The sequence below is a fragment of the Balaenoptera musculus genome, chromosome 7, assembly GCF_009873245.2.
Source record: "Balaenoptera musculus isolate JJ_BM4_2016_0621 chromosome 7, mBalMus1.pri.v3, whole genome shotgun sequence".
Classification (NCBI taxonomy): domain Eukaryota; kingdom Metazoa; phylum Chordata; class Mammalia; order Artiodactyla; family Balaenopteridae; genus Balaenoptera; species Balaenoptera musculus.
Genome location: NC_045791.1, coordinates 33,332,922 through 33,405,010, shown reverse-complemented (window position 1 = coordinate 33,405,010; position 72,089 = coordinate 33,332,922).

Sequence of the window (72,089 nt, the reverse complement as noted above, 5' to 3'; positions counted from 1 at the left end):
AAAGTACTTCAGCAGATTAACAAACTAAGAAAAAAAAACATATCATCATCTCAACAGATGTAGAAAAACACTTGACAAAATTCAACACACATGACTAATAAAAAACTCCCAACAAACGAGGAATAGAAATGAACTTCCTAAACCTGATATAGAGCATTTATGAAAAATCAACAGCTAACATTTTATTTAGTTTAAGATCATGACCCATGAAAGAAAAAGGAAATGGTAACTTGGATCTCATAAATTTTTAAAAGGTAGGATCTTCAAAAGATACAGTTGGTGACTTCCAGGTCGGCCCAAGATAAATTAGCCTCTTCACTCCTTGATCCAATCTCTTACCATCCACATAACACAAAAGACAACTGTACATGGGCTCTGAAGGTGGAAAGAAAAAGGCAGACTGTGTAGGGATCCTGGGACTTGAGGTGGGTTCCCTGAAGCCTCCAACCCAGGACTGCTAACAAGTATAGACCCCCACCACACACAGAAAATTCCCAGGAAAAGCCTATTCCTCCTAGTCAAAATACCAGGAAAAGGATGGCCTAACAGAACAGAAAATATTTTGGCAGTATCTACCCTACTCAAACCAAACACCAGAAGAAAATCCACCCCTTCACACACACTTCCACAATTTCAATTGGACCAAGAAGGGAGCTGATCTTTAACCCCCATGTCCTCCACCACTTTACCTCTCTCACCCCCTGCACAGGGACACCAGACAATGGTACTTCAATCTCTCCACCCAGTGGTCCCATCAGGGCCAATCAGGAAGGGATTCTTCCACCTCCCACCTGTCTAAAGCAGGCAAAATTCTGATTTCCCTGCCAAGTTAGTGTCTGCATACCTCTATGGGAAGTTGATCTTCATCTCCTGCCCAACAAAAGCAGAGGATGCTTTGATTGCCCTGCCCAGGTAGTATCAGTGGGGTCTAGATTTAATGAGAAGTGAGTCTCATCATCACTCTGCTTCATATTCCCACTCCATTGTCAGTGGGGCCCAACAGAGAGCTGACATCAAGAGGTGGAAAGAGGTGATGGGAAGAAGGTGGCACGAGTCCCCTGGTGTCAGCTGGGCCCTCTCAGGGGAAAAACTCAGTCTGAGCCAATGCCCCACATGCTCAGGTAACGTGTCAGGGGACCCAAGGGAGGAACTGAACTTCCACCCTACCCATTTGGCACAAAGCAGTGTGAATCAGTGCCCCACATTTGCACAGTGCTAAGCTGAATATAGATACCCACCCAGCCCTTGTGCTACACCTCAACAGGAGAATGCATGCTAAAAAAGATGAAACAGAATCCAGAGTTTTATAATATAATATCCAAAATATCCAGGATACTCGAATATCACTCGTTACACCAAAAACCAGAAAAATCACAACCAGAATGAGAAAAGACAACCAACAGATGCCAAGATGAGATGAATCACATGTTGGGATTATCTGATAAGGCTTTTAAAGCCACCAACATAAAAATACCTCAAAAAGCAGTTATAAAAAAGAACCAAATGAAAATTATAGAACTATAAAATATAGTCACTGATTTTTTTTTAATTTGCTGGATGCACTCAATAGTAGAGTACAGATGACAGATGATAGAATCAGTGAACTTGAGGACAGATCAATAAAATTTACCCAACCTGAACAATAGTGAGAAAATAAACTGAAAGTAAAATAACAATGTATCAGAGACTTACGGGATAATAACAAAAACCCTAACATTCATATCATCGGAGTCCCAGAAAGAGAAAAGAGAGAGAATGGAATTGAAAAAAGAGTATTCAAATAAAATAATGACAGAAAACTCCCCAAATTTGGAAAAGACATAAACTTATAGATTTAAAAAGGCTGAGAAAACCTCAGGTAGGAGAAACCCAAAGGGATTCATTCTAAGACATCTCATAATTAAACTTCTGAAAACTAAAGACAAAGAAATTTTTAAGTGACACATGACTTGTAAAAGAACAGCAATTTGAATAAATGATTTCTCACTGGAAACCATTAAGCCAGAAGAAAGTGGCACAGTTTTTTTCAAGAATTGTCAATCATGAATTTTATATCTGGTAAAAATATCCTTCAGGGATTAAAGAGAACTGAAGACATTCTTATGTGAAGAAAAACTAAGAGAATTTATCACTAGTAAATCTACCCTTGAAGAATTGTTAATGGAGGTTCTCTAAACACAAACTAAATGATTAAAGAAGGCTTGGCACTTCAGAAAAGAAAGAAGAACTTTGGAACAGGTAAAAATAGAGGTATAAATATAATAACAAATATAATAGAGTATCCTCATGAATTTAGTAAATTATATTTGATGATTGCAGTAAAAATTATAACACCATTCGATGGGGTGCTTGACATATAGAGAAAAAAAATTTTTTTATTCTTTAAAAATTAGAGAAACAAAGGGAATTAAATGGAAGTAACATTTCTACACTTCACTTGAAGTGATAAAACACCGATACCCGTTGACTGCTTTAAGTTACGTATGTATATTATAATACCTAGATAAACTACTAAGAAAGCTATACAACGTGATATACTTAAAAACACTATAAATGAAGGCCCCAAAATATTTATGGAGCTTCTAGGAAGGCAATAAAAGAGAAACAGAGGAATAAGAGACAGAAGAAACAAACAGAAAACAAAGACATGTGGAGAGAAAGAAGGCAAACATAAAACTATGTATACAGTATGATTCAATTTCTATGAATCACAAAGTATACATATTTAAGGTATTTCCTTATTCTCAAGAATAAGAAAAACTAAGCTATTGTGATGGCAATCAGAGTATTGGTTACCTTTGTGGAGAGAGCACTGTATCGACTAGAAAGGGCTAAGAGAAAGCCTTCCCAGGTAAACAGAATGTTCTATATTTTGATCTGGGTACAGTTGTGTGTGTGTGTAAATTCATTGAGGTATAGACTTAAGACTCATCCACTTTACTTCATGTAGGGTGTAACAGAGTAAAAAAGATTAAAAATTTTAAAGATGTAAAAATTTAAAACATAATATACTTGCCACAGTTTATATCTAATCAAGAGACAGAAGCCACACAGTGATTTAAACAGGAAAGTTTAATAGGAAGGATGGTTACACTATATAAAAGAGTCACTATAAAATATAATAAAACTTTATATGGTACCCTAGATCTGAGGGACATTATGCAAGGAAAGACAATCTTGGAAGAGGACCCTCTCCCCAAGGCTGAGGTTCTCCCCAAGGCTGGGTTTTGATGACATCATTAGAGAAGGTATAGCTGAACCCACTGGATGGCAAAGAAGTGGACTGGTTTGCGAGGCCAGAGCTGGTCTGCACTCCTGAGCAAGCAGGAAGCAGTCCTCTGGAGCCCAAGCAGGTACATGAGCCACAGCTGGTGGCCAGCACGTGGGCACAAGTTACGAGTGGAGCACCTGTGGGGGAGGCGGCCTGAGCACGAGGTGCCCCTGTTGGGAAAGCGGCAAGAGACAAACTTGAGGGTGGTGCGTGAGCCAAGAGAATCGGGGCACTGGGGTGGGCAAGAGGACTGCAGAGCAGGATGTCCGTATTGAAAAGACCATGTGAAGGTGACCACTGGCCACACCAGGGCTGCACTGCGAGACCACCAAGGAACAGTGCATTCTGAACACATGGCTAGACAGACCACCACCAGATGTCCTCACACCCACACCGGTGACCCACTGTGCTACGGCTGGAAACACAGGGGCGCCCCTTTCTCCTGCAATGTCCCTCTGTCACCCTCTGCTAAGAACCCTTAACCTCATGCTTGCTCTAAAGCAGAAATGCTTAAAGGAGCTCCACCCATCATTATAGAGCAGGTATTGAAGAGTGAATTTGGAGCTGATAGGCAATAAACTGATAACTGGCAAAATATTTATCATAAAAATAATAAAAATAAATGAAATCTAGCATGAAAAAAGTAAATGAGATAATGAATGTAAAGCACCTGGCACAAGGCCAAGCATCATAGTGTAAATACTGCATAAACTCTTATTATTATTAATGCTGTTCTGATGGTTATGACAATTTAATGTCAAATGTATGTCCCTTTGGGAAATAGGATAGAAGTAGACCAACAAGAAAAAGCTTTCCTTTCATCCTTTGTATTGTGTTTCATTAATTGTTAAAGTAACAAATATCCATGGTAAAAATTTTAAATTAGGTAGAAATGTATTGAGTGAAAAATAGAAAATCTTTTACATCCCACCATCAATCCTCCTGCCCTTCCCAGAGGTAACCATAGCTAGCAGTCCTTTGTCTATATATTTAAGTTATACTAATTATTAACAATACTTAACACTTTATAATACTAATATGTATTAGGTACTGCTCTAAGTTCTTTGCAAGCATACTTTTATGTAATCTTCCCAACAACCCTACACTGTTGGTTTTATTGTTATTCTTCTTTAATAGATGAAGAAATTGAGTCACTGACATTTATACAAAGACTAAGGACAAAGAGATAGGAGAAGCATAAGAACATTTCCAGCGGTAAGTAGAGCAGGTTAAAAGGCTATGAGAAGATGGCAATTGAGCAAAGACTTGAAGAGGTGATGGATTTAGCCGGGTGGGTAATTAGGAAAAAGGGCTCCAGCAGAGGGAACAGCCAGAGCTCAGGCCCCGAGCACTCAGGTGATGTCTGGGAATGTCAAGGAGAGCAGAGTGGCTGGAGCTAAGAGGGAAGAGTGGTCCTTTGGCAGGTGCCAGTCCGTGAACTGGTCTGCAAAAACCTTAGTGCAGACATTGGGGGGAAGTATTTAGAAACTTTTGTAGCAGTTTGACAGAGGAATTTTAGGTCTACTGAGTCAAATAATGCAAAATTAGGGCTTACGTTTTTATATCTATTTTTCATGTTTCTAAATTTTACTTTTTGGTAATTTTTTTTTCACATTTTACAAAAGTTTTGGTCCATGATGGATACAAAGATCTTTTTGTTTTGTTTTTGTTGGTTGGTTGGTTGCTTTTTTAAATCATCTTCCACCACAGATAGTCTTGTGATACCTGAGGATTCTGTTAAGATGCAAATTCTTATTCAGAAGGTCCAGAGCAGGGTCTGAAATTCTGTATTCCTAATAAGCTCTCAGGTTCCGCTGATGCGTCTAGTCTAAGGAGTAGGAGATTTAAGGGTCACTCCCTGGCTGGGCTGAGAATAGGCAGTAGGAGAGTTAAGGGAGAAGCAGGGAAACTAGTTAGAAACTCAGGCAAAAGATGATGGAGCTTCTGATTAGAGTGGCAACCATGGTGGAGGTAAGAAGTGGTCAAACTGTAGGTTTACATCTGAAAAGTAGAGACAAAAGGATTTCCAGATGTATAGGGTGTGGAGTGTGAGAAGAAGAGAGAAGACAGGGATGACTGTAAGGTTTGCGGCATAAACAAAGGAAGGAATTGGGTCATGAAGCTAGAGAGTGGATGGGCTGACAACAGAGCCTGAGCTGGTAACTTTCATCACAGCCACTTTCTAGAAATGGTTCACACTGGTGGAAAATACCCAGAAGACAGATTTACCTTTTGGATCCTTCTCTCTACAAAAACAAACACAATAAGCCATGATATGTACAACTACATTTTCAATTCCCCCGATCAACAACGGCAGCAGCAACAAAGGGCTTGAAAATCGCTAAAACCAAAAATGTAGGGACAGAACAAGTGCCGCAACTGAATAAGATACAGTGACCTGTTAACACATCTGATGAATCAGAAAGGCAAGTGGACCAAATAATCCTGGCCTGAATTATCTGAGTCTCTCAGGAGTCTTTATCATCAAGACTCACCAGTGTTCTCTGCGAAGGAGATGGTTAATTAGATTTTACAGTAAAAGATATGAATGAATCAACACTGTGTTGATGCCTTGTTAATGAATAATGAGGTCTGACTGAATGACATATACTGTGCCAGGTGTGTGTGTGTTGGGGGGTGTTGTTTTTGAGTTGCTAGGAAAAACGGTGCCTGGAATGTCATGTACTGTTAACAAAGGTGACCTCTGGGGAAGGGAGTGAGGCTGACAGAAGAGGACGGGATAGGAAGGTGGGGTGACATCCTCTTCGTGAGATATACCTTTGATTTATTTGAATTATTTTATAACATATCACTTCTATAAGTTTCTGGACAAGGTAAAGAAAGGAAAAATACTAGTTGGTCTCTCTACCTTCCTAACTCAACTTAAGAAAAATATAACATGGCCTCCTCAGTAAATCTAACATTTTCCTAAAACATTTTGCTTACAGGTATCAGAGACAGGAATTTCCTTGAGTGATACACTACTATACAGATTAAATCACTAAAACACTTGCATATATATACAACGGTTCCCTCTTCTCTTTATCTTATCTTTATCTCTATCAAACATCAACTCCCAAAACAATGAATATAAAAAGGCAAGTGGAACTTGAGAAGGTTAAAATGGCACCAAGATTTCTTCAGGCAGCAAAAACAAGGAAGCTGAAAGCATTCATGAACAACCATGAAGTCATCCTGTTGTAGTATTTTTACCTAAGTCAAACTACACTTTTACTGTAATAAAGCTTTGTGCTGCATTCCCAAATATTCTCTCCAACTATTTAGTTTTTAAAGCTTATTAATATCACCTCTGTCTCCTTATTTCCCTCCAATGCCTCACAATCTGCTCCATGGATTCAGGAAAGACCTTTCCTTGGCTAAAATCAAAGCACTATGAACTAAGTAGTTTGACCCCTGTAGGTATCTGATTGCAAATTGCATGTATAATCCTGTGCTTTGTAAATATAATGATCTTATAATAGACCTGCTGAGCATAAGTGCGCAGCTTAATGCACATGGCCTATGAATCTTCATATTAATTACTTTTGCTCCCAAACTGTGTGTAGTGGAAAGAACCAGATGGAGGTTAGAGCCTTAGCTCTGCGGCCTACCGGGAGGACTTCAACAGTCACTTAACCTCTTTGACTGTCAGTTTTCTTAAATATAAAGTGAGGATTAAAATACTTACTTCACGAAGTTGCCTTTGAGGCCTAGTGAGATATAAAGAAACTTGTGAAACTTCTTACTCAATGCCAAGCACATAATAAGCCCACAATTAATGCTAATTAATTAAAAAATATGATCCAGAAAGGAAATGCCTGTGAGATATTAGATCACACTTTAGAGGCTGCAAATAAGACTAACACTGGCCTTCCACGTAGAAAGAGTAGAGTTGGCAGCTACTTTGGTAAGGTGGGACGTGGGAAAGATTTTATCCTGTCTCTTGGCCTCCTTAAGTAATGTTCTCTTTAGTTTGACTCAGTCAATGCGCCCTCTGGTAAAGGTGATTTATTAACTAGGTAACAAACCAACAGAGGCTAGGTTTTTCTCCATAATGAATCCACCTCCACTTGCTATAACCCAGCTGAACTAAGAGCTGTGGTACGCAAACAGCAGGAAAAAGCACTGGACACAGAAGGACGGGGTGGAAAGCAAGTGAAGCCAGGGGAAGAGAAACAAAAAAGGAAATATGGGCTCATTTATCAGCCTCACTCAAGGACAACCTGTGTCCATGTTGTAATGCCTGTAAGTCTGCATGCAGGGAATTCCACACACAAGGAGGCCTGTTTTGGGTCTGAAGGCATCACAGCCTTGGCCCTCAGCCCTGCAAAGTTTGAGAAAGTGCACTTGGCAAAGTATGAGTTCAGGTGAAGGTACGGGCAGGTGTGCTGTGCTTAAATGCTGTCCTGGAAATTTGGACTGAGTTTGCCAAACTTCATCAGTTTGCAAGTTGGAACTCCTTAACCTTGCATAGCCTTGACTCAAAATGATGATTAATAGGTCTGTTTCTGCAGTGAAAAGGGGAAAAAAAGGTTGAGAGAATAAACTCTGTCTTGAAGGATTAACTCTTTCCTGGAACTAGCTTTCCTGCCAAGCAACAGCAAGGAATCATGTAAATAGGATCCAAATAGCATAGCATGAATGCACACTAAAATTTAACCTTGTGATTTTTATCTCAGATTCTCCTTGAGGTAATTTTGATATCACTAAATATCAAGGTATGGGAAGGCTTACTCATAATCCGTTTATTTAGCACTAACTAGACACCAAGAATTGAACTAATAACTGCTGCATTTGGAGTATTTATTATCTATTTGGGGATTTGGCATGAATATCAGTGATAATAAAATAAGGATAATGCTGCCTAATAGGTTTGTCATGAAATGTCAATAGATAATATATGTAAGAGCTCCTGGTGCCGTCCCTAACAGATAATAGGTGTTGAATAAACATTAGCTTTCTCTATAAAACATTTTGTAAATTTTGCTTATTTTATGGCTAGAGTCTGGACTTGTGTAATAGTTTAGAGGGATCATAGGGTTCACTAAGAATCAAATGAGGCTCAAGTTTTGTGTATTTGCCCAACAGCAATATGTCAATATTTTGGAGGGGCTGATGAGGAGGAAATAAAATAGGAATATCTGCTTTTAATATAGAAAATGTGTGTTACGTATCAATTGCATGAAGACTTCCATGCCTACAAAGTACTACAACTTCACTTAGAATACTCGCCATTAGTTAATAGGTGGAGAGATAATTCCCAATTAGTGTAACAAGACACATTTATTTCACTTGTAGAACACAGAAAAAAGTAAAATCAAAACAAACACATTTGATATCTGCTTTTACACAAAATGGAATAACAGGGACTGGTTTTATGTGCCAGCCTGAAACAAATTTTAAAAAGCAAACAACAAAAGAAACAACAAACTATATAAACAATGGTTTTCAGACACTGGACCTCAGGCTGCACAAAACCATTATCCCTGAGAAAGGGGAGACATAAGAAGTGAGCCCTACAACTACTCTAACTTACTGCCTGGAAAGATTTTCTGGGCTGCAGTGGAGGTACAGGAGACCCAAACAGTCTCCCTTAGTTGAGAAGACAGAGTTGGGAGTCCAGAGAGACTAAGACACTATGACTTACAGTACAGAGAAGAGTACTGGAAAAGAAAACGCTACACAGAGCGAGAGCTCCAGATATCCGGAGAGGGTCCCTCTTAAATCTTGAATTAAGTATTGATCAGTGCATGTATGTGAGGAAAGTATCCATGGCCAGGGAAAGAACCACCCAGAAGCAGAAGGGGGTAAATCACTGAAGTACATGCAGGGACGAGATTTGTTTGCATTCTGGCTTGTATTCCCACCAGAGTAGGAAAACCTCATAATCCGCTGTAGAAGACTCAGAAGAGTTTTGCCTTAGTTGTTGCACAAATTAGACTTCAATTAAAGGCTACTTTGGTCCCGCCTAACAAAGCTTAAAAGCAAGAATCAAATGTCTTGAAAGGATCAAATGTTTCCCAATAACTTATCTGTGTTGCAGAACAAAGTTTAAGGTTATTTGTAGGAATACAAAAAGATCTAGTTCCCAAAAGAAAACACAATGTGTGATGTCCAGTAAAAGAAACTAGCAGGCATGAAAAGAAGCAGGAAAATAGCACCCACAATGAGGAGAAAGACCAATCAATTGAAACTGACAAAGCAACGACACAAAACACAGAATTAGTAGTTAGGGGTAAAACATTTACTATAACTGCATTCCATATGTTCAAGAAGGCAGAGGAAAGCTTGAGATTATGGAGACACGGAAAATATTTTTCTTAAACAGATCCAAATTGAACTTCTAGCGATAAAAAGTACACATACTTTATTTTTTAAATATTGTACATTTAGGCAACAGGGCATAAATAGTGAACTGGAGGAACATATTACTGTTGCTTTCTGGCTCACTTAGGTGTATATTTGCATTTTCACTTTTCCATAGCCTTCTCAAGATCCCACCTTGTACTGTAGAATGCTCTGAGGAAATCACTTAACTTTTTCGGAGCCTCACTGTCTTCACTTATGAAATGGTGATAACACTAATCTGAAGGAAAACTGTGAGAATTAGAAATAATCTACATAAATCATTGATCAGTAGCCTTAACAAAGATGTCTGTTGTTGCTTCCTTTGCTTTTACATTAAAATTACAAGCAAAAAGAAAGTAAAATATGGACTACAAGGAAACAAAAATGATCATTTGTGTATTTTGAAAGACACCTAAAACCATTTTCAGTGTGGCATTTACATTTTTTATTGTGAATTATAATACATATATAGAAAGGAACACAAAGATAAATGTACAGCTCAATAAATTTTCATGAAGTAAACACTAATGCATGTACTATTCTGGCCAAAGAAACAGGAATTTGTAGGCACCACAGAAAGTTCCCCTAATGGCCCATACCTCTTGTCTTTATACTTTCTTCCTCCTCAAAAGTAATCACTATCCTGAATTCTAACATTATAATTTAGTTTTACCTGTATCTGAGTGTTACATAAATGGAACCATACAATATATATTCCTTTATAACTGGTATTTTTCTATGAACACTGTGTTTAGCAAACATATGCTTTACTTTGAGAAGTGCAACCCCAGGGTGGTATGAATACGGAAAAGGGGAAATGAGGCAAGAAAATATACAAGGAATGCAATGCAATATGTTACCATATTTCATCAAGCTGCCAAGAGACATGATAGGCTGGCTGCTCAGTAGCTGGGTTAACTTTCTGGCATTATAACTTCTGTAGAGGGGTTGCCAGAACGAACCACACCTAGGAGTATTCAAGGGAAGAAAGAACAAAGGGGGAATTTACCTTCCTAGATACTCTCCATTTCTTACTGTTCTAAGTTCTACTCATGAGCAGCTAATTCTCCAGCACTAGTTATCTGACGCCTTGATGGCCATTCAGGAAACCAGATACTGCCTAGGGATATAATACGTAGAACTTCAAACTAAGGATTGATGTCTTTAATTTGTTTTAGAAAATTCTCAGGCATTACTTCAAATACTGCTTCTGCATTATTCCCTCTCTTTTTCTAGGATTCCAGTTACATGCATGTGAGACCTTCTTACTGTCTACTCTATGTCTTTTCCCCTCTCTTCTATTTCCCACATTCTTTTGCTTCTCTGGGTTTCATTCTAGACATTTTATTCTGGTCTATCCTCCAGTTACTATTTTTTTTTCTTCAGCTGTATCTAATCTGCTTTTACTCTCACATGTTGAGCTCTCAATTTCAAATATTTTGTCTTCCAATTTTATAACCTCTTGGAATTTTAAGAGTTACTAGACTCTTCCAAAATCCCCAGTCTGGTCTTCTATTTCCTTGAATACATTAAGGATGCTTTTTTTAAAAAAAAATTTATTTGTTTGTTTATTTATTTATTTTTGGCTGCATCGGGCCTTAGTTGCGGCACACGGGATCTTTTTGTTGTGGTGTGCGGGCTTCTCTCTAGCTGTGGAGCGCAGGCTCAGTAGTTGCAGCACATGGGCTTAGCTGCCCTGTGGCATGTGGGATCTTAGTTCCCTGACCAGAGATAGAACCCACCTCCCCTGCACTGGAAGGCGGACTCTTAATCACTGGACCACCAGGGAAGTCCCAAGCATAGTTGTTTTAATTGCTATGTCTGATTGCTCCAATATTTGAGGCCTTGAGGGTCTTTTCCTATTGTCTAATTTTTTTTCTGTATTTATTTCTTATTGTCTTATCACTTCAAAAGACTTGTTTTAATTAAGGGTTGTGCATTGCATATAAAAATTGTAAAAATAATAGACCTATAATAATATTATCTTTTTACAAAAAGAATTCGCCTCTGGCAATTACCTAGAGGCACATTCAATCTAGAAAGCAACAATTTTCAAGGAGGAGAAAGCTAGAAAATAGCCTTTTAAAAAATAGAGTGGCAGAAGTAAACTTTTTTGAGCACTTACTATGTACCTGGCTCTTTGCATACATTATTTCTTTTAATGACACAACATTCCTCTAAGTAAAGAGAAAGCAGAGAATCAAAATGCTAACAATTTAATCAAAAATACACCTCTAGGGGCTTCCCTGGTGGCGCAGTGGTTGAGAATCTGCCTGCCAATGCAGGGGACACGGGTTCGAGCCCTGGTCTGGGAAGATCCCACATGCCGCGGAGCAACTGGGCCCGTGAGCCACAATTACTGAGCCTGCGCGTCTGGAGCCTGTGCTCCGCAACAAGAGAGGCCGCGATAGTGAGAGGTCCGTGCGCCGCGATGAAGAGTGGCCCCCGCTCTCCGCAACTGGAGAAAGCCGTCGCACAGAAACGAAGACCCAACACAGCCAAAAATAAATAATAAATAAATAAATTTATAAAAAAAAATACACCTCTACACCTCTAGATGCAGCAGAGAAGAAATTCAAATTCTGTTCTGTGATGCCAAATGCTCTGCATGTTCTGCCTCAGGTTAAGTAAGGCTTCCTCTAATCCTCTCTCAACCTGATTGGGAGGAATCTAGTTGCAGTGACAAAAGTCATCAGGAGTGCCTAATTGTTAGGTAGAAACCCTTCTAATATGCCAATACATAGCAGACAGCACCCTATAAGTTGCTTAAAAATAAAACCTGGAGAGCATATTGAAAAAAAAGAACTCACCAGACCAATACCATGTCGTGAGGAAAACAAAACCACAGGCTGACTGAATAAACATTTACTCTGGGACTGATTTATTTAATGCGTCAGAGTCCCTCCATTCAACTGTTCCCTGGTAAGATCTCTTAAAAGCCCACCTCCTTGTACACTTCGGGCAGCTCTGTGCCAGCTTGCGCTCTTTAACTAGACATTCTCCTCCAAACCCAGGTCCCCATAACTAAAATTACAGAGGAATTTACAGCACTATATTCCTCCTCTCATGTGGTGGGACAGAAAGAGAGAGAGTTTCATCATCCCCTTTTAAAAGGTGATTTAAACTCTTTCAAGACTTCATGCTTTTTATTGGACAATTTATGGAAATTTTTGAAGAGGTTCAATGAATTCCATTAAATGAAACTTAAACCCAAAAGAATTCCTTCCCCCTAAAGGAGTTCCATAATATTTATTTGATTCTCACATCAATTAGCCTATGAGTCACTATTTTTAAGAGGCAGTTTGCTTAGATAGATATCTTATTTGGCCTTATTTTAATATCTTAACAATAGGCTGTTGAGCTCAGCAATTACTACCTCACTGGGATACACTTCTCCTTTGAACACTGAATCTTTCACAACAAGCAGGGTTGAAGGTCTGGATGCTGCTGAACCTACTGGTCTTAGATTCTCAGGCTTTATATTGTTGGAGCTTTGAGCAGCTTCTAAGAACATTGCTGTATCTGAGGTCTGGATTACTTAGTAGGAAGGCATTTCAGGGTGATATTCATGATAGTCAGAACCTAAAATAAAGAATTCAAGTGATTGTAAAAGCACAAAGGAATTAAATGAATGGAAACCACGGGTGTGAGAAAGACTGGAATTTTACCAGAATCTGGAGAGCAAGTAAATCATTCATCCTGATTCTTGGAATTAAGTCACTTCTTACGTGGACTATAGGCTGACCTCAGGTATTTCACAGGTGCAGGTAAAATCAAGGAAGGCTTGAAATGTGTGACTCTACTGTGTTAAAGCTTGTTCTTCTTGGCAGGGGGGCGGGGGGGGGGCGGGTCAGGGAATAAGAGCTTGTAAAAGAAACTAAAGCTGAATACAGAACAGAAGAGGAAGAGAAAATCTCCTGGTGAAAAATATTAAAATCTTCAAGGAAGCACTGAATACCCTCCACACACCCATCTCCTCTCAGGCATGACATTACCAACCATGTCACAAAGGAGAGAGAAGTGTAAAAAAGAAGCAGAAACAACCCCAAAATACTTAGCCCCTCCCATGTGTCCTGGGTAACTGATAACACAGTAACTACCCAACAAACTGCATACTGCCACATTACTGATACCTAAAGGATAACATTACACCATCTTCAGAAACAGAGAAAAACTTTTTAAATAATGAAAGCAAGGAAGTTGTAACTATATCATGTATATCTCCTCTTGCGTTTCTTTGAAGTGTTTCATCCATATAATAAAATTTATGTAAATGTCAGTGGGGAAAAACGCAAGAGCAAAATGACTCATAAACAAATGTTCATAGTGGCTTTATTCATAATATCTCCAAACTGAAAACAAGCCATACTTCAACAGGTAAATGGATAAACACATTATAGTACATTCACATAATGGAATACTATGTAGCAAAAAAACAAAAAAACAAAAAACCACAGAGAGGAAGGGGGAGCATAAACTACTGATTTGTACCATTATATGTATGAACCTTAAAATTGGTATACTGAGTGAAATAAGCCAGACACAAAAGAGTACAAATGAGCTATCATTTACATAAAATTTTAGGAAAGAAAAAACCCAGATCTGTATTGAGAGAGATCAATGGCTGCCTGGGACTAGGTGTTGGGAGGCTATTAATTGCAAAATAGGAAATTTGGGGGGGTTGATAGAGACGTTTTAGATAGATAGATAGATAGATAGATAGATGATAGATAGATAGATAGATAGATTGTGGTGGTAGTTATAAAAGTGTATACATTTGTTAAAACCCATTGAACTTCACATTTCAAAAGGTATATTTATTTGTATGAAAATTACACCTCAGTAAAGTTGGTTTTTTAATGCAATTATATTCAACTTGGGAAAAAACAAGTCTAAAACTTGAGTGTTCTCTTTAGAGTCTATTCACATACCAATAAGAATAGGTAAAAATACAGATGTAATGAAAATATTTGTTGTGTAAAGCTACTAGGATGTTGTTTTATGTGGATTTTTTAATCCAAAAGTAAGGGAGAAATATCTTCTCCTTGCCAGACTCCACATGGATGAACAGTTCTTTCAAAAGGCAAGGAATAAAAGATCCAGAATGCAAAGACGCAGTTAGAGTCAGAAATGGTCATTCATTTTTCACTAAAGATATTAAGTAATAATCAGATGTTCACACATTAGTTTCTCAGCCTTCTTCTAGGAAGGCCTCTTTCCTCAAACTATTAAAAATACTGGGCAGCACTGAACACCAGCCCCACCTCCCATCTTAAAGGGGTGAACGAAACAGGTGCATCCACAGTCAACTCTACAGACATTCATCCTACTCTCCCCATGAGGTTATAGCTTCTTTGGTTAAGAAAACCAAAATAATTGACAGGGATGACACCCAAGTATAAAACTTTTCTTTACCATTGGGACACTGGGAGGCACGTTTCTCCTGTTCTCTATCAAAGATACTACCAAGTAGCAAGCATGAAAAAACTATCTTTACATAGCACAAAATATAAAGACTGTAATAAATCTCATTCTTTCATCTCTCCCCTAGTTAAAACTTAAATAAATTACCTGTCAGGAATAGAAGAGAGTAGGCCTTGCTGTACTGTGCTATTCCTTATGGTCAAAGAGTAACTAATATTAATTGAATGCTTACTAAATACGAGTCAATGTTCTACATACTTTATATCCACTAATATATTTTATATACACAACCGTAAGAGATTCTATTACAGTCACTATTTTGTATAACTTGAAAGTGGGATACAAAGAGGTGAAATAAAATAACTTACCTGAAGTTTTACAGCTGGCAATTGGTGGGGGGATTCAAACTTAGGTAGTCTGTCCCCCGCTTCCACATTTTTAACCACCACATTATGCACTGCATTAAAATTTGTCAAATGGATAAGGCTCCTATCTGCCATTCAAGGGTGTCTACATTCCTGCCATCTGTCTTTTTTTTCATCTTTGCAGAATCATGTGCTACACCAACTCAAAGTGCATGGTGCTCAGAGGCACAGTGCTAACATATGAGTCTCCCAGGGCAGAAGGCTCACTGTCAGTAAAAATCCCCAGACACCATTCTGAAGGGGCCATTTTCTTTAACCTGATATTTATGAGGTTTCAAAGAAAGATATATTCTAAATGAGACAGTTGTTTCTCTTTCTTTCCTCATAATCATAAATAGTTAAAGTGCGCAGATCACATAGTGTGCTAAGTGTAACACTTTCATACTCTAATTATTACAACATGTATTGCCTATTTTAGATGAAGAAATAATTTTTGAAAGGCTAAAGAAGTTGTTCAAGTATCTACTAAGTGGCAGAGCTCAGTTTTAAAACAAGTTCTGTCTGATTCCAAAGCCCACACATCTAATCACGAATCTGTAAAAATTTAATAACATAAGGTAATTCACTTTATGACAACTATGACCCTATATGGGGATAACACTAGGAGAATTTTAAGAGGAGAAGGGCACTTAATGGCTGAATCTGGCATCTACTGCCTTTTTTCCCACTTCAAAGAGTAACAATCTCTGAGGTAATTATGAGCTGTCTCTTGTTTGAACAAATCCTGGATTACTTGGTTATTTGGAAAATGCTGAGATTATGTACCTATTCCAGAACTTTCCCTACCTGAAAAGCAACTACAAACAAATACCTGAAAAACATGCAATCCATACTTGAGAATATTTAGCCCAAAGAATTTTTATGCAGAAAGATATGCCGTATCTTTCTGCCCTCATATGTTCTCCATTGTCACTTATAGGATACTAGAATACGTTTATAAACATTAAATGAAAATATGAAAATATAATAGAATTTTATTTGCCTCTAAATACTGACTAAGAAGGTTTTTGTTGCCAGATTGCTTTATTCCCCTCATGATTTCTGATATATATCAAGAAAACTGCTATTTTACTTTATATAGCATTACATGTTTAAATAATAGAAAGTGTTAAGTGAACAAATATTTAACATGAACACATCTTAATGACCTGTGGCTTTCAAAGAGAAAGATTTTATCCACTATGAATGTAAAATAGAAGCATTTGATCCTAGTAAAATGGCTTTGAGATAACTAAGATAGTTCTAACTTTGAAAATCTTTGCCCTAGCTTTCCATAATGAAATGGTATAAAGCTTTTTTTTTTTTTTTTTTGATAAATTTATTTATTTATTTATTTATATTTGGCTGTGTTGGGTCTTCGTTTCTGTGCGAGGGCTTTCTCCAGTTGCGGAGAGCGGGGGCCTCTCTTCATCGCGGTGCGCGGGCCTCTCACTGTCGCGGCCTCTCCCGTTGCGGAGCACAAGCTCCAGACGCGCAAGCTCAGTAGTTGTGGCTCACGGGCTTAGTTGCTCCGCGGCATGTGGGATCCTCCCAGACCAGGGCTCGAACCCGTGTCCCCTGCATTGGCAGGCAGACTCCCAACCACTGCGCCACCAGGGAAGCCCTGGTATAAAGCTTTTTATCTTCCATTTCTGGCAATCTGTGTTACAAACATTCAAGATCTGAATCAGTAACTATTTCAGGGGAAAAAAATCAAATGAACAATCTAAAGAGGCAACCTAGAACACCAATGGGCACAGGAAACAAAGTCGCAAGAAAATCCTGTTCTTTCTAGCAAAATGACCAGGAAATGACTAGCAATACAGAATTTTTTTCTTAATTTAATTTAATTTATTTTTTATATAGCAGGTTCTTCTTAGTTATCTATTTTATACATATTACTGTATATATGTCAATCCCAATCTCCCAATTCATCCCACCACCACCACCCCCCATGCTTTCCCCCTTGGTGTCCATACATTTGTTCTCTACATCTGTGTCTCCATTTCTGCCCTGCAAACCAGTTCATCTGTACCATTTTTCTAGATTCCACATATATGCATTAATATACAATATTTGTTTTTCTCTTTCTGACTTACTTCACTCTGTATGACAGTCTGTAGATCTACCCACGTCTCTGTAAATGACCCAATTTCATTACTTTTCATGTCTGAGTAATATTCCATTGTATATATGTACCACATCTTCTTTATGCATTCGTCTGTTGATGGACATTTAGGTTGCTTCCATGACCTGGCTATTGTAAATAGTGCTGCAATGAACATTGGGCTGCATGTGTCTTTTTGAATTATGGTTTTCTCTGGGTATATGCCCAGTAGTGGGATTGCTAGGTCACATGGTAGTTCTATTTTTAGTTTTTTAAGGAACCTCCATACTGTTCTCCATAGTGGCTGAACCAATTTACATTCCCACCAACAGTGGCTGTATCGATTTACATTCCCACCAACAGTGCAAGACTGTTCCCTTTTCTCCACATCCTCTCCAGCATTTGCTATTTGTAGATTTTCTGATGATGCCCATTCTAACCAGTGTGAGGTGATACCTCATTGTACTTTTGATTTGCATCATGTGCCTCTTGGCCATCTGTATGTCTTCTTTGGAAAGATGTCTATTTAGGTCTTCTGCCCATTTCTTGATTGGGTTGTTTGTTTTTTTAATATTGAGCTGCATGAGCTGTTTATGTATTTTGGACATTAATCCTTTGTCTGTTGATTCATTTGCAAATATTTTCTCCCATTCTGATGGTTGTCTTTTCCTCTTGTTTATAGTTTCCTTTGCTGTGCAAAAGCTTTGAAGTTTCATTAGGTCCCATTTGTTTATTTTTGTTTTTATTTCCATTACTCTAGGAGGTGGGTAAAAAAAGATCTTGCTGTGATTTATGTCAAAGAGTGTTCTTCCTATGTTTTCGTCTAAAAGTTTTATAGTGTCCGGTCTTACATTTAGGTCTTTAATCCATTTTGAGTTTATTTTTGTGTATGGTGTTAGGGAGTGTTCTAATTTCATTCTTTTACATGTAGCTGTCCAGTTTTCCCAGCACCACTTACTGAAGAGACTGTCTTTTCTCCAATGTATATCCTTGCCTCCTTTGTCATAGATTAGTTGACCATAGGTGCATGGGTTTATCTCTGGGCTTTCTATCCTGTTCCACTGATCTATATTTCTGTTTTTGTGCCAGTACCATATTGTCTTTATTATTGTAGCTTTGTAGTATAGTCTGAAGTCAGGGAGTCTGATTCCTCCAGCTCCATTTTTTTCTCTCAAGATTGCTTTGGCTATTCGGGGTCTTTTGTGTCTCTGTACAAATGCTAAGGTTTTTGTTCTAGTTCTGTAAAAAATTTCACTGGTAATTTGATAGGGATTGCACTGAATCTGAAGATTGCTTTGGGTAGTATAATCATTTCCACAATATTGATTCTTCCAATCCAAGAACATGGTATATCTCTACATCTGTTTGTGTCATCTTTGATTTCTTTCATCAGTGTCTTATAGTTTTCTGAGTACAGGTGTTTTAACTCTTTAGGGAGGTTTATTCCTTGGTATTTTATTCTTTTTGTTGCAATGGTGAATGCAACAATTTCTCTTTCATCACTTTAAATATGTCCTGCCACTCCCTTCTGGCTTGCAGAGTTTCTGCTGAAAGATCAGCTGTTAACCTTATGGAGATTCCCTTGCATGTTATTTGTTGTTTTCCCCTTGCTGCTTTCAATATTTTTTCTTTGTATTTAATTTTTGATACTTTGATTACTATGTGTCTTGGCATGTTTCTCCTTGGATTTATCCTGTATGGGACTCTCTGTGTTTCCTGGACTTGACTGACTATTTCCTTTCCCATATTAGGGAAGTTTTCAACTATAATCTCTTCAAATATTTTCTCAGTACCTTTCTTTTTCTCTTCTTCTTCTGGGACCCTTATAATTCGAATGTTGGTGTGTTTAATGTTGTCCCAGAGGTCTCTGAGACTGTCCTCAATTCTTTTCATTCTTTTTTCTTTATTCTGCTCTGCAGTAGTTATTTCCATTCTTTTATCTTCCAAGTCACTTATCCGTTCTTCTGCCTCAGTTATTCTGCTATTGATTACTTCTAGAGAATTTTTAATTATTGTGTTGTTCATCATTGTTTGTTTTCTCCTTAGGTCTTCTAGGTCCTTGTTAAACGTTTCTTGTATTTTCTCCATTCTATTTCCAAGATTTTGCATCACCTTTATTATCATTACTCTGAACTCTTTTTCAGGTAGACTGCTTATTTCCTCTTCATTTGTTTGGTCTGGTGGGCTTTTACCTTGATCCTTCATCTGCTGCGTATTTCTCTGTCTTCTCATTTTGCTTAACTTACTGTGTTTGGGGTCTCCTTTTCGCAGGCTGCAGGTTTGTAGTTCCCGTTGTGTTTGGTGTCTGCCCCCAGTGGCTAAGGTTTGTTCAGTGGGTTGTGTAGGCTTCCTGGTGGAGGGGTCTGGTGCCTGTGTTCTGGTGGATGAGGCTGGATCTTGTCTTTCTGTTGGGCTGGATGGCATCCAGTGGTGTGTTCTGGGGTGTCTGTGAACTTATTATGATTTTAGACAGCCTCTCTGCTAATGGGTGTGGTTGTGTTCCTGTCTTGCTAGTTGTTTGGCATGGGGTGTCCAGCACTGGAGCTTGCTGGTCATTGAGTGGAGCTGGGTCTTAGCGTTGAAACAGAGCTCTCTGGGAGCGCTCTCACCAAATGATATTACATGGGGCTGGGAGGTCTCTGGTGGTCCAATGTCCTGAACTTGGATCTCCCACCTCAGAGGCTCAGGCCTGATACCCAGTCGGAGCACCAAGACACTGTCAGCCACACGGCTCACAAGAAAAGGGAGGGGAAAAAAAGAAGAAAGGAAAATAAAATAAAGCTATTAAAATTTTTTTAAAAAATTTTTAATTATTAAAATAAAAAAATTTAAAAAGTAATAAAAATAAGAAATAAAGAAAAAGAAGAGAGCAACCAAACCAATAAACAAATCCACCTATGATAACAAGTGCTAAAAAGTAAACTAATATAAACATAAAAATCAGAAACTTGTCAGTCACCGACAGCAAACCCCAAGTCTACAGTTCTTCCCAAAGTCCACTGCCTCAATTTTGGGATGATTCGTTGTCTATTCAGGTATTCCGCAGATGCAGGGTACATCACGTTGACTGTGGAGATTTAATCTGCTGTTCCTGAGGTTGCTGGGAGAAATTTCCTTTTCTCTTCTTTGTTCATACAGCTCCTGGGGTTCAGCTTTGGATTTGGCCTGCCTCTGCATGTAGGTCACCCTCTGGTGTCTGTTGTTCGCCCAGACAGGAGGGGGTTAAAGGAGCGGCTCTGGCTCACTCAGGCTGGGGAGAGGGAGGAGTACGGAATGTGGCACGAGCCTGTGGCGGCAGAGGCCAGTGTGATGTTGCAACAGCCTGAGGCATGCTGTGTGTTCTCCCAGGGAAGTTGTCTCTGGATCATGGGACCCTGGCCATGGCAGGCTGCACAGGCTCCCAGGCGGGGAGGTGTGGATAGTGACCTGTGCTTGCGCACAGGATTCTTGGTGGCTGCAGCAGCAGCCTTAGAGTTTCATGCCCGTCTCTGGCTTCTGCGCTGATAGCTGCAGCTCGCGCCCATCTCCGGAGCTCATTTAGGCGGTGCTCTGAATCTCCTCTCCTCGCGCACCCCAAAACAATGGTCTCTTGACTCTTAGGCAGTTCCAGACTTTTTCCCCAACTCCCTCTCAGCTAGCTGTGGTGCACTAGCCCCCTTCAGGCTGTGTTCACGCAGCCAACCCCAGTCCTCTCCCTGGGATCTGACCTCCAAAGCCCGAGACTCAGCTCCCAGCCCCCACCCGCCCCAGTGGGTGAGCAGACAAGCCTCTCAGGCTGGTGAGTGCTGGTCAGCACCAATCCTCTGTGTGGGAATCTCTCCACTTTGCTCTCTGCACCCCTGTTGCTGCGCTCTCCTCCGTGGCTCCGAAGCCTCCCCTCCCCCCCCCCCCCGTCTCTGCCAGTGAAGGGGCTTTCTAGTGTGTGGAAACTTCCTTCTTCACAGCTCCCTCCCCGAGATGTGGGTTCCATCTCTATTTTTTTGTCTGTTTTTTCTTCTTTATTTTACCCTACTCAGGTATGTGGGGAGTTTCTTACCTTTTGGGAAGTCTGAGGTCTTCTGCCAGCGTTCAGTAGGTGTTCTGTAGGAGTTGTTCCACATGTAGATGTATTTTTGATGTATTTGTGGGGAGGACGGTGGTCTCCATGTCTTACTCCTCTGCCATCTTGAAGGTCCTCTCCCTAGGTATTTGTTCTTTAATTCTTCTAGGTCTTTGTTAAACATTTCTTGCATCTTCTCGATCTTTGCCTCCATTCCTTTTCCAAGGTCCTGGATCAACTTCACTATCATTATTTGAATTCTTTTTTTGGAAGGTTGCCTATCTCCACTTCATTTAGCTGTTTTTCTGGGGTTTTATCTTGTTCCTTCATCTGGTACATAGTCTTCTGCCTTTTCATTTTGTCTATCATTCTGTGAATGTGGTTGTCATTCAACAGGCTGTGGAATTGTAGTTCTTCCTTCTGCTGTCTGCCCTCTGGTGGATCCAGAAAACTTTTATATAACAACCACCCTACTCAAACCAAAGACCACAAGAAAACCTGAATCCCAAACCCATCCCACCAACACAGGCTAATTGGGGAGCCTAGGCTTTCACCTCATATGGCTGTAACTAGGAGTGACTCCAACTGCCATCACTCTGATGTCTGAGAAGGCCAAGTGGTAAGCAGGGCCTTTCATTCCCACCAACTGGTAACAAGCTCCCTTCCGATTGTGGTGCAAACAGAAACCATTGGTGGGGGGTAGGATCTGCACTTCACCCACACCAATCACTAATGAGGTACCCTTCCCAATGGGCTGGTGTCAAAGGAAGCCTAGTAGAGAATCAGGAATTCTACTACCACCCACTTGTAATGAGCCCAACCCTCCCTCTGGCATCCCCCACCCCTCCACAGTGTCAGTGTCAGTGTCAGTGGAAGTCAATGGTAAGCAGTAATAAAGTATCTCTGCCCTTCCCAGCCAGCCTGGTATCATGAAAGCCTAGTGAAGAGTCAGAACTTCCAACCCTGCCCTGCAATAACAAGGAATCCTTCCCCTGCCAGAGGGTCAAAAGAGGTTGAATGGGGAACTGGACTTCCACTCCCACCTGACAGAAACAAGATGGCATTCTCCTCTCCCCACCAGTCCAGTGTTAGAGGAGGCCAGCTAAAATACAGAAGATTTAACTAAGATCCAGAGTCTCACAACACAATACCCAAAAGGTACAGGTATACTTAAAAATCATTTGGCATAACAAGAACCTGAAAAATCTCAATTTGAATGAGAAACTGCAATCAACAGACACCAACACCAAGAGGACACAGATGCTGGAATAATCTGACCAGGATTTTTTTTAAATTAATTTTTATTGGAGTATAGTTGCTTTACAATGCTGTGTTAGTTTCTGCTGTATAGCAAAGTGAATCGGTTATATATATACATATATCCCGTTTTTTGGATTTCCTTCCCATTTAGGTCATCACAGAACATTGAGTAGAGTTCCCTGTGCTATACAGTAGGTTCTCATTAGTTATCTGTTTTATACATAGTAGTGTATATATGTCACTCCCAATTTCCCAATTCATCCCACCCCCTCTTCCCAAAGCAGCCACCATAAAAATGCTTCAATAAGTAATTACAAACATGCTTGAAACAAATGAAAAAATATAACACCTTGGCAAAGAAATAGAAAGCCTTGGCAAAGAAATAGAAAGCCTTGGCAAAGAAATAGAAGATGTTAAGAAGAATCAAAACCAAACTGAAAAACGTACTAGATGAGCTCAGTAGCAGAATGGAAATGACAGAGAAACAATCAGTGAACTTGAAAATAAGACGATAGAAGTTCCCCAATCTGAACAACAAAGAGAAATAGACTGGAAAAAACAACAACAACAGCAAATGATCAAAACTTTAAAAACTATAGAGGTGAGGAACATATTAGTAGTTGCCAAGGATTAGGAATGGATGGGGGAAGGGGGTGTGACTATAAAGGAGTAACATGAGGAAGATCTTTGTAGTGATGGAATAGTTCTGTATCTTTATTGCACTGGTGGTTCCATGAATCTACATATGTGATAAAATGTCACAGAACTACACACACGCAAATATCAATTTCCTAGATTTAATTCTGTACAATAGATATTGTACTTGTTTATTGTTTCAGTAACAAATTCCCTAAATGTAGTAGCCTTAGGCAATAAAAATTTATTATCTCACAGTTCTGGGTCACAAGTCTGGGCACAGTGTGGCTCAGCTGATTCTTTGTTCCTGGTTTCATGGAGCCAAAATCAAGGTGTTGGCAGGGTTGCACTCCTTCGAGAGGTTCTGGGTTAAATCCACTTCCAAGCTCAATCAGGTTATTGGAAGAATTCAGTTCCTTGTGGATGTAAGATGAAAACCTCTGCTTCCCTGCTGGCTGGGGTCATTCTTAATTTCCAGAGGTTGCCTTCATTTCTTGGTTCATGGATTCCTTTCTTCATCTTCAAAGCCAGCAGTGGCAGGTCACGTGCTTCTCACTCCCTGAATCTCTCTGACTTCTCCTTCTGTTTCATTTATCCTCTGTTTTCCTCTTCTATCACATCTCTCTGACTCCAACTGGAGAAATTCCTCTGCTTTCAAGTGCTCAAGTGATTAGATTATGCCCACCTTGACAATCCAGGATTAATGTCCCTATTTTAAGATCCATAAACTTTATGACATCTGCGTATTTCCTTCGCAGCAGTACCTGGATTACTGTTTGAATAATCAGGAGATGGGAATCTTGAGGAGACATCACTAAAATTCTGTCTATCACAATTATGCAAAATGTAACCATTGGAGGAAACTGGATAAAGATTACATGGAACCTCTCTATGCTATTTTGGTAACTTCTCATGAATTTATAATTATTCCAAAATTAAAATCTTTTAAAATGCACAGAGAAAAAGTAAAGGCAAAATAAATATACTTTCTATCAAAAGATATTTTCTACCACCAGAAGACCTACAGTAAAAGAAATACTAAGGAAGGTCCTTTAAGTAGGAAAAAAGATATCTCAGTTGGAGACATGGAATAGAAGGAAACACACTGAAAAGCATAAATACATGAGGAAAATCTAAGTAAATATTAATTTTATAATACAGTAAAAATGACATGTTAAGCCTAAAATATATATGTACAATTGAAATGCAAATTAGAATAGCATAAAAAGAAGGAAGGACTTAAATGGAGTTCAAGTGTTTTAATATTTTTTACACTGTCAGGAAGTTTAAAATGACTAAATTACAGATGGTGCTAACAAAAGTTAAGGATGCATATTATAATCTCTAATGTCACCACTAAATGAATGATGAAAGAATGTGTTAACAAGGCAACAGAGATAAAGAAATGGGAAAATAAAAGAAAATACTACATTGACCCAAAAGATAACTAGAAAGGAGAAACCAGGAATGAATATTAGGTGTGACAAAGAGAAAACTCAAATATATCAACAAATACAGTAAATGTAAATGAAGCACATATTCTAATTAAAAGGCAAAGACTGTAAGAACAGATAACAAAAAACTATATGTTGCTTAGAAGAAACACATTTAATGTAAGGAGACAAGTTGAAAGTGAAAGGATGGAAATAAAAAACCACATAAAATTACTTTCCCACCAAAAAAGAAACCCTAATGTAGCTATGTTAAAATCACAAAAAAAGAGAGGCTAAAGAAAGGTGATAGAGAGAATATATGATGTTGAAAGTGCCAACCTTCCCAGAAGATATAATTCTTAACGTGCATGTACCAATAGTGTAACAAAATATGTTAAGTAAAAACTGGCAGAATTAATAAAATTTGGCAAATTCACAAGTATGGTTGGAGATTTTAGTAAGCATTTCTAGTAACTGTTAAAATAGACTAAAATAAATTAGGAACGATATAAAAGATCTGAATAACACAACTAATAAACTTTATCTAATTGACATATGTATAATAATACACACTTTTAAGAACATTCATTTTAATGCCCACAGAACATTTACAAAAATGTACATATAGACCATGCAGCTAGTCTTAAACTGAAAAGGACTGAAATCATACAGAGAATGTTCTCTTATCACAGTAGAATTAAAACTGAAATCAGTAATAACATAAAAAGGTAACTAGAAAATGGCCAAATGTTTGGAAACTAAGCAATACATTTGTAAAGAACCCATGGGTCAAAGAAAGAAGTTCCAATGGAAATTAGAAAATGTTTTGAAGTGAAAAATAACTGAAATATGGCATGTCAAAATTCACAGGGTATAGCAAAAACCTGTGCTTGAAGGAAAATTTATAGTTTTATTTGTATATATTAGGAAAAAATGTAGGGCTAAAAATCCAATAACACTTCTCAAGAAGTTAGAAATAGAAGAGTAAATGTTATTCTGCCCTTTTTTATTTGCAAATATTTCAAATCCTTGAGTTTTCAAACTAGAGCTTTCTAAATCCATGTATTCTCTGAAGAGACATAATTATTGTTGGATTTAGAATGCTGAGTGCCTCTAGGAGGAATTCACCATTAGTCAATTTAGAGGGTTTAATCAAAACCCCCAATTTGTACTTGAAATTGTTGCTGCCGTATTGTGAACCTGTTAACAGCATCTATATCTTAAAGGAGCTTTAATGTGGCTAAATTTTTGTAGTTTGGAATGCTATTGTAAGTATTAATACATGTTTTTAAAGCTCTTCTAAATCTGCAGATGAAAAGAGCAATATAAATGCAAAAGCTTGGTTTTTCAAACCATTTACAATGTTCAGAATAAAACAGAGAAGAGAAAAACTGAAATGTGAACTGAACCACAGAATTGGAGTGTTTACTTTTCTCTCTTCATTTTTAAAACAAGCAAGACTCAGGAATAAAAGATAAGGGTAGCTGTACAATTGGTTTTCCAACTCATGAATAGAAGTTCTAAAAATAAGCTAACTGGCTGAAGAAAGACATAGGAAGTTCTTAAATAAAACAAGCAACTAACATGTCTCAAGCTTTATGAGAAAGTAGATATCAAACGGTCAAAATTTTTAATAGATTTCTTATTATTCATTCACCAACCCATTCATTCAACCATGCATTAATCCCAGAGATCTTTGTTAACTCTGGCAGGCACTGTGCTAAGTTCAGAAGATATAATGGTGAGCAGAGATGTGTTTTTTCCCTCTGGGTGCTCACAGTCCAGTAGGAGAGGATGGAATTAAAATAGTCAAATAAATAAACAGGTAACCACAGACTGAGATTCTGACTTATGAGAGAAAGGTACAGGGTGTTTTGTGAGCATATAACAGGAGATTTAGTGTAGGAAGTAAGCAAAAGCTTCCCCTAGAAGGTCTTATGTGAGCTGCAGTATGTAAGATAGAGATTGGTTAATTAGGTCAGAGAAGTGAAGGGGAAGAGCCTTCTGGGCAGAGGAAATAACACAAGCCAAGGCTTCTGGTTGATGCGAGGAACTGAATCAAGGCCAGTGTGGCTGAACAAAGAGCATGAGGGGAGAGTGTGAAAGGGGGAGAGCTGAATAGAGTGTGAAGGGGGTGAGATGGAGCTGTGGAGGTCAGCAGAAACCTGATCCCAGGAGCCTCATAGGCCATCTTAAAGGTTTTGTCTTTCTCCTAATAGCAAAGCAAAGCTAGGAAGGGGTTTTAGCAGGGAAGTGACATGCTTAGTTCAGTAATTTTTTAAAAATATCACTTCCCCTGTTGTAAGCAGTACAAATGGATTCCAGGAGACCGGTTGGGATTCCGCTGCATCGTATAAGTGAGAAGATGGTAGGTAGCTTGGAACAACGTTTGGAGGACATTGCCTCCCCCTGTCAGCCAAAGCCCTGCCAGATCTGAGTCCATTTCCCTTTTCCAAATCTACTTTCAATGATTCCTGCTCCTGCCAACTCAATATGCGCACTGTCACCTACACAAATCTTTCTTATTCTTTCTTCCACCTTTGGTCAGGTTGCTCTTTGCTTCACAAATGTCATCTGCAGCTTTCACCTAAACTGCAACCATCTTACACACCAAGCTCAAAGTTGCATCTCCCTTTTCTTTAGGACATTCCCACCCACAGCCAGCTCCTTCTGGCCTGCCCTGCATGCTCACCAAGCATGCCCCATGGCCAAAGAAAGCTCTCAGGAGACTTTCAGAACTGGCAGTGAGAAGCCACAGTGTGTGCTGGAAAAGTACGTTCCGGTAGGATGTGATAGGAGCACCTTCAAGCATCTGCCACACCCATTCTCATGCCTTTGTGTTGCACGTATTTCTACTTGTAATTCCTTTCTTCCAATTTTTATCTTCTAAAAAGCTTACTCAGATATTTTCCCTCTCCACAAGAACTTTCCTAATTGCTCCAGCGTAATGTGGTCTTTTCAGGTTGGATGTTCTGTGGTTCTTTTTTTTGCATCATATGTTACAGTCTGCCTTGGACAATGTTTATTTTCATGTTGGTTTCAATGATTGACTCTTGAGATTTGTGGTCCCCACATCTCCTTTTTTTCTTTTCTGCAGGGCCTAACACAGTGTTTTGCCCATAGTAAGTGCTCAATAAATACTGATTGGATTAAATTGTGTTCCACATTGAAAATGATTAAGCACAAAATGTACTTGTCTTCTCCACTGTGCAAGTGTTATATTCAGCCTCTTGGGAAATGTTTGCTGGAACATCTCTTCTTTTTCTTTAATGAATTTTGATCTTACATCACATTTAAATGCCTTGGAGTTCCAAAAGACAAATATATCCTCATGTAATTTAAATGACAATCAGCAGGCTATTTTTTCCTTATTAACATACAGAATGCTGGTGGTCACAGCAGGTAACTGATGAGGCTAATCTGTCAATGTCCTGATAATTCTCTGCCTGATTGCTCCCAGTCCGGGAGGCTGCATAATCACAGAAACACCAAGCGATTTGATCAGGACCAGAATAGATCATCGATTGTCCTCAAGTGAGATGGGTGTTGGCATTGGATGAGGTAAGCACGATATCTCAAGGGAACCCCTTAGGAAGAAATCAATATTGAGACTTCAAAATATTGTAGACAGGAGCTACAGGAAGCTTCTATGAGATGCAATCCTAGGAGTACTTGGTGTGGTGGAAAGAGAATTGATGCGATTAGTCATCATACTCTGTTAATTGGGACTCCAGCCAAAGGCATTCAAAAAGGTTTGAGGATCCTAACAGATGACTCAGCCATTTGATTGCTTTGGCTTCCATGCTTCTCAACAGTTTTCTAAACAGTCTGAACTATTTATTAACCAACTGTTAACAAAAATATTCTCCAAACAAAAGGGAAATCATTGTCTCCATTATAGTATACGGAAATAAACAGGTGGTAAGGCCTTAGTAGTGATTAAAGGACACAATATTTTTGACAATGACTTTTTTTTTAAAAATACATCTTCATTGGAGTATAATTGCTTCACAATGCTGTGTTAGTTTCTGTTGTATAACAAAGTGAATCAGCTATACATAAACATATATCCCCATATCCCCTCCCTCTTGCATCTCCCTCCCACCCTCCCTATCCCACCCCTCTAGGTGGACACAAAGCACCGAGCTGATCTCCCTGTGCTATGCGGCTGCTTCCCACTAGCTAGCTATTTTACATTTGGTAGTGTATGTATGTCCATGCCACTCTCACTTCGCCCCAGCTTCCCCCTCCCCGCCCCCATGTCCTCAAGTCCATTCTCTATGTGTACATCTTGACTCCTGCCCTGCCACTAGGTTCATCAGTACCTTTTTTTTTTTTTTAAGATTCCATATATATGTGTTGGCATACGGTATTTGTTTTTCTCTTTCTGACTTACTTCACTCTGTATGACAGACTCTAGGTCCATCCCATCCACCTCACTACTAATAAACTTTTAAAAATAAATTACAAACTTTTATTAAATAAAATAACATTTACACAGTTAGGTAATCTACCTTGTGGGTTGAATATTCCCAAAGTTTGGAATACATGCCTTCCTTGCTCCAAGCCATTGCCTTCCTTGTTTGGTTCTTTGGAGTCAATTTTACTTTTAATTTAAAACCTTTCAGTAGCCAGGTTTCTCCTCTTCCTTATACATTATGCTCACTGATTTATGACATCTAGAGAAGAAGCAGAGGAGTAGAAGGAACGCAAAGGGGCACAGCGAAGTTCATACCTAATTGGTACTGTTGTATTGATCTGGCATCGGAGCTTTCTGAACTTGGTAAGTGTTGAAAACTAATTTGTTCTCTATGAAGTTCCTTTATGAGCTCTTTGTAGACCCCAATCTCTGAGGATCTCCAACCTGCTATTCCTTTGCTAAAGACTAACACATTTCTACCCTTCTGTTTCAAACTTTAAGAATCCAGCAATATCATCAGCTTCTCTCAACCGAAGTCCATTTGTCCTTTCTGATGGTCCTCTGAGTTAAGACTTCTTTTGCAATAAGCCCAGGGAAAACTCACACGTTTCTCCCAACTAAGTCTGTAAGTGCGGTTATTTTCCAAAGGGTAGGACAATGAAGCCAGCCTCTCACTTTACCTATTTCTCACAGAAAGCAGAGCCCAGTCCACAGTCTCTCTGCCAAAATGCATTAAGCTCTTCTAATGATTCCTTTTGACCAAGGGCTTGCAACTGCCCATCACTTACCCACTAAACTGTGGCTTGACCAGACTTTGGTCAGGCTTCTCTCTTCCCTATATGCCCCTAAACTCTGGCTTGCCCCCAAGTCTGAGCAAGCACTAAAGCAAAACACCTCCCCTTAACAGCATCATTCTGAGAATCAGCTGATCACATAGAGAAACATTTCCTGCTAAACTTCCCTGATCATGCTATCTGCTTACCCCCGCCACTTGCCATGCTCCCCACAGAGTTCCTGCTAGTCTTGTTTACTATCCCCTATAAAAGAAAATCCTTTTTCTATTGAATTTTGAGACCCTCGCACATCTTGAGGTCAGAACATTCTCCCTATTGCAAAAATTTCCAAATAAAGTCTCTCCCTACTTAAGTCTGAATTCGCTTGTATTTGACACTTTTAAATCTCTCTTGAATGGAGAGAAAGAAGGAAGTACTCATGTACTCCCACTCCTTACCTCTTTTTAGAGGAAGGGGAAAGGATCCGAAGTTCATCAACAGCTCTAACTACTTCTCTGAAAAATCCTCCAGTTATGCCGTGGATGTGGATGAAAGGTGAAGTTTTTCTGACACCCCTTTGTTAGCTCTGACTATAGTCCAGCACTTCCTTTGTAGTGTGATATCACATGTCTCTTGGTTTCATTTAAAAATGAATGTTTGGATGTTACAATTATAAATGCATTTGCTGGGAAAGAAAAAGTTTTCCTTCACCTTCTTAGGTAGTGATTGGGGCCCCGCAAATTAACAGGAGAAAAGGTACACAACTTTCATTAATATTTACATGTATGGAGCTCACAGAAAAGAAATGAAAATCAAAGAAGCAGTTAGACTCACAGCTTAGACCCTTGTTTGGGCTTCAGGGGTCAATACACTGTGAGGAAGTAACTAGGAAATATATGGGGGAACTAATGGAAGAGAAGCTCTATATTAGTAAGGTCTGTTTCTGCAAACCTCTCTTGGTGTTAATTCCCCATCTTCTGGGATGACTCTGCTCTTCTCTCCCTGGTACTTGGGGGGGTGGGGGAGGGAAGGGGAGTTCCTTCCTCAAAGGGAAAGTTATGCCTTCATTTTAGGTAAATAAAAGGAAAGCAGAGAACTCTTCCTGATCTGTTGATTCTCAATTGCCTTTGGCTCAAAAGAATTCCTATGTCAAAATGGCAGATTTGGGGGTGGCATATTCTGATTCCCTTCACATTCAACCTATAATTTCTTCAGAGGCTACTCTGAAAGATATTTAATATGCAGGGTGCATCACTGCTTTTCAAGGAAGGACTTGAAATGTATTTTTGGCTTAGTACATTGAAACCAAGTTATGATTTTACAACTACGAGCTTTCTAGTTATGGGGCAGTACACGGGGCAAACATTGGAATTAAATCACTATTTGAGAAAAAAAACTGCATGATTTTTTTTCAGTTAAATCTTTGAAAACTACTAAGCGTATGAATGCAAATTTCCCCATCACGTTGGATAGTGCATAATATTATATTAAGGAAAACATTTTAGCCAAGTAATGTATACCCATTTTGTAACATCCTTTTCAAGACTAAAATGTCCCACCTAGCTAGGCAAAGCGTGGGTCATATAAGGCCCTGAACCCCAAGGTAAAGAGTCTGCACTTTATTCCAAGTGGGATGGAAGGTTTTGGATGATTTCCAACAGGGGAGCCTCATAATTTGATTTACACTTTTAAAAGCTCCCTCTTGGCTGTTAGGTGGAGAAAGAATGCTAGAAGGACAAGAGCAGCACTTAGGTATCCAGTCTAGATAAAAGACGAGGCTATTTGGACACAGTGCAGCTACCAAGCAAATCAGAGTCAATCTCTCAGGGACCAAGGCTGAAGACACTGTCAAGTCATACAAAGTGCATTTCCCACCTAAAATCAGCTAGAGTGCGTCCTTAAATAGGGTGCATGTTTCCTGGTTTTCTCTCACCTTCTTTGCCTTCACAAGGCACATCTTCACCCATCTTCTCCACATATTACCCCCCATTCCTGCCCTAGTTGGGGTCACCTTGGTCCTTCCTCTCTCTTCAACAATATTAATCTTGGCAACTCAGAAGACATAAATTTTGGGTACCAAGTATACAAAAACTTTGGGTATAAAATGCCAATCATCCTTTTAACCTCAGAGAAATTAGCCTAATAATACTATCACTTAGTGGTCCCTGCACTATTTGATACCAACTCTTCCTAGGTTAAAATTCTAGGTCCACTACTTATTAACTATGATCTTGGACAAGTTGCTGAAATTCTCTGTGCCTCAATTTCCTTATATGTAAAACAGGAATACTAATAGTACTTATCTCACATGATTGTTAACAAAGATCTCATGAGTTGACATTTACAAAGTGCTTAGAACTCTACCTAACATATAATACATGCCACTTGGATGTTTGCTATTATCATCATTACCACCTTTTAGAGCTGCATGAGAAATAGATAAATAATGCCTGAAAAGCACTCAGCACAGGGGCTCACACATATATGATGAGTATCCAATTAATGCTCAGCTATTATTACTTTGCTCAAATATGACACAAATCTCAGCAATGATCCATTGTTTATTTTTTTGCCTCCCTTGCTGTTTCTAATTTCTTTTTCAGCCCCTATGAGGTCATCTATGTCTGTGCCTGTGTCTGCAATGAGTATATTTAACCTCGGGGCCAAGACAGAAGATATCGGAGGAGAGGCAGAAGCCATTGGCTCATTTCCCAGTTTTTCTGCTTTATTAAAAAGAAAAAGTACTTCTGCTAAGAACTAGGTACCATATTTTTGAGACTCCAGCTGAGGTAGGTTAGGTGAATAGTTCATTAATTTTGGCATCTTTACATGAAATGAAGGCAGTTTTAGAAAGTGTGCCTTTGTCTGGGTTAATTAGTAAGTGAGAACATTGGGACCTTAGTACATTTTTTGCTTCAGTAATTCTTGTAATTATTTTTTTAGCTTCATGTTCTATATGAACTTTAATTATAAAGATACTTTTTAATGCCCATTCTGTGATATGGGGATATTAGTAGTGTTCAAGATATATCTGGGGGTAGGGGGAGTATAGGGGCTGTGTTTCTGGAAGAAGATAAAGAAACCAAAGAGACAGGGGTTGGGGGAAAGAGATGAGACTGTCTAAATAAGAAAGGACGCGGGGAAGAGAGAAGAGCAGCAAAAGGAAGCACCATTAACAGCCCGTTCCATTTTGACATCTGACTACATGTATCCCAACCTCATTTTTATCATCTTAATGTTTATATTGTTACTGACATCCTTGACTTCTGTAACTTCTGCATGCCTCTTAAGGAATCTCTCCAATTATTTGAGTTTTTCACAGATATTTAAAAGTATCTGGCAGCAAGGTTAGGTTACAGGACAGCAAACAAATGCTTAGTCATGCAATGAGGAGTATAGATGCTGGTGCTGCCCGAATCAGTTCAGAGTGCAATTTTTTCCCCTCCCTCTTTGTTTCCACCAATTTGTTAGAACAAAATTGGCAGCTGATGCCCAGATTAACATGTATACTGCCACCTTTCTTCGGCTCTATAAAAATTACAGAACCCCTTCTCCTGCTCACGTCCCTATATTGTCTGATGCTCCAGGTTAAATTGTAGTGTGATGTGTAATCTACCTGGATAAGGGTAAGAGTCATTCTTCTGAGTTGTCTAGTGGAGGCTGTGCAAAATCATGGGAAGGTCAAGAGGAAGGATGGAAAGTACCTGAAGAAGATAAAGTTTTATAAAACTATATAAGGTCAAAAGTAGTTTCCTTACTCCAGGACTATCTGGCTAGTTGGGGAATTAAGGTTTATAGAGTCACAAAATCTGTATTAGATAATTTACATAATTATTTTATCCATTCTTTCCTACAGCATTTTAAAGTAAGTATCAATAGCCCTGTTTTACAGATAGGAAAACTGAGGTTCAGAGAAGTGAAATAACCAGCCTAAGGGGATGCTGCATGTTGGTGTATTTATAAAATTAAATATTCACGACAGGTTTGAGTCTAAGCTGTCTAAGATTATCCCTTGTACCCATCTTTCCATATGAGTGTGATCAGCAAAGTGATTCCTAGTCCCAAGCACAGGCTGCAGAGAGCTAGAACATATGTTATTTAGGTAGCATTACTCAGGCCGGTGGAATGCATCACAGAGAAAATGACATCACACATGTTCCTGTGTGTCACACACTCTGGCTATTTAAGTGTTTGTAACAGAATCCTACTCCAACAGGATTTTAGATGTATATGGCAAAACAAATCTAATCTTGGCTGGGCCCCAGCACTCCCTGACAGCTGAGGATGGAGGAGTTCTCCCCTAGGACCCTGGTGATGGACACTCTGCCCTGTCTTAGGATCCTTGAGGATCCTGAAGCAGAGGTTGCTCTTGATCCCAAGAGTCTCCACATCCTAAGTCTGACCACCCCAGATGGGAAAAATCGCTCTCTCACCAATCAGTCAATCAATCAATCAATCTCTCTCTCTTATACACATACACACAAATGCACAAACACACACACATATCTTTCCTTCAAATCTCTCTTAAGATTTCTTTCCTTCCTAAGAAAAGAGACTCCAAGAGACTCTCAAGAGACTCCAATGAAGCTGGGACTGCTCCAGATCCACAGAACTATGTAGAGACATTTTCAGTTATCACAGTGACTAATAGACACTTCTGGCCTTTACTCTCATTTACTTCCAGCATTCAAGATCAGAGATGTTAACGTCCCCCAGCATGCAGGGCAGTCTGCACAACACAAAGTGTCCCTCCCAGTGCAACTGTCCCCCTGGAAGAGCACTGCGCCAGTGTCGCCCTACCTTCCCTTCTTCCCACTTTTTTCTCAGCCCCGTCCCCTGCCGCCCCCACCCAACAGCTTATTCCAGCAAGTTTCCTGTGGAAGAAGAAGGGAAATGGATTAACCTATCCCCCCGAGAAGACAACCCACTGTTCTGGGTTCTGACCTCTTTTGACCCAGGTTCTCTAGTTTCTTGGCTCATGGGGAACTCTGCTTTTTACTCAGCTAGCTGAACACTCTTTATTGGCAGCTACTTCGAAGGCCCCCACTTGAAAATTTCAGCCCGTGGGGTTGATTTTTGCTGCCAAAAACAGCAGTTGTTGAAGTCTGCTACATATTGCTGGGTCATCCATAGGGGTTCTGCCTTTCTTCCAATATGGAATACATTTGTTCTGCCAAAGTCATGCCTACCCCCAGCATGGGAGTTGACAGGATTCCATTTCCTTCTAGCAGGGGGAGAACTAACCCCTATAAATTTAGTCCCACATTCTTCAATAATGGCCTCGCCCAAAGAAATCTGGCATTACCCCAAATCTTTCTCTTTCTAGATGAGGGGAAAGGGGGAGAGAAGGAGAGCAATCAGGAACAACTTCTCAGACTCTGACCTGAGTCCCTGGGTGGATGTGATGCTCCTTATTAAGATGTGGAAAACTGCCTGGGAAAAAATCTGGAGAGAGGAACATCAGGGTTTCAGCTTTGGCCTTGTTAAGTTTGAGAGCCTGTTAGACATCTAAATGGAGATGCTAAGATGGCAGTTTGGTCCATGAGTTAACATCCCAGGGAGTGGCCAGGGTTGGAGAGATACATAGTTCTAAGTCCGGGGACTGGTGAAGATAACCTAAAGAAAGTACAAATACAGAAAGAAAAAAAATAGACATCTCAGGACTAGATAGCTGCAAGGTTTAGAACCACTGAGTATGAAATCATTACCAGGTTCTGAGTCTGGCGAATATTACTAACAGGCAGACTGTCTAGTTATGATGCTGAAATTAACGACTTGAGTGTCAGTTTTAGATATCCCATTGCTTTTCCACAGCTGTGAAATGAAGAGTGAGATGTATATGATGGTGAGATTATGGATGATTTTTAATTTCTTCCTTGTCCTTTTCTATGTTGTTCAAATTCTCTACAATGACCATTCAACAATTCTACAATGAGAAAAACACAATAAATATTTTAAATATTAACAGCCTATAAACGGTGCACAGTGCACTGCAGCTAGTGACCATAAACTCATGCACACTCCACCACATTATGATGCGAACACCAGTGTGAGGGTGGGCATTTTTCCTGTAATGTTCACTGAATTATATCTATAAACATTTACGTTTTTTAAAGATCTAGAATAATGATGCCTTGGTAAAAGTGGTATGACCAAGATGTCAGCATGATACTTTGGACATAATAAAAGCATATTTATTGAACAGACAAAAGGTCACAGCTAAAAGTCACCCTACAAGAGCCTATTAGTTAGCTTGAGAGGTAGTTCACAAGCATGTTATTTATGTCTCTGTATATTTTTCAACTCTCCAAATGCAGAGAGATAGCAAAAATGTAATCAGGGAAATAATTCTTAGCCACAACTCACATTCCAAAGGAAAAAATAACAACAACAAAATACCCAAGCAAAACCATCAAACCACATCCTGGTAAAAACCTTTCATGTGTTGCTGGGGTATCGTCTGGTCCCTATCACTACCAGCTGTGACTTGCACACCCGGGAAAGGCCAGGCTGTAGCAAGAAGAGCAAAAATAAAAGGCCCGTGACAAGGCTTTGAAGTTGAGTATGCTTAGCAGCATTTGTAACTAAGGTGGCGACTAGAGAATTAAAGAAGGGACAGACAGGGTCAGCATAAGATGGAGTCACCAGGTCCTATTAGTAAAGATAGGAGGAGTCTTTTCAAATCCAGATAGGAATGGCAATTTTCAGATCTGTCACAAGAACTTTCTATTTTTCATTCAGTCCACATGAATTAAAAGCCCACTTGCAGCAGTGTACATGCGGATGCTTGGGGAGATGGGACAACAAAACTGAAGCACTTTATATCAAGTTAGGGAGAAATGACTAAGTACTCTGAAAATGATATCAGCAAACTTAATCCTAATACCAGTTTATTACCAGCTGTATCCTAGAGCCCATTCTACAGAACAACGGCTCCTAGGGATGTAAATGTGTCATCAAATAAGTTAATCAAGATAAGCTTCTTACAGCAGAACTTTCAAAACATGCTGCAAGTCTCCCAGAGAGGGATAACAGAAGCGACATTTCCCTCAGTTCTTTATTTATGAAACCTTTTACCCAGAGCATCACAGAAGCGTTCTAAAAAACACACTTGCTAAATCCTTCCTAGCAGACATTAGGGTCACAGAGGATTAATCAGGAAGAACTCTGCGGAAGTTGGAGCAGAGTTTCTAAACAAAGAGGTAAATGATTTGATGGGGAAATGAGAGGAAGGCATGTTAGAGTGAGGGACCATAAATGGCTCAAAAATTAAATTTGTTTCCAAGGGTGAGAACAAGCTATGTTCATGAAAGAGACATGGATTCCAAACTAGGTGTGGTTGAATGAGCTTTCTCTAAGAACTGCAGAAGTCCTAACAAATCAGGTAACTAGAAAAGTCAACCAGCACTTTGAATTATAATTATTATGAGGTCAATGAGAAAATGGTGGGTGAATCCTGAAGAATCCACTAATCTTATAGCATATCACAGAAGAGAATTCCTAAGTTGGCTTTTTTAAATTATTGTTTTGAATAATTCAAGAGTCGCCACAAATTTATAATGACCTAAATATTTCAAAGCTAGTATATATTTAATTAGTTTTTATTAATTTGTCTCTTTTATAAGTTTTATTTGTCCCTTGGAAGGCTGTATGCTTTATAAGACAAGTTCACAGTACTATGTAATGCATTTGCTCTTTCTAGAATTCAGAATTATCAACTTTAAGGCAGAAATCCTGCCAATTATAATCCTATCCTCACAAGACATCATCAAAATGCTGGTTCATACTTGACTAAATAAGCTGCATATTAATTACTCATTTCAATGTCAGAGTGTTCATTTTATATTGCTTTTTCCAAGGGAGGGAAAGATAAGGAGATGCTGTTGCTTCCAGGGCATTTCATTAACATGTACAATGCAGCAAAAATAAGTTACTTTTGCCCTTTAAATGAATTATGTAGAATAGATCTGTGAAAATAATTGTGAAACTGAAGGCTTCATCATTCGGCGCCAAAAGTACATTTTTAGTCTCCTCTCTTAAATGCTTTTGGTGGCTCAAATGTATACATGTTATGTTACAGCTTCTCCAGTCTACACCCCTACGGTCTATGCCTCTTGTTCCTCACTTCATACCTCCTCTCACTAGTATGGTAGGTTTTAGTGAAGTCTGAGGCTACGAAGAGAACCTGACATGGTAGAAACTCATCCTGGACTTGGGCTCTGTTCATCTGCCGTGCTTCAGGTCTGCCCAAGCAAGTCTTATGTTAGAAAGTAAATCGTGCTCCATCTAGTTAAATAGTGCTGTGTACAGCATCCGGCTGGTCAGAAGCACTTAAACGGTAGCTGTTAGGCTGATGATGGTTATAATTATGACAAGGATGAAGCTCCGAATGAGAATGAAGTTGATGCTGTTGCTTTCTGGTGACATGGAGGGACAGTATTCACCAAAGTTTCTCACCATGGCGTCAAGAAATCCCTTGGAACCAGAACTCAAGCAGCACTCCCTTCTAGGGCTCAGGCACATCTGGGTATAGCAAGATAATCTGACGGCCCAAAGGTTTTCTGGATGGAGGCTGAAAAGTCTACTTGTAGGAAGCTTATGCTAAGGGAAAAGGTGAAGGTGAGCTGATCCTATTACAAAGGCTTAGGTATCAGAATGTAGTAGGGATACTGGGTACATTGTGGTAAACACATTTCAAACTTGTCCCTGCCCTAGCCTCCTGGACATATATATATAAGCCCAAGAAAGCAAGATGGATCTATAATTGCTAATTAAAATAATTATTTCTACTAAATTGTATAATACATCTGTTGTGATCCCACCCTACCACAACATTAGGCAAAGGGGAGAAAATCTACCTCCTTCCTCACTTCCTACCCTTCCTCATTCCCCTGACACTGACCAGGTAGATTTGGTGTGATGGAGCCTCAGGTCTTCTTAGCAGTCCAGCTGATAACTGTGCAGAGCAGAGCTGCAGAAGGGACTGGAATGGCAGTGAAGGAACATGGAGAAAGGAGACCCCAAGGCCAGGAGAGTGTATGCAGAGCTGTGTCAGGGAAGCACTGTGCACAGAAGAGCAATGGGAGGACAAAATTGCCCAGTGTTGCTGGGTTTGTCCAGGGTGAAACTTCTGGGAGCCTATTTAAGACACCCCAGAAATACTGGTGGGTGGGCTGGCAGGGGGCTGAACGTCCTTTGCCAACAGGTGAGGAAGGCCAGCAAAACTAATGGAATTTGAGCTTTTACTATGAATGTGACCTCATGGGTTTTTCTAGATGATGAGTCCTAGGAGAAATGTGTGGCATATATGAATCGGGAGAGAGGGCCCCTTGCTGGTTTTCTAACATAGAACAGAGGTCTGCTAACTGCCATTCTAGGAAAATCAACTTAAAGCTACTCAAAATAGCTTGTCAAATATGCCAAATTTCGAGACCTTCAAGATGGTGGAGGAGTAAGATGTGGAGATCACCTTCCTCCTCACAAATACATCAGAAATACATCTATATGTGGAACAACTCCTACAGAACACCTACTGAACACTGGCAGAAGACCTCAGACCTCCCAAAAGGCAAGAAACTCCCCACATAACTGAGTAGGGCAAAAGAAAAAAGAAAAAACAGAGACAAAAGAATAGGGATGGGACCTGCCTCTCGGGGAGGGAGCTGTGAAGGAGGAAAAGTTTCCACACACTAGGAAGCCCCTTCACTGGCGGAGACGGGGGCGGCACGTGGGAGGGGAAGCTTCAGAGCCATGGAGGAGAGTGCAGCAACGGGGGTGCAGAGGGCAAAGAGGAGAGATTCCTGCACAGAGGATCGGTGCCGACCAGCACTCACCAGCCTGAGAGGCGGGTGGGGGCTGGGAGCTGAGGCTTGGGCTTCGGTCGGATCCCAGGGAGAGGACTGGGGTTGGCTGCATGAACACAGCCTGAAGGGGGCTAGTGCACCACAGCTAGCTGGGAGACAGTCCGGGAAAATGTCTGGAACTGCCTAAGAGTAGAGAGACAATTGTTTCGGGGTGCGTGAGGAGATGAGATTCAGAGCACCGCCTAAACAAGCTCCAGAGACAGGCGCGAGCCGCGGCTATCAGCGTGGACCGCAGAGATGGGCATGAAATACTAAGGCTGCTGCTGCAGCCACCAAGAAGCCTGTGTGCAAGCACAGGTCACTCTCCACACCTCCCCTCCCGGGAGCCTGTGCAGCCCGCCACTGCCAGGGTCCCGTGGTCCAGGGAAAACTTCCCCGAGAGAATACACGGTGCGCCTCAGGCTGTTGCAACGTCATGCCGGCCTCTGCCGCCGCAGGCTCGCCCCGCATTCCGCACCCCTCCCTCCCCCGGGCCTGAGTGAGCCAGAGCCCCCTAATCAGCTGCTCCTTTAACCCCGTCTTGTCTGAGCGAAGAACAGATGTCCTCAGGTGACCTACATGCAGAGGTGGGGCCAAATCCAAAGCTGAACCCCAGGAGCTGTGTGAACAAAGAAGAGAAAGGGAAATCTCTCCCAGCAGCCTCGGGAGCAGCGGATTAAAACTCCACAATCAACTTGATGTACCCTGCATCTCTGGAATAACTGAATGGACAATGAATCATCCCAAAATTGAGGCGGTGGACTTTGGGCGCAACTGTAGACTTGGGGTTTTCTTTCTGAATCTAATTTGTTTCTGGTTTTATCTTTATCTTAGTTTAGTATTTACAGTTTATTATCACTGGTAGATTTGTTTATTGATTTGGTTGCTCTCTTCCTTTTTTTTTTTAATATATAGATATATATATTTTTTCCTTTTCCTCTTTTGTGAGTATGTGTATGCTTCTTTGTGTGATTTTATCTGTATAGCTTAGCACCATTTGTCCTAGGGTTCTGTCTGTTTTTTCTGTTTGTTTGGTTTTTTGTTTATTTTTTTAGTATAGTTTTTAGCACTTGTTATCATTGGTGGATTAGTGTTTTGCTTTGGCTACTCTCTTCTTTCTTTCTTTTTTTAATTTTTAATTTTTTAATTTTTAATAATTTTTTTAAATTTTTTATTTTAATAACTTTATTTTATTTTATTTTTTTTCGTTCTTTCTTTTTTCCCCCTTTTCTTCTGAACCGTGTGGCTGACAGGGTCTTGGTGCTCTGGCCGGGTGTCAGGCCTGTGCCTCTGAGGTGGGAGAGCCAAGTTCAGGAAACTGGTGCACCAGAGACTTCCCAGCTCCATGTAATATCAAACAGCGAAAGCTGTCCCAGAGATCTCCATCTCAATGATAAGACCCAGCTCCACTCAATGACCAGCAAGCTACACTGCTGGACACGCCATGCCAAACAACTAGCAAGACAGGAACACTACTCCACCCATTAGCAGAGAGGCTGCCTAAAATCGTAATAAGTTCACAAACACCTCAAATACACCACAGGATGTGGCCCTGTCCACCAGAAAGACAAGATCCAGCCTCATCCACCAGAACACAGGCACCAGACCACTCCACCAGGAAACCTACACAACCCACTGAACAAACCTTAGCCACTGGGGGCTGACACCAAAAACAACGGGAACTACGAACCTGCAGCCTGCGAAAAGGAGAACCCAAACACAGTAAGTTAAGCAAAATGAGAAGACATAGAAATAAACAGCAGATGAAGGATCAGGGTAAAAACCCACCAGACCAAACAAATGAAGAAGAAAGAGGTAGTCTACCTGAAAAAGAATTTGGAGTAATGATAGCAAAGATGATCCAAAATCTTGGAAATAGAATGGAAAAAATACAAGAAACATTTAACAAGGACCAAGAAGAACTAAAGAGCAAACAAACAGTGATGAACAACACAATAAATGAAATTAAAAATTCTCTAGAAGGAATCAATAGCACAATAACTGAGGCAGAAGAACAGGTAAGTGACCTGGAAGATAAAAGAGTGGAAATAACTACTGCAGAGCAGAATAAAGAAAAAAGAATGAAAAGAATTGAGGACAGTCTCAGAGACCTCTGGGACTACATTAAACACACCAACATTCGAATTATACGTGTCCCAGGAGAAGAAGGGAATAAAAAAGGGACTGAGAAAATATTTGAAGAGATTATAGTTGAAATCTTCCCTAATATGGGAAAGAAAATAGTCAATCAAGTCCAGGAAGCGCAGAGAGTCCCATACAGGATAAATCCAAGGAGAAACATGACAAGACACATAGTAATCAAACTATCAAAAATTAAATACAAGAAAAAATATTAAAAGCAGCAAGGGAAAAACAACAAATAACATACAAGGGAATCCCCATAAGGTCAACAGCTAATCTTTCAGCAGAAATTCTGCAAGCCAGAAGGGAGTGTCAGGACATATTTAAAGTGATGAAAGGGAAAAACCTACAAGCAAGATTACTCTACCCAGCAAGGATCTCATTCAGATTTGATGGAGAAATTAAAACCTTTACAGACAAGCAAAAGCTAAGAGAAATCAGCACCATGAAACCAGCATTACAACAAATGCTAAAGGAACTTCTCTAGGCAGGAAACACAAGAGAAGGAAAAGACCTACAATAACAAAACCAAAACAATTAAGAAAACGGGAATAGGAACATACATATCAATAACTACCTTAAATGTAAATGGATTAAATATTCCAACCAAAAGACATAGACTGGCTGAATGGATACAAAAACAAGACCCATATATATGCTGTCTTTAAGAGACCCACTTCAGACCTAGAAACACATACAGACTGAAAGTGAGGGGATAGAAAAAGATATTCCATGCAAATGGAAATCAAAAGAAAGCTGGAGTAGCAATTCTCATATCAGATAAAATAGACTTTAAAATAAAGACTATTACAAGAGACAAAGAAGCACAGTACATAATGATCAAGGAATCAATCCAAGAAGAAGATATAACAATTGTAAATATTTATGCACCCAACATAGGAGCACCTCAATACATAAGACAAATGCTAACAGCCATAAAAGGGGAAATCAACAGTAACACAATCATAGTAGGGGACGTTAACACCCCACTTTCACCCATGGACAGAGCATCCAAAATGAAAATAAATAAGGAAACACAAGCTTTAAATGACACATTAAACAAGATGGACTTAACTGATATATATAGGACATTCATCCAAAAACAATAGAATACACTTTCTTCTCAAGTGCTCATGGAACATTCTCCAGGATAGATCATATTTTGGGTCACAAATCAAGCCTCAGTAAAGTTAAGAATATTGAAATCACATCAAGTATCTTTTCTGACCACAACACTATGAGACTACATATCAATTACAGGAAAAAAAACTGTAAAAAATACAAACACATGGAGGCTAAACAATACGCTACTAAATAACCAACAGATCACTTAAGAAATCAAAGAGGAAATCAAAAAATACCTAGAAACAAATGACAATGAAAACACGACGACCTAAAACCTATGGGATGCAGCAAAAGCAGTTCTAAGAGAGAAGTTTATAGCAATACAATCCTACCTCAAGAAACAAGAAACATCTCAAATAAACAACCTAACCTTACACCTAAAGCAATTAGAGAAAGAAGAACAAAAAAACCCAAAGTTACCAGAAGGAAAGAAATCATAAATATCAGATCAGAAATAAATGAAAAAGAAATGAAAGAAACAACAGCAAAGATCAATAAAACTAAAAGCCGGTTCTTTGAGAAGATAAACAAAATTGATAAACCGTTAACCAGACTCATCAAGCAAAAAAGTTAGAAGACTCAAATCAATAGAATTAGAAATGAAAAAGGAGAAGTAACAACTGACACTGCAGAAATACAAAGGATCATGAGAGGTGATTACAAGCAACTATATGCCAATAAAATGGACAGCCTGGAAGAAATGGACAAATTCTTAGAAAAGCACAACCTTCCGAGACTGAACCAGGAAGAAATAGAAAATATAAATAGACCAATCACAAGCACTGAAATTGAGACTGTGATTAAAAATCTTCCAACAAACAAAAGTCCAGGACCAGATGGCTTCACAAGCAAATTCTATCAATCATTTAGAGAAGAGTTAACACTGATCCTTCTCAAACTCTTCCAAAAAATTGCAGAGGGAGAAACACTACCAAATTCATTCTATGAAGTGACAATCACCCTGATACCAAAACCAGAAAAAGATATCACAAAAAAAGAAAATTACAGACCAATAACACTGATGAACATAGATGCAAAAATCCTCAACAAAATACTACCAAACAGAATCCAACAGCACATTAAAAGGATCATACACCATGATCAAGTGGGGTTTATCTCAGGAATGCAAGGATTCTTCAATATATGCAAATAAATCAATGTGATACACCACATTAACAAATTAAGGAATAAAAACCATATGATCACCTCAATAGATGCAGAAAAAGCTTTGGACCAAATTCAACACCGATTTATGATAAAAATCCTCCAGAAAGTAGGCACAGAGGGAACTTACCTCAACATAATAAAGGCCATATATGGCAAACCCACAGCCAACATCGTTCTCACCATTTCCTCTAAGATCAGGAACAAGACAAGGTTGTCCACTATCACCACTATTATTCAACACAGTTTTGGAAGTCCTAGCCACAGCAATCAGAGAAGAAAAAGAAATAAAAGGAATCCAAATTGGAAAAGAAGTAAAGCTGTCACTTGCTTTGACATGCAGATGACATGATACTATACATAGAGAATCCTAAAGATGCTACCAGAAAACTACAAGAGCTAATCAATGAATTTGGTAAAGTAGCAGGATACAAATTAATGCACAGAAATCTCTTGCATTGCTATACACTAATGATGAAAAATGTGAAAGAGAAATTAAGGAAACACTCCCATTTACCACTGCAACAAAAAGAATAAAATACCTGGGAATAAACCTACCTTAGGAGACAAAAGACCTGTATGCAGAAAACTATAAGACACTAATGAAAGAAATTAAAGATGATACAAACTGATGGAGAGATATACCATGTTCTTGGATTGGAAGAATCAACATTGTGAAAATGACTACACTACCCAAAGTAATCTACAGATTCAGTGCAATCCTTATCAAACTACCAATGGCATTTTTCACAGAACTAGAACAAAAAAATTCATAATTTGTATGGAAACACAAAAGACCCCAAATAGCCAAAGCAATCTTGAGAAACAAAAACGGAGCTGGAGAAATCAGGCTCCTGGACTTCAGACTACACTACAAAGCTAAAGGAATCAAGACAGTATGCTACTGGCACAAAAACAGAAATATAGATCAATGGAACAGGATAGAAAGCCCAGAGATAAACCCACGCACATATGGATGGTCACCTTATTTTTGATAAAGGAGGCATGAATATACAATGGAGAAAAGACAGCCTCTTCAATAAGTGTTGCTGGGAAAACTGGAGAGCTACATGTAAAAGAATGAAATTAGAACACTCCCTAACACCATACACAAAAATAAACTCAAAATGGATTAAAGACCTAAGTGTAAGGCTAGACACTATAAAACTCTTAGAGGAAACTACAGGCAGAACACTCTATGACATAAATCACAGCAAGATCCTTTTTGACCCCCTTCCTAGAGAAATGGAAATAAAAAGAACAATAAACAAATGGGACCCAATGAAACTTAAAAGCTTTTGCACAGCAAAGGAAACCATAAACAAGAGGAAAAGACAACCCTCAGAATGGGAGAAAATATTTGCAAATGAAGCAACTGACAAAGGATTAATCTCCATAATTTACAAGCAGCTCATGCAGCTCAATATCAAAAAAACAAGCAACCCAATCCAAAAATGGGCAGAAGACCTAAATAGACATTCCTCCAAAGAAAATATACAGATTGCCAACAAACACATGAAAGGAAGCTCAACATCACTAATCATCAGAGAAACGCAAATCAAAAACATAATGAGGTATCACCCTACATTAGTCAGAATGGCCATCATCCAAAAATCTACAAACAATAAATGCTGGAGAGGGTGTAGAGAAAAGGGATTCCTCTTGCACTGTTGGTGGGAATGTAAACTGATACAGCCACTATGGAGAGCAGTATGGAGGGTCCTTAAAAACCTAAAAATAGAACTACCATACGACCCAGCAATCCCACTACTGGGCATATACCCTGAGAAGACCATAATTCAAAAAGAGTCATGTATCACCATGTTCACTGCAGCTCTATTTACAATAGCCAGGACATGGATGCAACCTAAGTGTCCATCAACAGATGAATGGATAAAGAAGATGTGGCACATATATACAATGGAATATTACTCAGCCATAAAAAGAAACGAAATTGAGTTATTTGTAGTGAGGTGGATGGACCTAGTGTCTGTCATAAAACAAGAGAAAAACAAATACCGTATGCTAACACATATACATGGAATCTAAAAAAAAGGTTCTGAAGAACCTAGGGGCAGGACAGGAATAAATATGCAGATGTAGAGAATGGACTTGAGGACACGGGGAGGGGGAAGGGTAAGCTGGGATGAAGTGAGAGAGTGGCATGGACGTATATACACTACCAAACGTAAAATAGATAGCTTGTGGGAAGCAGCCACATAGCACAGGGAGATCAGCTTGGTGCTTTGTGACCACCTAGAGGGGTGGGATAGGGAGGGTGGGAGGGAGGGAGACGCAAGAGGGAGGAGATATGGGGATATATGTATATGTATAGCTGATTCACTTTGTTCTGAAGCAGAAACTAACACACCATTGTAAAGCACTTATACTCCAATAAAGATGTTTTATATATATATATATATATATATATATATATACACACACACACACACATATATATACTAAATTTCTTGTTTTCTTTCATTTTTCAAACATAAGATCAAAGTATGGGAGGTGGAGTGATCATTTTGGGCCAGAAAGCAAGATGGGAGAAGAAAAGCAGAGAGGGAGAGAGGCAGCCTAAGGGTCAATGAGCACCTGCCTTGTATTAGGCTCTTGGCTGGATTTCTTTCATGGCCACTGTTTTAGTTGATTCTCAAACAAACAAACAAACAAACAAACAAACCTGAGTCAAGTATTACTATCACCATTTTATAGCAAATAGTTGCAGAGGGATAAAAGTAACTTGTCCAAGTTCACATAACTTCTAAGTGTTAGTGCAAAAATTTGAATCAAGGTCAATATGACATCAAACTCCATGCCTGCATCCCCAAGTATGAGCAAGTCACCCTGCTAGGAAAGACATTAAAATTCCTATTTCTATTTCTTTTGCACTTATGCTTGTCAGTAGGACCATTTTAGTCCAGATCAAGTAGTGACATACCATACACGGTTCACAAAGTATACGAGGGAAGAGGGTCTGTGGAAGATGACAGTGGGGATGACCGTGGCCTCCTCACTCATTCATTAGCTTTTACTGTATTATAATGTGCTATCCCTTATAGGGTCTGGATAAGTCACTTACATCATGATGACACAATAGGTTCTGACTCAAAGTCAGGCACAAAAAAAAAATTATCAAGCCTATTTGAGGCATGGATTGATATCTAACATTATAAATATTGTCTTAGAGTGTGTTACATTTTTGCATATACTGTGCTTTTGAGGGTGTTTTTTCTAGTTATGCATATTATTAAAACCAGGTATGTCTACTTAGAAGCCAATTTGTGAATCACTGTTTCAAATTTTAAATAAATAATTTCAAAAATAACAGAATATTTGTAATAGGTTGTAATATTTGTAATATTTAGTATAAAATATTTGTATTAGTAAGTTTAGTACTTCATGTGGAACAAAATGACTTTGTCATTAATGAATATACTGTTTTTAAATATTGTGTGTTACATCATTATCTCAACTTTAAACTCTTCTCTTTTGGAGTAAATGAACATGATATATTAATTCAGTGGCATGTAGATGTAATTTATGAACAAATAAATTTATTTTTATTGAAGATCCATGTTCAAAAAGTCTAATAGGGTATGTTATCAAAAAATTTTTTTGCTGGGTGCTATGAATATTGTGTGGTATATAAAAAGTTTTTGAAAAATATTTTTAACGAATAAATAGAAGAATAAACACCAAACAGGCAGGAGGTAAACATCATAGAGTAAGGGATGTTTGGGGAACAAAAAGAAAGGGAGATGCATTAATTTTAATAACAAGATTGAAGCCCTCAGAGGATGACCATACATCTCCTTTAGCCTTGGCTTGTGCTTGTTACCGTGACATCTCTTCCAGAGGGCACCACTTTCACTCTCAAAGTGACGGTTTAGATGATAAATTTTGTGGTCTATACAGAAAACTTTAAATTTTCAACTTCTTCATCTCACCCTATTTCTCTCACTTGCTTGCCTTTCTACCCATGATTCAAAAAAAAATTTGTCTTTTATATTCATGGCCAGCCCTGTCATCTGTATCCAATAGCCTCTAGGCTATGACAGCTTTATGTCATGATCTTCCTTCCTAGCTAAATACATCATAGGTGGGAATTCCCTTGTGGTCCAGTGGTTAGGACTTGGCACTTTCACTGCCTTGGGCCTGGGTTCAATCTCTAGTCGGGGAACTAGGATCCCAGAAGCCACGTGGCGCAGCAAAAAAAACAAACAAACAAAATCTTAGATGCCTTCTTCCCCTGCCTATAAACAAAGTCTTGTAAAAATCTAAAATAAAAAATATATAGAGAGAGAAAGAGAGACCAACCTCTCTTTGAACATTTTTTTCCTGTTTTATTTTATTTTGAAAATTCCCTAAAAGGACGTTCTTACTTGCTACATCTATCTCCCTCTACACCCAACACGTTACTGACATTATTTTCTTAAAGCTTCCCGATGACAATGCCAGTTCACATACCCTTTTGCCTGCAGAAAGTGAATGAGAGCTTCATTAGAGGTTTAAGCAGGGATCCCAGCTCTTTGACCAAAGAATGGTCCTCCTATAGCTACTCAGCCAAGTGCAATGAATTGGTGACCTTCACATGGCTACAATCACATCAGCCTCCCACTCAAAGGTGTTTTCTTAGCCCCCTCCCTCTGTATATTTACCTGAATGTTTGGAATTATTGACCAGATTTGACAATCTTAAAGGCTTCTATTATTTTAGTATATTTCAGGACACTGCGGGGTATAGTATAAATGCTATGGAATTTCAAATCTGAAAGATCTGATTGTGCGTTCTGGTTCTGTCCCACAATATTGCTTGGTGACCTCACCCAAGTCATTTTAGCTTTTCTGAATCTGATTTCTTTGTCTATCAGATGGAATTGATGACATCTCACTCACGGGCTGATTATCACTAAGAGTTACTAAAGACTATGTTCATATGGACACTGGCTCATGTTTGTTTGTTTGTTTGTTTTTTGTAGCTAAAGATTTCAACTGCCTCAAATGGCACAATTCATTGAGATGGCTGTGCTTTAATCCACATTAACTTAATAGAATCAAAAGCGCTGCAAGAGTCACTGGTGATGCAGTATGTACTTTCCACACACTTGAGTCTAGAGTCTTTAGGGCAATAACACCATCTGTTTCTATGAGAACTCAAGAGAAATAAATGTACCGAGAAACTTTCTGGACAGTGCCCAAGATCTGACTTATTTTCCTATAGTTTATGCTGAATATTTTTTTTCTAATTCCATTTATATAATATGTAAATAAAAGGAAGAAAGGTATGAAAGAATGTAAGGGAAGAATGTAACAGAAGAATTCTGGCGCTACCACTAAATGCCTGATGAAGGAGCTAGAGTCCAGCCTGAGAAGAGATCCTTCGAGCCTCCCTCAGAGCTGCAGGCAAGAGATGCTCAGTGGCTGGTGGGGAGGGGTCGTGAAGAGCCTTCAGGGGACCCCTAAGAATCAGAGTCCGCTTTCAACACCTGCCAAGCCCATGGAACACGGACACCCCGCACAGAAGCGCGCACTGGTAAACAGTGCTCCCTCTTGCTTCTCACCTCCCGCACCTCCCAAACTACACAGCAATACAGAGGGGGCAGAAGAGGAGAGTTTAGAAAACCAGCTGAACACTCCACACTTCCTCAATCACACACTTTCCACCTACAACCTGCACAATCCCAAACTGGAGAAAAAAGAGTCACCTCAACTTAAAATCAAGTGGGGAGTTTTGATAATTATATGGGATTGGATATTATACTTACTTATCTGAGTATGTGTTTTATGCCTGGTCACCAAGAGTGACCAGAAAAATCAAGGGACTGCCTAAGTTTTCACCCAGGGGGAGGGCTGCCTCAAAAAAAATGAGAGTCAACAAGAGGCAAAAATAAAATTTGTGTAACTAGTTCAGTAACCTCAGTTATTCCTCTCACTGAGACACTGGTACTAGGCTGTCCCCCAAGCTGCAGGCGCACAACTTAAGTGCAAAGCTGACACGACAAAGCCTTAGGCTTGAGAAGCCCACTGTAATGGTCAACACTGTAAGCCAAGGCATGACAGAGGAATCATGGTCTGCTGTGTTGACTGGAACTTAAAGTGTAACAGGAGGAAGAACTGAAAGTGAGGTTAGGACAGGGATTCCAGGAGAAGGGGCAAAGACAAAGGATGTTACAACTGGCTTTAAACACTTCAACTACCAAGAGGCCCCACATTTACACTGCCTCGCAACAGCCCTCGGTGCATAATCCAAACCTCCGTCCTTCCACTGCCAAGCACACATTTGTTGATAAGCGGCGCTGACACTGACAGTAGCTAGAGAGAGCAAAGAACTCTTCCTTTAGTTATGGTCTGAGGAGTTAAAACTTTTATCTCAACTTGGTCCTCTGAAGAGCAGGAGGACATGTTACTGAAGTTTCCATCCTCTGATGAAAGATCAGGCAACTATAGACATGAAGTTAGCCTCCGTCTCAGAGGGACTGTATGCAGTGATTTATAGGCAGAATTCCTAGGGTGGGGGGAAGGCAAGAGCCTCAGTGCTGTAGACCAAGGAAACAATGCTTTATAATCTACTGAACAAATGATAAGTCAAGTTACAGAAAACATAGAACTGCAGAGATAAAAGCACATTCCCTGGGGCCAGGAAATTGTAGAGCATTTATCCAGGAAGCTTAAAATGAGAGAATTTCCCTGAGCCCACTCCCTATATTTATCTTTCTTGTTCTCATTTTTCTGTCTTCATTTCTCATTTCCTGTTATCTTACTGACATTTTTTTAACAATCAATCTATATGGAGGTAAGTCAGCATTTTAAATAAATTAAATACATATATATTAGTCCAAATATTACAAAATTATATTTGTCTCTAAATAGTGCTAAAGATTCAACACTTTCTACCTGAAAACAAAACAAACAAAAAAACCCTTAATCCATAAGGCCTTAATAAACCAAAATACAGAAAGCATGGTATGATAAACAATTTTAACATAGTAGCTAAGAATATATCATTCTGATTTTAACTTTTGTTTCTGAGAAACTTCCACTTTCCACATTTCTTTATAAAATGGAAAGTACTATTTTCCTCCTCATTAAATTTACTACACTTAATGAAGTCAATAATGGTGACTTTCAGTTTTAAAATTCAATGAATATCAATCAACACCTGTTTCCTTAAACCCCCTCCTTACATTCATTTTGCAAGTTTTCATATTTGTAACACAGGCAATGAGTCATAGTTATGCAGTGATTTCTAGTTTTCAAAAGATATGAATCTACTTGGGATATAAGATCCCTTAGCCTACCCTAAACAGCCATTCTTAAACACCATTGTTTTGATCATTTTTCCTAAGTGTTGACTAAAAACAATTCTTTGATTTTTGAAATTCAATCTAATTTGATTATTCTCATAGTTGATTATATTTAAAAATTCACCTCAAATTGTTGTTGAGCACTTCTATTTGGGAGAGGCTGTACTAATGGCTTTACATGCAGTAGCTCATGCTGCTCTCCCAACCATCCTATGAGAGTGGTATATTTGCATATAAAATGATCCTCGGACAGGGACAGAAGACCCTCAGCATCCACCATCCTGGAAAAGAATGAAATGTGAAGTGGTGGGCGATCCTGGGGCAGAGTCCAGCAGGGCCCAGCTGCCCTCACAGAGAAGCCCAGCCGCTCCCCACAGCCTGATTCTGGAAGGCGGTCTGTGTGGTCAGAGCAGCTGTGAAGCTCGCAAATTGTCCCTCGGTGCTGGCACCAAGGCCCGGAAGAAAGGCTAACTCACTTGTTAGCAATATCCTTCCTGTCCTCCCTGCTGTTAAGGCAAACACTTGTGTTTCTTTGCTGAGGACAATTTCTTTCCTTCACATCCTAGTATTCCAGAGTTCAAGCTGACCTCTTTTATAGTTGGTCATTCTGCAACACTTAGAAAAATTCCTGAGCTTAAATAAAATGTACTTAATGCAGTAAGCATGACCCCTTCAAAACATGTGAAGACTTGAGCTTTGTTTTATTAACTGTTCTGGGTTGAATTATGTCCCCTCAAAAGATATGTTGAAGTCCTAACCACAGAATGTACTAACCACAGAAAGTACCACGGAATGTGACTTTATTTAGAAAGAGGGTCTTTACAGAGGTAACCAATTTAATATGAAGGCATGAGGGTGGGTCCTGATCCAATATGATTAGTATCCTTATAAAAAGGGGAAATTTGGACACAAAGAGCATAACTGAGCAGGACCCTATGGGGCCTTCCTGAGACAGACCCCTCCCCCCCCATGTCCTCTGCTTGCCTCTTCTTTGTAGAAAAGCTGTAGTCTCCCAGGCCTCCCCAGAGTCACAAAAGCCTGGCTCAAGAATTAATGACTGAAAAGATGTGAACATATAGTAACAAATCTAGCAGTTGAGCCCAGAGAACTGGTAAGAATTTAAACAGCCAATCAGTCATATGGCAGCCACAGAATCTTAGTTCTGTGTTAGTACTTCATTCCCCCCACCCTCCAAGTACCTAGATAACAGAATCTGATGCACATTGCCTGAGTTGTTTTGCAGAAGCTGAAACTCCCACCAAATGGAAGAAGTTAACTACTTGATGACCATGAGCAAGTAGCCCCCAGACCTACTGGAGCCTGAGGATTGATAATGTTAACACCTGTGACAAAGCTTCCTTGAAACCCATCAGGGAATTCTCCTCTTTTGAGCATGAGCCACCTTGTTTCTCCTTGTTCTCAGACACCTTGATTTCAGGCTTCCAGCTTTCAGAACTGTGAAACAATAAGTCTCTGTTGCTTTAAGCCACATGCTTTGTGTTACTTTGTTAAGGCAGCCCTAGCAAGCTAACAGATTAACCAAACTTCTTTCTGGTTTCCTTTTCTCCCTACTATTATGGTGAGTTTGATTAGCTGCAGCTAAATAGCTGTTCTGATATTCTCTTTTATTAAATTATCTTTTCTTGGCCTCAGAGATGGAATTTAATCTTAGTTCCATTGCTGCTGCAAATGAAGCTGTAAAAAAAAGAGAGTTCCACTATCAAAGAAGGTCCTCACTTTATGTTGCAAGAGCTAAGGAAGTTTAGTGATAAGATCCACAGATTCTGGCTCATATACTGCCTTGGCATTGCAGCTTTAGCACAAAAGGCAATTCTCCCTCCCCCACCCTCCAAATGAATGAGAGTTTAAATGACAAAAGACTTATCATTATCTGCTTGACAGCTCAGCCTCTGCCAGTACCATCTTGCATCTGCAGATCCGCTTGTCACTACATCCAGAGGAGAACTGGGGATATCGCTAGGCTTCAGGGATGCTTCCAGCAGCCATAAGATCCAGCTCCACATTGTAACCCATATGCCCGTAGGCATGCCCGTGTTCCCAGCTACACACAAATCTAAGTGAATTCATGATGTGGAGCCCTCTTCCCATCCTTTCTAATAACACTGGTGAAAATGTGATCTTCTGTGGGATAGAGGATGAAACCAATCTTATAACCAATCTTTCATTACAGTGAGGTTTTTATAATTTTCTGATTATTTCAATATCTTCTTCTGGGTCAAAGTACTTATTGTAAGACCTCTCTCTCATGGAATGCTATCAAACCATTCATGTATTCATCTGTTTATTAAATAAGCAGACATTACTATATAAAATAAACAGCAACCATTTATCAAGAGCTTACTACGTGCCAGGCACTGTGCTAAGTGCTTTACTTTATCATTTTTACACCTAACAACCACCTAAGGTACATACTATTATTACCCCATTTAACAGACAGTGACATTCACCTGCTCAAAGGTCCATATCCAAGTTCACAGAGTCAATACTTAAAACCAAATCTCTGACTTCAGAGTCCACACTCCTAACTACTCAGCTATTCTGCTTCTATAAAGTGCTTATGTGGTGTCAGCCACTGTGCTAAAAACAGGGAAGAACAAGATTTTACTTTTAATGGCTATGTTCCTTGTGGCCAAGGAGCTCACAAGGGAGCAAAAATGATAAATAAGCATCTCATAATCATTGAGTCTGATAATGCCCAAAATGTAGTTGTTTATGCTGCTATAGCTCACATCAAAATCTCTTAATACACAGTGTCAAGGACTCTCTCTATATAGTATTTGTTTAAAACAAGGATCTTCAGAAGGAATATTCTAAATGAATGACAGGAAATAAGATAATTAAAATATGTACATATGCTGACTTAAAACTCACATTGAAATATCTAGAGGGCCAGCAGATGTACCCTGTCTTGGCAAACCTAGGAAACAGTCATAAAATCATAAAGAGAGTGTGATGTGAAAGGCCTCCCCTTTCTCTCGCAGTCAAAGCTTCGTGAAAAGGACATGCTGTCTTTCCTCTCTTGCCTTCCTCTCTCTCAGGCAGAGACGGGAAGTTCCAAATCCCTATCAGGAGTCCCCTTGTCTGCTGGAACCCAGAACAGCGTGCACTCCCAATATTCAAGTTTTATTCAGATCTTGGCTTGTCTTTGGCCTGATTTCTTCAAGCTCCCCAAGGCTGAGGGTTACTGCTAAGTGCTGCCTTATCTAATTATCAGTCATATGCAACCTCGTGGCATTTTATAGCTGAAACAGACCTTAGAGATCATTTCCTTGAACCTGCTCATTATTCTGTCACCCCTCGGCATTTATGCAATTAGTTTGCTCTGTTTAATTTGTATTTATACAGTTGATGCTTTGGTAGTATACTTAAGAATTTTTCCTCTATGCATTTTTCTCTCTCAACTAGATTACATGATCCTCAAGGACAAGGAGTGTATGAGCACAGAGGATCTTTTTTTTACTGCTCCCTCCAATGGTTTTCAAGCAGTGGGTGCTCTGTAAAAGTTTTAAAGTGGAGAATCCAAAATATTAAAAGTAGGATAAATACAGAAAGTACGTTTAGAAGTCCTTTTTCTCCATTTAATGAAGCAGCCCACCTACTCCTCAAAGCTTTTCTAAACTATAATGCTTAGAGCAAAATTCAAAACTGAGTTCGGACTCGGGTTATTGTATCAAACAGTCTTATGATATCAATTCACATTAAACATCTATCCTTATGATACTTTGGACTTTCTGGTTACTGATAACAGAAACCCACTCATAATTGAATAAGAGAAAACAAGATGGAAGTCACTGTGAGGCTACAAGGACAGGAAGTAAGCTGTGCTTCAGGACAGGGCCTCATCAGAAAGGCCTTCCACCCCTCATCTCTGCTCCCCTTAACACACACCTTTTATTCATCTCCAGCTCTCTCTCTCTCTCTCTCTCCTTCAGATAACCACAAGGGAAAACAAGGTGGCCAGCAGGCATCTAGTTTACATGTTGCAGGTGCAGCCACCCAAAAAAGACTGAATTTTTAAATCCCAATTCCAAATTTCCTAAGGAAGGGACTCTGATAGACCCAACTTGAGTCTTCTATCAATCTCTGGACCATGATCAGAGAAACAGAATCCTGTCAAAACTTCATTCCTTCCATTCTAATGAGGAGAGAATTTGATGAGAGATTTCTGGGGGGGACGGTGGGAGGAGGAGGGAGGTGGGAATGAAACCTAGAAAGAAAAGATAATCAATGGGAATTTACTATAATTTCTATGCCCATATACTCAGTTACTCAGGTTCTCTAAATTCTGACTCAGAGAATTAATTCACAAAACTTACCTCTAGCATATGTTCAAATGTTAGCTATTATAATTATTTAGGAGAAGTAAATACTCAGTAAACATGTGCAGGTGATGACAGCCATAACGAATGATCAGAAGTTTTTTATCATTGGCTTAGGTCTCAATATTTTATTCATTTATTTAATGTCTCAACATTTTATGTTATTTATTTATTTAAATGTCTCTAAATCCTACTCCTAATTCAATTTGCCTTTCTTTTTTTTTCCTTTTGAAACTAGTTGATTGCTTAATGGATAATTTAATTCTTTTTTTTTTTGGCTAAAAAACAGAAATTTATTTCTCACAGTTCTGGAGGTTGGGAAGTCCAAGATCCAGGAGCTGATAAGGTAGATTTCACTCTGAGGCCTCTTTAATTCTTATAGAACCATAAAGTCTAATCCTGGGAGAATTACTAAATTCTCCAGAGAATTAAAGAATTTCAGTGGTGAAAATACAGTCAGAGAGAAAGATTCATAGATTTCTCTCATGGTGTAACATATAGAAACAACTATTGTGATATTTTCAAGGCCCCATGGGCCACGAGTTGTATAGAGCTCCATGGAAATATCCCAACAACCTAATGACCAATTCTAGGCAAATTCTAGGATTTTTTTTTAACCTCATCCAACATATTTAACATAGTAAATTCCACAAAGTGGCACAGAGAGAAAATGACAAGTACACGAGAGCCAGTGTTCTTTGAGTGTGGAAAATTCTAGAATGAGAAATAAACTATTCTTTGTGAGACCAAGACAACATATACATGCAGGAAACAGCTATGTAACTGAGTGAGTGTTCTGCAGCAAGATACTCACGGTGAACAGTGTGACCAAAACCTCAGGGTTCCAAATCCTCCTTCCCTACAGAGACTTGTATCTGCCCATTCATTATTTGGAGCAGGGATGACTGACTGTGGGACCCTCAAATCATGCATAATACAAAGAGACTGACTTCCCTCAGGCTTCCAGATTGTCAGGCAAGGCCATCCAGGACACGATGGCATTAAAATCCAAACAGTCACTGAACAATAAAATACATTACAATTGGATCCAGTCCAGGCGAGTCAAGGTCTCATTATACAGGCCCTCAGGGCTGAGAAGAGGCAGGAGAACAATGATGGAAATGCTCGTTGCCATGGTGTCCCTGCTGCATCCCCTCCATTCACAGGGGTGGAACTGAGTCTCTCTGAATCAATTTGGTGGCGAACATCTGCTTACCTTTCACAGAACTCAGATCAACAGTGAATGCTCCTGCATCCCACACTGATCATTAGAAACTCTTACTCTTCGGGTTTCCTAAGTGATCGTTTCCCAGTCCTGGAATGGAGTTGGCTTATTGTAGCTGAGAGAGAAAAGCGATTTTACCATGATGTATTGATCTATGTAATTTTGACATGTGAGATTATTAAGAGAGATAAGGGAGCATAAACAGGAGCACAGAGCCACCACACATTGGGAGAAGGAAGATCAGGGTTCTCATCCTAACTCTGTTATCAAATTACAGGGCAACATTCAGAAAACTCCTAAATTAGCTGAGGCCTCAGTTTCTTCATTTTATCTAAGATACTGATTAAAAGATGCACGACTATTCTATTTATGACCAAGAAAAGAAAACCACAGCCATTTATAACTATAATATACCATGGGTTATAAAATGCATCCTGATTTCAGAGATGTTAAAATATGAAAAAAGTACATTTTAGAATCATTAATAAATAGTTTAATTGATGGGTGGGGGTGTAGTAAAACAGTTATTTCTAAAACAGGTCCTCCCTGGTTGCTTGCTTTTTTCAAGAAATGACTATTTGAATTGTTGACTTCCCTTCTTTTTGCAGTTGCACTTAAGCAATTGAAAATAGCTGCAGAAAAGAGAGGAGCAGGGCTTTTAAGGAAAACGCATTTCTGTCTGTAGTTGCAGAGTAACTCTGAATCACTTAGGCATTTGAAAGTTAAATTCCTGGCCCATTCAAAATAAAACCCAAAGTCGGGAATCTGCAAAAGGTCAGTTCTCACTCCTTGTTTACCAACCAGCTTTCAAAGTAATTGTCCTCATCTACCAGAATCTCCTCACTTCCAGCTTCTTGATTAGCTATCTCTTCTTTGTCTCCCTATTTCTCTCCCTTCCCTTTTTCTTTCTTCTTTCCGTCCTTCTTCTCATCCATCCATATTCATTAAGCACCTACTCTGTGTTTAATAAATAACCAGGTCCTATGCTAAGTGCTCAAATACAACAGTGTATAAAACAGGCACAGTCTGAGCCCTCTTCAAGAAACACACGGATCTAGAGTGGGAGACAGTCGTGGGAAAAGCAGTTGCAATGCAGCATAATAGGAGCACACACAGGATTCAGAAGACCATCCAAGCTGAGACCTGAAGCACAATCAGGAGCACACCAATTTATGCGATAAATTCCCTCACACCAAGAGAACTGTGTGCTCCGGTTAACTGAACTCTGGTTAACTAGAAAAAGTCAAGAACGTGGGACCTACATTCTCTATTTTCTCCCATAATCTAACCTTATTTTGTACTCCTCTCCAGGTTACCTTTTACACTAGCCAATCAGTAGCCTCACTTCCCTGTGCCCCACTCTTTCAGTTGCCTAACGGGCTCTCTTCCACGCTCTTCCACCCAATTACATCTACAACTTACACAGCACCTGTTAGGCAACTCTGCGCAATTTTCTCAGGAGGAAACTGAGATGCAGACAGGTTTAGCAGCTAGTCTGAGGTCACATAGCCAGTAAGTAGCCAAGCGGAATTCAAACCAGGCCTAATTGTTCCCAAAATCTCTCCTCTTTCCACTACACCCCACCGGCCCAGTATAGCTACAGCTCTTCTTTATTTCAAGGCCAAGCTCAAGTCTACCACCCCCATGGGGTTTCCCTCTGATAGTTGCAGCCCATGCAGATCTTACTTTCCCTAGTCTTTCTCTGTGTTTAATCCCTGAAATTTGTTATAGACCATGACACTGTTTTCAAATGAGCATAATATTTTTCAACAAAATTTGTAAACAATTTATGGGAAGGAAGTGTACTTTACCTCTCTTTGGGATTATCAATGCTATCATTTATAGCTGTCATTCTCTAACGACAGGTAATGGGCTTTTTTATATACGTAGGTTGGAAGATCAGGATATTAGCTATTTGAGGGGACTCCTTAGCTGGGTTCCAGTTAAGGGACACTTTTGCTGATTTGGGGCTATAGAAGCTCTCAGAGGCACCAGCCAGACTGCTTTTACTTTTGATTCAGCTCTCCTTCCAGGCAGTGTCATGAAGTTGGTGAGCACTCAATATAAATGAGAAATGAAGAAAACTTAAGCTCTTAGCTCTGAACTCCTTCCCTAAGCAGCCAGACCGAAAAGTATCCCTCTCTGAATGCAAATCAAACACTATTGTGGATGAGACATTAGATTTTTCCATTGAAATTTCTCAGGACATGAATTCTCAAGTGGATAAGAGTTGACATGTATTATTGGTTTTTATTCTTCCCCATACCTAAGTCACTCCCAGGGTGTTCATGAGGCACTCAGAGAAGTGCATTCACCCCACCAGGCTGCCAGTTGATCATTTAGTACATTATAACATAACTTATTACCAGAAGGAGGCAAAAGCACAGAGCGGGGTTTGATTCCTTATCATTATTTGCCTGACATATATAGCACTTTTCTCCAGGCTCTGTGCAGAGAATATTTAACAAGCCACATTAACTTCCAGGCATCTAGAATTGTACAGTTGAAAACAAAGGAAGCAGAAGAAGGAACAGGAACAGTAAAGGGTGGGATAAGGGAAGATCTGACACTGGGCAAAAAAAAGCAGATAAAAGCAAAATCAAGTCCCAAAGTGGATGAAAGAGTGTGTTCTAGCTACCTGGGAGTAGTGGGACCATATAGACCACAAAACAAAACTACCTTAAGAGTTCCACTTGCCTTTTAGGCCAGAGGTCAATTTGATGAACTGAATATGGGACTATTCAGCCTAGGAAATAAGGGCAAAAAGTATTTCCACTTTGCCATAAATGTGCTGAGTTGAAGACAGAGTAAGCATAAGGAAATCTTTATGTGGACCCCAAGCAGAGTCTATTATCTAGTTATGTGGATAACTAGGTAAAAAGCACCTAGAGTGATGTTCACATCCTCAGTTACCCAGGAATTTTACTTTAAAGATATCAGCCTTTGTCAGTTTTTACTAGGATAGACTTTTCTCTAGAATGTTTCCTTATTTTCAGCATTTTAATTACCATTTCACATATAGATAACCACACACGCACACACATACCATATGACTTTGCATTGGATGTGTAGACCTAGTTTAGAGGTTGTACATTTTTCATTAATCACATTTTCCTATATATTCTGGATGTGTCTCAAAGACTATGTCAACTTCCAGTATCCCCCAAACCCCTAATTATGGCCATGTAACATCTGCATCAGTTCATAAAGGTCTCTTTAATCACATGCGATTCTCATTACCAGGATGTACACTTCCCAAGAAAATGCCAAGAGAAAAGAGACAACCTGAAGAGATTTGGCAAAACTTCCCTGGTCATTTGCAAGAGATAAACGTTTCCTCTACCTCATTAATTCACACCTTTTGGCATAGAGAATGTGTATTACCCTTGCAGTTATCACCAGCCTCAAAAAACCCTGGAAAATTTGTGAAAAAGCTTAATGGCTTATGCTATAAATGGCAAAATTCCCCCAGCTGGCATCTGCAACTTGCTAGGGCCATTCATGGAGCATTGCTTTCCAGATGAAAATTAAGCTGGGAGATAAAATGGGAAAAGCATCACAAAGTGCCTTGTAATCTCCAGATAAATTTGGGAGCAGCTTAATTTCCATTTGTCTAGGATTTCAGATGTTTACCATAAAGCTTTCCTTTGGGAATGGGAAACCAGGCTTGCATGATAAATAATAGTTATGTTATCTTAAAGGACAGTATGCATGGTATCCATTTTTTAACCATCCATATATCCCTTCAACAAATACATGTGGAATATTTATTATGTGTTCTTCATATTTTAGAAGATGTAAAGAATAAGTCATGTGATGTCCACAAGGAACTTACAGTCTTCTTTGGGAGAGAAGACATATATTTTTTAAAAATGGTAATAATCAAAGACAAAGAACTTATAATAACAGATATATAACTCCCCACTCAACTTTTTTCTTAGCTATATTCAGAGACAGTTTAGGGATAGATGTCGTCTCTGGGTTCACGAATTCAACTCATTAGGGTGAATTCACTAGTATCCATTTTTAAATTAATCTATTATTTACCATTTTTGCATGTCAGTTTATTGAAATGGAGACAAAAATGCATAAAGCATATTCATGAAACCATGAGTTAGTTTTATCTGCAGCATGGGGAATTTGTAGAGTGTTTTAGAAGAATAAGTCTGAAAAGGTGTGGTGTATCCACACTGTAGAGTGTCTTAAAGGCAAGGTTCTGGCTAGGTTTAATTCAGTAGGCAATAGCTGCTACTGAAAGTTTTTAAACAGGGCCAAAGTTTGAAAAATAATCTGTCATTACTAAATTTATCCACACATGTATAAATTATGAAAAGGAGAACTGAAAATTAGAGCAACCAGTTAGGAAGGTATTGTATTCTTCCTAATTGGTGAAGCAAGAATGAACTAAAGTAGTTATAAGGGGCTTTCCTGGTGGCACAGTGGTTAAGAATGCACCTGCCAATGCAGGGGACACGGGTTCGATCCCTGGTCCGGGAAGATCCCACATGCCACGGAGCAACTAAGCCCGTGTGCCACAACTACTGAGCCTGTGCTCTAGAGCCCGAGAGCCACAACTACTGAGCCCATGCACCGCAACTACTGAAGCCCGCACACCTCGAGCCCGTGCTCCGCAGCAAGAGAAGCCACCAAAATGAGAAGCCCGCTCACCTCAACAAAGAGTCACCACCGCTCACCGAAACTAGAGAAAGCCCAGGTGCAGCAACAAAGACTCAATGCAGCCAAAAATACATAAATAAAATAAATAAATAAATTTATTTAAAAATAAAAAATAATAAAGTAGTAATAAGGAGAAAAAAAAGTGAGTTCAGTTTTGATCACCTTGAGTTTGAGTTTGAATCAATGGGTCATCTTTCATGTGAAAATATGCAGCAAACAACTGAAAATGCAAGTCTAAGACAGGTCACTGTTGTGATTTAGGGTCTGGAGGTATTTTCTAAGAAGTGCTATTTTAATTCACGTGAGCACATGCAATCACTTAGAGAAAGACTATAGCTAGGGAGAGAAATGAGAACTAAGAAAAAGGAGCATCTTCATTTAGAAAGAAGGAAGAGGACCAAAGGGCAAGTCTTAAAAGCAGTAATAAAGAATCAGAGGAGCATAGAAGCACTCAGCATCACAAAGTTCAACTGAAGTTTTGAGGTGTGTGTCCTAGTCTGTTTGGGCTGCTATAACAGAATCCTATAGACTAGGTGGCTTAAACAACAAACAGTCTTTCTCCCATTTCTAGAGGCTGGAAGTCTAAGATCAGGGTGCTGGTATGGTTGGGTTCTTGGGGAGGGCTTTCTTCCTAGTTTGCAGATGGCTGCCTTCTTGCTGTATTCTCACATGGTGGAAGGAGAGATCATCTTTCTCATGTCTTTTCTTACGAGGGTGCTAATCCCATTCATGAGGGCTCCACCTTCATGAGCTAATTATCTCCCAAAGGCTCTGTGTCCAAATTCTATAATACTGGGGATTAGGGCTTCAACATTTGGATTTTGGAAGGACACAAACATTCAGCCCATCTCCGTGTGAATGGCCAAGATGCCTCATACTGCAGAGAGAGTCAAGAGGTTAAGAACTAAGATGAAGTCTTTTGAGTTACAGACTATGAGATGTTGGTGACCAAGAAGAGAACAGTTTGAGCCTAATATTGAGGTGGGAAGCCAGATTCCAAGAAGTGTATGAGTTCCAAGGAGGTGAAAGTGGCAGGTGCAAATTAAGATGTTTGTCAGCAAAGAAAAGTGAAGAGGTGGTATCAGGGTCAAGGGGTCCTGGGTGGGGGTCGGGGGTTGTTTGTTATTTTGACTACTTGTTTTTTCAGTTTGTGTGTTTGTTTGTTTTTACTTGATGGCAACTTGAGCATGTTTGTCAAATGGAGGGTGATGTCCGGAGATATCTCTGAAGAACATACTGAAGTAAAATATAAAGGGAATAAGCAGCAAAGCAAGATCCCAGGGGAAGCAGGAGGCCATGAGATCAAGGAGACCAGTGACAAAGCAGAAGGATGCCTCTTTCCCTGAGATTAGAAGACAACAGTGGAAAGTGGGTGAAGATGCAGAGAAATACTCGAGAGGCTTGCCTCACTCACAACAGTAAAGTAGGCTTGAGATACCTCTAGAGCCAGAGGATGAAGGCCAGGCTCAGAGAACATGCAGAAAGTTGAGACAGTTTAGAATCAGGACTCAGCAGCATATGAGAGGGAACTAAAGAGAGAGGGCAAAGGCACTGTCAAGCAGTGTGAAAGGCTCCATGGCAGAAGAGCTACATATATTTCATTTAAAGCTCTGAGGTCAGTTTTGTGACTTACTCTGTGGCTTACCAGCAGCCTGTGAACAAGAAGGGCAAAAACCCAAAGTGATAAGGCAGGACTATTAGCTATGTGTGCTGCTGTTTCCCACTGTTCTTTGTAGGTGGTGGGAATGGCAGAGGGTCTGTGGGTCACGGAGATCAAGGCTGACAGCAAGAGTGTTGCTGGAATTCTTAGCATTGAGGTCCACTCTGGATAGGGAGGCCACTGAGGCCCAAAGCACAAAAGCTGGTGACCAGATGCTGTTTCTGAACACATGATACTGGGGGAGGTAAGTGCACACAGGGTCAAGTCTGTACTTCAACCTCCTTAGAAATATGGGTAATGGGCATGGGAAAATTCCTCATTCCTTTGGATACCAAGAGCTGATCCTTGAGGTAGACCAGCTCTTGGTATCCAAACTAATCCAAGGGAGCATTGCCCCATCCCTCCTCTAATATAGCTCAGAAGGATACAGCTCAGTTGGCTGCTGAACTGTCCCAGCAGAAGCTCCCTCACTAAACGCTGGCCTTTGCTTCACCAAGACAGCTCAGGCACGAACACTAACTGCGTAGTTACTTCAGAGGCAAACCTCCAGAGGACACTGGGAAACAACTGAAAACATAGTGAGTAACTCTTTTAAAGTGTCTAGATATACAGTGTGAAAAAGGATTTTTGACCGTACAGGAAACTTTACACGTTCTCTCTGTTCATGTGATCTGGAGCATTTTCTATAATATCCCTTTAAGTATGAGGGCCGTGGTACATACTCCAATTAGATAAAGCTTCCACCAATAAAGAAATATCATGTTTCATTAATTTTGAGTTTATTCAGCTGCCAATAACATTTTGATTTTCCGCTGAATAAACAGTAAATTCAAGAGGCTATTTAGATGAATGGTGCACTTGAAAGAAGCTTTTTAGGACACAGAAGCCAAAGATGTTTACTCTAACTTTAAAATGATAATATAGCTTAGTTGAATCGGCCCCTTTGGGGATGCATTTCTTCCCAAGGGAAACTACAAAGTTATTCTTCACAAACAGACATCGTTGCCCCCACACAATTAGACACTGGGGATCAGAAAAAGTGTTACCGTATTTATCACTCTGAACTACCAATTCCTTCAAATAAATCCATTACCCACTTAGATAACTAAAAAAATGTGCTTTTGGGCTTCCCTGGCGGCGCAGTGGTTGAGAATCTGCCTGCCATTGCGGGGGACACGGGTTCGAGCCCTGGTCTGGGAAGATCCCACATGCCGCGAAGCAACTAGGCCCGTGAGCCACAACTACTGAGCCTGCGCGTCTGGAGCCTGTGCTCCGCAACAAGAGAGGCCGCGATAATGAGAGGCCCACGCACCGCGATGAAGAGTGGCCCCCACTTGCCGCAACTAGAGGAAGCCCTCGCACAGAAACGAAGACCCAACACAGCCATAAATAAATAAATAAATAAATAAATAAATAAATAAATAAACCCAAAAAAGTTAAAAACGAAAAAAAAAATAAAAAGGGTGGGAGCCTTTAAGTGCCTGTAATGCCCACTGGCAGATGCAGAAGATGGATTAATAAATTCTATTTAAAAAAAAAAATGTGCTTTTTAGGGCAAATAAGCTATGTCATAGAAAAAGTTATTGCATGTGAAGAATGCTGTATGAAAGAATGAAATTAGAGCAAATTTCCCTCTCCCCCACTCGCTCCCTCAGGGCTCTCTGAGGTGGGGGTCAGGCACCCCTCCCCCCGGGATGGCTGCTTTCCAAAGGCACCTCTCAGGGCACAGCATGGATCAGAGGCTATAGCAGAAGTTGTGCAAACGACACAAGTCTCAGTGGGGTCCATTCTGCTTTGCAGGCAAGAATTTTGACTGATCCAGAGACCAGAGGAGGTAGTTACGGCCCAGACCTGCTGATGGTATGTTCCTGATTATACGAATTTTGGAGAAGGAAAACTGCTTGAAAATACTTCAGAAGGTAAACCAATAGCATCTCACTGTGTCTGAAGGGGGAGTGACTACAGAATAGACTTTCACAGTCTGACTGATCAATGACAGGTCTCCAGGAAGCACTATTCAGTTCAACTTCCCACCTTGGTCCATGCTGTTCTGTCCATCAAAAGGAGCTCCTTCCCTGACTTGGGCTTTCTTCCCACTCATTTTCAATACTCACTTCAGAACTTGGCACTTCCAAAGTGTCTCCCTTGGCAACTCCAGCTCTCCACTCTCTCTTCCCCTCTGAAACCTCCTGTCACTTATTGTCTGCCACTCATGTGTCTCATATTTATTCCACAAGGCACTCTAATGTTAGTTTTCATATGTATATCTTGTTTGTTTAATTGCATTGTGGCTGTTCAGTATCACAGACTTTGGCTCCACCCACAGGGATGCCGAATGCTACCTCTGGAGTCACTGAGTAGAGAATTTAAACTCCGCTGGGTTAAGAGGCAGACTGGTATAAAGGCCCACAGTCCAATAAGTGCCCTCCTTGGTACATGGGTGAATCATTCCAACATCAGACACAGTGTGGTGTGAAAAGGGACAGCAGAAAAGCAGGAAAGAAGCTCCATGAGCCACTGCCCTTCTGTAAATGTTTGAATTTGGTTACCCTAGAGGAATGAACCAAACTCAGCTCTAAACACAGCAGAACTTGGAAGGGCAGGCATTTGCTGGAGGCATCCATGAGGTCAGACATGGAGGTCTGAGGATACCTGAGGTCATCTCTGAACATGATTCACACTTGCCAAAGGTTTGCTTCATCTCGGCCTCACTGTCACGGTGTTGCCACATCAAAGGAGAAGCATGGAGAACTGGCCTGACCACAAAGGTGTGGTGACGAGGCCCACTGCCGGATTGATGACTCTGAGAAATAGAGTACAGAAGTGTGGCCCAGCAAGAGTTTCCTTACTAGAAACAGGGTAGATTCTTGAGAGCTAATGTAGCATATGCTGCAGCTAACTCTTGGTTCTGGGCTTTGCTCACATGGCAGATTCCTCTGCACTGACCATTTCCTAAGAGTATCTTCAGGAGCAACTAAGGGGACTATCCACTCACTTATGTCCTCAATCACACACACACCCTTTACATTGCTTGTGGGCTGGTTCCAAGCAAACTAACCTCAATCAAGCTCTGGTCATCATCCACAACAAATCATCCAAAACAAACTTTGACGCTGTATTCATGATTTTCATCCAGCTCAAGTGGACATGCCTACTCTTGAGACCAGCTAAGTTTACTTCCTCTGACCCTCCATGGACTTCAGCCTTGATTCTGGAGATCTAGTCATCTTGTTTCCAATTGCTAGGTGCTGCCCAACGACTAGGGAAACTCAAACCCAGAGAAGGCAAGACATCAGTCTGGATAGCACCAAATTTTATTCCAGGACTCAAAGTCCTTCACATGTGACCCTCCTGTAAGCTATCTGACCATGTGTTTGGGGAGTATCTAAAAATTCCTAACATAACAAAGCCAGCAGAACTCTTGCAAAACAGAAATCCTTTAAAAACTGGGGGGAAACACTTCTTTTATCTCAGTTTGCTATAAGACATCAAACACAAGTCAGCACCATTCTCTTAGGTATTCCTTCTTGGATTTTATTTTTAATGAAATATTTGGTATCAAAACATACTTTAAAAGTCTAATACCCTGTTATCAGCAATTACTATTTTAAAAGGCAAAGCTTTTTCACTCAAAAATCTAAAAACTTCAGACCTCACATGGCATTAACCAGCTTTTCAAAGTCTGCTTAAATGAATGCTAAGAGCTTTTTATGTATTATTTTGAATTCTCTGTTGACTTGGAAACAGCAGAGAGTTTTTGCCCCTCATATCTCCTGAGGACTGCTGCTCAAGAGCAAGGAGCTCTCCATCAGCAAGAACGAAAAGGGGGAAACCAGGACTCCACACCCCATAAGCTTTACAAATGAACCTATTTCTTGTCCAGTGAGATTTCTTAGCTTTTGTCTTCCTCATTCAACCCCTAAAATGAAGCCCTGCCCAGCTGTCTACATTTCTTCTATGTTCAAGGAGACCACATTCTGGCCCTCCTCCAGTCACACCCCTCCTCACAAAGGAAGAAAGGCCACCTCTTAGCAACCCCGTACTTCTAGAAGATGTCCCAGACACTCAGGACTCCAGAATAGTCCCTGCCTAAACAGCCAAGCCTGTTTCTATGGCCACATGATACAGCCCTGCCTTAAGAATCACCCAATGGGACAGGCACAATTAGAAGAAGTGATCTTGAAACATGCTAGCAATTTTTCAGAGAGAAGATTTATTTAAAAACCACCTCTTCTCATTGTCATAAATTCAGTGAAATTATAGTGGTTGGGAGGACCTTGGAGACCTGTGACTTCATCCCCTCATTTTATGGCCTACCCCTGTGGCAAAGAGCAGAAACCCGGCCTTGGTTGGAACCTCAGCTACAACTATTATAGGTCCACAACCCCTCTTCTGAAACCTTTGTGGCGAATTGTGTTTTGAAGTTCCGAATTCAGGGCATGCTAGAAGGTGATAGAGCACATATAACATAAAACATCACACCTCCAGTGGGGTCAGCACCCCATAATCAAACATGGTAACCTCTCTTCAAGAGACACATTAATATTCATACTATTATGGGCTGAATGTTTGTGTCCCATCAAAATTTATATCTTGAAGTTCTAACCCCCAGTACCTCAGAATATGACTATTTGGAGATGAGTCTTTAGAGAGATAATTAAGCTAAAATGTGGTCATTAGGGTGGGTCCTAATCCAATATGACTAGTGTCCTTATAAGAAGAGGAAATTAGGACACAAAGAGGCACAGAGGGAAGACCATGTGAAGACAGAGGAAAGACAGCCATCCACTAGCCAAGAAGAGAGGCCTCAGAAGAAACCAACCCTTCCAACACCTTGATCTTGGACTTCCAACCTCTAGAATTGTGAGGAAAAAATTTTCTGTTGTTAAAGCCTATGGTACCTTGTTAGGGCAGCCCTTGCAAACTAATGCACTCACTAAGTAAAGACGGTCAATAACCTCATGTCAGTTAAGGTCAGGTTCTACTCCCAAATTAATTATGAAAACACTTCCTGTTTTCAGAGCTTTTTGGCTTTCAGAAGAGAACAGAGTATGGGCCTGGCTGTCTGTGTGTCTGTGGGCAAGTTGCCTAACCCAGCCAAGAGTCTGGAGTCACAAAACATTCCAAGAGCACACAGAGCAATGTGAATCCCTTCCATGCCCTGGAAGCTTCCTTACGGCCTGGCTGCCCATGTTTCCAAGCTGCCCTCTGAACAGGCTTCAGATGAATATGAATCTTGCCAATGAAATAACTCCTGTTACGCAAGGTCCCCCTGCAAGGAAATCCTGAATTAGCCTCTCACCAGGTCCTCCTAGGTCTGCTAAATGCTTCAGATTCTTTGAATTCTGTGGCCTTATTACCCCTTCCATTTTAGCACCATTGGGGAACAGATATCCTTTCCCTCTCCTTTATACTAGCATTTTGGTTTGATTTCTTTCTACACTGAATCAAAAGAAGGGGGATCACCTCAGAGCTTCTGTCAGGTAATAAGCACATATGTGTGTATGTAAGAGAAAAATAAACCATTTGTTAATAGTTTTATTTAACAACCAGCTGTCTTTCCCCCATTTTTCCAAATCCTTGATCAAGGCAAGCAGCCAGTTGCTAAATTTGACAGTTTATTACTTAGCAGTAAAAACAAGCTCAGTTACTAAGCTCTTTAAAGAAACACGAAGTATCATTTTTTATTCCCAGAATTCCTTTTTTAGCCCTCACTGGCTTTGTTTCTTCAGTTTCTTAATTTTTCTGAAAGTGAATCATCCTCCCTTAAAAGGCTACCTTGCAAGGTCCGCACCAAGTCATAGAAAACCTTACTTTCAAAGACCAGCTTATTTCCTATTACATAGTTATATAACAAGAACAATAATAATAGTAATGATGATAAAATAATAATAGAAGTTAGCACTTATGTTTCCCCAAACCAGACACTATTCTAACCACTTTTGCATATACCTCATTTAATAATCAAAAGTCTGTTGCTATTATTATTATTATTCCCATTTTATGGATGAGGAAACCGAGAGATGGAGAGGTAAAATAAATGGTCCAAGGTCCCATTCTAGTAAGCGAGAAAACTGAGACTTGAACCCAAGCATCCTGGCTACTCTTAGCCAATAACCTTGCACCCATCCAGTTGTTCACTGTTTCCATAGGCAAACACGGATAGCCACATACACAATCTCGATGAGAAATATTACTTTCTATGTATATACAATGTCCCTTTTTAGAAAAGACTTTATTTTTTTAGAGAAGTTTTAGGTTTACAACAAAATTGGGAGGAAGGTGCAGAGATTTCACATATACCCCCTGCATCCACACATGCATAGCCTCCCCCACTTACCAACCTCACTCACCAGAGTGGTACAATTTTTACCAAGGCTGAACCTACATTGACATAACATAATCACCCACAGTCCCTAGCTTACATTATGGTTTACTCTTGGTGTTGTACATTCTGTAGGTTTGGGCAAATGTATAATGACATGTATCCACCATTATAATATTATATAGAGTATTTTCACTGCCCTAAAAATCCTCTATGATCTACCTCTTCATCTCCCTCCTCCCCCAACCCCTGGCAACCACGGATCTTTTTTATTGTCTCCATTGTTTTGCTTTTCCAGAATATCATATAGTTTGAATCATACAGTATGTAGCCTTTTCAGATTGGCCTCTATTATGTAATAATATGCATTTAAGGTTCTTTCACATCTTTTCATGACTTGATAGTTCAATTCTTTTTAATGCTGAATAATATTCCATTATCTGGATGTACCACAGTCTATTTATACATTCACCTACTGAAGGACAGCTGGGTTGCTTCAGAGTTTGGTCAATTATGAGTAAAGCTGCTATAAATATCTGTGTGCAGGTTTCTGTGTGGACACAAGTTTTCAACTCCTTTTGGTAAATACCAAGGAACACAATTGCTGGATCGTATGGCAAAAATATGTTTAATTTTGCAAGAAACCACCTAACTGTCTTCCAAAGTGGTTGTTTCACTTTGCATTCCCACCAGCAATGTGTGAGAGTTTCTATTGCTCCACATCCTCATCAGCATTTGATGCTGTCAGTATTCCAGATTTTGGCCATTCTGATTGGTATGCAGTGACAGCTCATTCTTGTTTAAATTGGCATTTCTCTGATGACATATGATGTGGAAGATCTCTTCATATGCTCATTTGCCATCTGTATATTTTCTTTGGTGAGGTGTTTGTTAAGGTCTCTGGACCGTTTTTTGAACAGGTTTATTGTTTTCTTATTGTTGAGTCCCATTTTGTTTTTAGAGTAAATTGTGTTAACAGTATGGTTATTAGAGGGCCTTCCCTGATGGCGCAGTGGTTAAGAATCTGCATGCCAATGCAGGAGACACGGGTTCGAGCCCTGGTCCGGGAAGATCCCACATGCCTTGGAGCAACTAAGCCCATGCACCACAACTACTGAGCCTGCGCTCTAGAGCCCGCGAGCCATAACTACTGAGCCCACATGCCACAACTACTGAAGCCCATGCGCCTAGAGCCTATGCTCTGCAACAAGAGAAGCCACTGCAATGAGAAGCCCGCACACCTCAACAAAGAGCAGCCCCCATTTGCCACAAATAGAAAAAGCCCCGGTGCAGCAACGAAGACCCAACACAGCCAAAAATAAATAAATAAATTAATTAATTAAAAAAAAAAAAAAAAGTCTGCCTGCCAAGGCAGGGGACACAGGTTCGATCCCTGGTCTGGGAAGATCCCACATGCCACGGAGAAACTAAGCCCGTGCGCCACAACTACTGAGCCCGCATGCCACAACTACTGAAGCCCACGTACCTAGAGCCCATGCTTCGCAACAAGAGAAGCCACCGCAATGAGAAGCCCATGCACCACAACAAAGAATAGCCCCTGCCCACAGCAACTAGAGAAAGCCCACACGCAGCAATGAAGACCCAACGCAGCCAAAAATAAAATAAATAAATTTTTTTTAAAAAGATTTTAAAAAATAGTATGGTTATTAGAAAGAACACTGGACTAAAAATTAAAACAAGGATCTCATTCCATTGACTTGTGACCTTGGAAAGTCATTTATACATACCAAGAAAGCTGAACAAACATAAAGTCAGAAAAATTAAGGGCACAGTTGTGAAGTGGAGAGGGATTGTTAAAGAGAAGAACCCAAAATTTGCTGAGTGCAGATTATGAGTCAGAGATCTGTTAAGCACATAATCTCAATGCTAATCCTCTAAGGTCTGTACGACGGGCTGAAAAATGGCCCCCTAATCTGTATGTCCACGTCCTAATCCCTGGAAGCTGTGAATGTAATCTTATTTGGAAAAAAGGTCTTTGTAGATATAACTAAGTTAAGGATCTCCAGATGAGGAGACCATCCTGGATTATTTGGATGGGCCAAATCCAATGGCAATTGTTCTTATAGGAGACACACAGAGGATGCAGACAGAAGAGGAAGAAGCAGTGTGACCACAGAGGCAGAGACTGGAGTGATGCAGCCATG